The 72,089-nt window shown below is 41.7% G+C and overlaps 4 protein-coding genes across 4 annotated transcripts; 2 read left to right on the top strand and 2 right to left on the bottom strand.

Annotated features, from left to right (window-relative positions):
* The first annotated feature begins 2,927 nt into the window (after positions 1-2,927).
* Positions 2,928-14,774, top strand: LOC149298863 (calcium-binding protein 2-like). Its single transcript, XM_089486740.1, has 7 exons — positions 2,928-3,047; positions 6,629-6,793; positions 11,520-11,550; positions 12,104-12,238; positions 12,888-12,997; positions 13,237-13,384; positions 14,749-14,774. Exons 1-7 carry the CDS (start codon positions 2,928-2,930, stop codon positions 14,772-14,774), a joined length of 735 nt encoding a protein of 244 aa, XP_089342866.1.
* Positions 14,775-25,450: 10,676 nt separating this feature from the next.
* On the top strand, positions 25,451-27,616 carry LOC149298864 (cyclin-dependent kinase 2-associated protein 2-like). The gene is made up of 4 exons (XM_089486950.1): positions 25,451-25,511; positions 26,006-26,106; positions 27,304-27,439; positions 27,549-27,616. The coding sequence occupies exons 1-4, from the start codon at positions 25,451-25,453 to the stop codon at positions 27,614-27,616; spliced, it is 366 nt and encodes a 121-aa protein (XP_089343076.1).
* Positions 27,617-28,089: 473 nt separating this feature from the next.
* LOC149298865 (AH receptor-interacting protein-like) lies at positions 28,090-33,641 on the bottom strand. Its single transcript, XM_089486741.1, has 6 exons — positions 33,546-33,641; positions 30,536-30,715; positions 30,215-30,403; positions 29,011-29,187; positions 28,779-28,920; positions 28,090-28,292 (listed from the first exon to the last, which is right to left on the bottom strand). The coding sequence occupies exons 1-6, from the start codon at positions 33,639-33,641 to the stop codon at positions 28,090-28,092; spliced, it is 987 nt and encodes a 328-aa protein (XP_089342867.1).
* Positions 33,642-46,489: 12,848 nt separating this feature from the next.
* On the bottom strand, positions 46,490-69,133 carry LOC149298866 (calcium-binding protein 2-like). Its single transcript, XM_089486742.1, has 7 exons — positions 69,021-69,133; positions 68,955-68,958; positions 68,003-68,033; positions 59,007-59,150; positions 57,409-57,518; positions 47,686-47,833; positions 46,490-46,518 (listed from the first exon to the last, which is right to left on the bottom strand). Exons 1-7 carry the CDS (start codon positions 69,131-69,133, stop codon positions 46,490-46,492), a joined length of 579 nt encoding a protein of 192 aa, XP_089342868.1.
* Positions 69,134-72,089: the final 2,956 nt, after the last annotated feature.

The raw sequence follows: 72,089 nt of genomic DNA on the forward strand, positions 1-72,089 counted from the left end.
CATATAAGAGGTATAAGGCATATCAGGGGGCACAGTGGCATATAGGGGGGTATAAGACATATCTGGGGGGCAAAATGGCATATCAGGGGCAGAGTGGCATATAGGGGGAAAAAGACATATCTAGGGAACAGAGTGGCAAGATGTGCATAACTGGGGGGTTAGTTGGAAAATAAAAGAAATAAAAACAAGAAATGCATTTTTATCATAGTTTTATTAAATATGAAAAAATAGTTGACATGTGAATATTTACTAGTAAACCTTTTTTAGGTATTAAAACCTAGTTTGAGAATCGTTAATTTCTAACGATAATTTGTTTTCCCTTAGTCCTAACGGCAGCACAAGAGGGGTATTACTGCCCCTGTGAACAATTAGGACAGGTGGAAAATTAATGATTTACACAATTAAATAAGCAATTAACCCCCTTTACCCCATCTATAAAGGGAACTCCACCCCTAACCACAGTGTGCTATAACAAGAAAATAAAAAAATATAAGAGGGAGGGATATAAGTGTGCTGCCGTTAGGACTAAGGGAAAACAAATTATCGTTAGAAATTAACGATTCCCTTACGTCCTAACTGGCAGCACAAGAGGGGAAGTAGCTAGAAGATCACCTATGAGGGAGGGTCTTCCAGCTGAACGACGTTCAGAACAGACCGCCTAAAAGCAGTGTCTTCCGAACGTCTTAAATTTAGCCTATAATGGCTTATAAAAGTGAAGTCAGAACTCCAGGAGGCTGCAGCACAAATATTTTGAAGAGGGATGAGGCCCCTTTCAGCAGCCGAGGTAGCTACCGCTCTGGTAGAGTGAGCGCGGACAAAGGCGGGAGGAGGCAAGCCTTGAGCTGAGAAGGATTCTCTGATGGCTTCCTTCATCCACCTGCTCAGGGATGGTATAGAAGCTTTAGATCCTTTGTTCCTGCCAAAAAACTGTAGAAAGAGATTTTCATCTTTCCTGAAGACACCGGATCTTTGCAGATAGATCTGCAGACATCTGGGGATGTCAAGAGTATGTAGAAGAGATTCTTCTTCTGTTGAAGGATCCGGGTGAAAAACAGGTAGAGAAATGACCTGATTAATGTTCTGAAACGAAGGAATCTTCGGTAAAAAAGCTGGCAGGAACCTTAGGAGAACCCTATCAGGCAGGAATAGGGTATAAGGCTCAAAGGCACACAGAGCTTGCAACTCACCAATTCTCTTGGCAGAGGTGATCGCCACTAGGTAGGCAGCCTTCCAGGAAAGGCTCGAAGGGGGGGGATAGCATAACCCCCTGAGCACGACAGTAAGGTCCCATTGAGGGACTGGTCTCAGGATCTTAGGTTTTAACCTTTCAGCTCCTTTAAAGAACCTCCTGATAAGGGGTTCTTGGGACATAGGTTTCCTAAAAAAAACCCGATATGGCTGAGGTATACACTCTGAGTGTAGAGGGAGCAAGGCCTTTATCCAGTCCATCTTGGAGGAACTGTAATATGGAAGAAATGGGGGGATCTGAGAAACCCACTTAGTTCTTCGCACACCATAATGAAAAAGAGCGTCTAATCCGGTTGTAAGCTCTATTAGAAGACTCCACTCTCGAATGAGACAAAGTCCTCAAGACCCCAGAAGAAAGTCCACTATCCTTCAATAGGGAGCTGTCAATCTCCAGGCTGTCAGATTGAGAATTCTCAGATCTAGGCGAGAACCTGTTCCCAGAAACACAGGGTTCTCTGATATTGGAAGCTTCCAGTACAGACCCTGACTCATCCCCATGAGCTGGGTGAACCATGACCTCTTTGGCCAGAATGGAATTATCACAATAATCGAGGTCTGGTCCTGTCTGATCTTCATCAATACCCTTGGTATCATGGAAATTGGAGGGAAGATGTAAGCCAGCCCGAACCTCCAAGGGATGGACAGAGCATCTATCGCCCAAGGATTGTCCTCCCTGTATAGGGAGCAGAAGATCTTCACCTTGGCGTTGAACCTCGTAGCCATTAAGTCGATTTCTGGCATTCCCCACCGAAGAGTAATTTGATGAAATACTTCCTGGTTTAGTGACCATTCGCCTGGAACACTGAGACCCCGACTCATACAGTCCGCTACCACATTGAGAGATCCCCGAATGTGGACTGCAGAGAGGTGGGAGAGGTTCTGCTCTGCCCATGATAGGATCATTCCCACTTCCTTGAGAAGAGGTTGAGATCTCGTGCCACCCTGTTTGTTGATTTAATAAACCGCCGGCATGTTGTCTGAATGAACTCTCACCGCTTTGCCGCGGATTTGAGGAGCAAAGTGAAAGAAGCGCCAATCTGATTGCTCTGAGCTCTCTGAAGTTCGAAGACATAAGGCTCTCTGGACGGGACCAAGTACCTTGTACTGGAATGTCCTCTAGATGGGCTGCATCCGTGGTCAACAGAATCCAGGCTGGCTGAATCAAGGACCTCCCATCTTTCAGATGCTCCCACCAACTGAGGGAGCGACGGACTTGAGGAGACAGGGTGCACATTTTGTTCAACCCTAATGGGTTGCGATTCCAAATGCCCAAAACTTCTGATTGGAGAAGGCGTAGGTGCCAAAGGGCCCAAGGGACTGCGTGCGCAGTCGCTGACATGTGCCCTAACATCTTCATAAGCGTTCTGATGGACACCGACTGAGGGGTCCTTAGAGAACTGGCGGCTCTGACAACCCGATTGTGTCTGTCGAGAGAGAGTCATCCGGGTCGAGTCAATTATGAACCCCAGAAACTTCCTGGAAGTGGATGGAACCAACTCGGACTTTTGGAAGTTTACTATCCACTCTAACTGGTGGAGAAAAGTCAGAGTCTGCTGAAGATGAGAATACAGAATTTCTGTAGAAGCGGCTTTTAGAAGCCAATCGTCTAAATATGGGACGATTTCTAGGCCTTCTAGACTCAAGATTGCTACCACGGCAACTACAACCTTGGTAAAGGTATGAGGAGCAGAGGAGATTCCGAAGGGAAGGGCAGCAAACTGAAGATGTTTCACTTCGCCACAAAGGGATACAGCCACACGCAGATACTTCCTGTGGGCTTGGCAAACAGGAACATGAAGGTAAGCGTCTTTCAGGTCTATAGAGACCATCACGTCTCCCGGCAGTAAGATATTTATTACAGAGCGGATGGACTCCATGCGGAATTTCTTTCTCGCTGTGAACTTGTTCAAATAGTGAAGATCTATAATCATCCGCCAGTCTCCTGTGATCTTGGGCACTAGGAAGACTGGTGAAAAGCCGCCGGATCCACGCTCTTCTGGAGGAACTTCCTCCAACGCCTTCTTCTGTATATAGGCATGGATAGATGCCTCTAGGACTCTGAGCCTCTTGCACGAGAGAATCCTTGTCAGAACAAAATTCAGAGGAGGTAGGGAAACAAAACTTATTTTGTAGCCTGACCGGACTACATCTAACACCCAGAGGTCTGGTATGGACCTCCCGCAAGCCTCCAGAAAAAAAGATAGACGACCTCCCACCAGGGGGTCTAGCACTGGAGGAGGGGCTACCTCCGGACTCTCTGGTGCCAGACGTCCATTCTCTTCTCATAGGACCCGCGGGAGCGACCTGCTCCTCTCTTCTGAGTCCCCTGACGCCATTGGGATCTAGAAGGTCCCTGGGACCTGGATCCTCTGGACTGTCTGCCCCTCCCTCTAGAAGCCTGCTGGGGGAGGGATTTGTCCTTTCTTGTCAGAAAGGCCCTCCATGATCCTGTCCAGCTCACTGCCAAACAGCTTGCCAGGTTCGTAAGGCAACCCACAAAGTGAAAATTTGGAGGCGTTGTTCGCTTTCCAGGGTTTTAACCATAGGGGGTCTCCTTGCAGCAGCAGATAGCACCAAAGATTTGGAGGCTATCTTCAGATGTTGAGGCGCAGCATCCAAAAGGAATTCCACAGCCAGTTGAGCCATTTTGAACTGCTTCAATATATCGTCTCTTGGAACACCTGCATCAATATCCGACTGGATTTGAGACATTCTGATGCGCAGAAAATGAGTAACCTCACTAGAGGCTATAGCCACAGAAGCTGAGGCAGAAGCAGCCGCATAATTGTGGCGCAAGGAACACTCTGCGCGCCTATCCATGGCATCATGTGAAGAAGATCCTCTTGGACATCTTGGCAATGGCCATATCAACTTTAGGGGGAGGACCCCATGGGCACTGCTGGTCTACATTAAGTGGAAACATAGATTTGAACCGATAGGTGATAACCGGACCTTTTTCCGGGAATTCCCATTCAGTCTCCATTAACTTAATGAGAGACTCATCCACTTTGAAGGCCCTTTGCCCTCTAGAGGTGGTTTCTGGAGCTTCCTTAGGGTCAACATCCTGGTCCCCCGACCGGATGGACTTCAGTAACCGTTGGGTTTTCTCAATGGGAAACCAGAACGGTGAAGCAGGTTCTTCTTCTTCAGAAGAGTCAAGCTCATCTACAATGAGATAAGCGTCTTCAGACATAGGGGCCAACCTAGGAGGGGACTGGGCCCTAGGTCTCTTTATCTGGAGTGTATCCTCAAATCTCTTGATAGAGGATCCAACAAAATCTTTAACCCAATCATCATATCACGTATATTGGGTTCTGCTTCAGGGGATCTCTGCAACTTGAGCAGGGTAAGCATCCTCTAGAGGTGCATCACACCCGCGGCAGGTAAAATGCCTGCGCTTGGCAGTGGACTTGCGACCCTCGGGAGCAGGATCCTCTGGAGTATGGGAAGCCACGCCCCCCAGAAGTGACATCAGAGGCCACAAAAGAAAATCAGGAATCCAAGTAAGAACAAACTTTCTATGGGATTATTACTGCTGCTGAGGGAAAATAAATGGATTCCTCCCCCTCAGCAGCTAAAACGTGTACAGGGAGGCATAGAGAAACTCCAGAACATCACAGACTAGATCAGCAGACATGAAGATAAGCAGCTGGGAGGAGACATCCAAACCAGTCAGGTATAGATCCAGCACAAACACACAGATAATGCTGGGTGAAATGAGGCCGTCCTGCTAACACATGGTCTCACACAGAGACCACCACCTGTCCCAATATGTCCAAAGGACAGAAAAAAGCACACTGTGGTTAGGGGTGGAGTTCCCTTTATAGGTGGGGTAAAAGGGGTTAATTGCTTATTTAATTGTGTAAATCATTAATTTTCCACCTGTCCTAATTGTTCACAGGGGCAGTAATACCCCTCTTGTGCTGCCGTTAGGACGTAAGGGAAATATTGTGTTTGGGCTCTTGTACCTGTTTCTTAAACAAATGAAACATTTGCATATTGTTTTCTTATCTGATTAATCAAAAAAATAATCGACCAACTAATCAATTTTTAAAAATAATCATTAGTTGTAGCCCTGTTACTCATACTCACTAACACACACTCCATCTCACCTCACTTACACAATAACACATCCATGCTCACACACACACAGTTCGCAGTAGTTACGCAATAGAATTTGTGTGTAGAGGAACATTAATACACCGACAATGAAATGGTCATTTGCATATCAATTATGCTCCTCGTGAGATTTTTACTTGCATTTAATATTATAAAGATTTACTTAATGTATGTATAATTTACTTTATTGTTGGGGTGGTGGATATGTGGATCAGCCTCCCAGTAGAAGTAACTTGTGGTCCACAGAACCACCGAGATCTTTATTATTCTTCCCCTCATCTTTGCACCTCTATAATATAAGTTAGTGTTTTGGTTAAGATTTTTAAAGTTATTATTAAAAATTTAATTTTACAGTGATATGACATAGGATATTTTAGCATAGATATCTCTGGCATTGCAATGGTTAACAATAGCCTATAGCAGCATCTGTAAGATATATTGGGCTCTGAATGCTTAACACATGTACCCACTTTAAACTTTAAATACCTTTTCTTGGAATGCTAATCGTAGCTTGTTTAAGCCTATATGACCCCAGATAAAGCAATATTTTGTAGTTACTGGCAATTATTCCAGAAAATAGCGTGCAAACAAATTAATGAACTTAACGAAAGGAAGGACTAATGGATCTCAATATGTAAAGCTTGTAGAATAGAAGAGAAAGAGGTAACATAGTAAAAGGGATTTTTAGAAAGTACAAAGGAAAACTAGAAGATCAGAGGATTAAAGTTTAAGTCCTGGGCAGGGTAGATTGGCCAAATGGTTCTGTCAAATTCTATGTTTTTATGTTTTACATTTTGTTTTCTTAAAACCCATCTTCCCTCAACAATTTTAACCTCATTCATGCTGTAACTCTTATTATTATTTACTACCCAACTCCATTTACTTTAATCATGTGAATGTCAGGAAGATATAAACAGCACATGTAAGAGAGAAAAAGCGTTGCTGCCACTAGAACTGTAAAAACATCCTTAATTTGCTTAATGAAGGGTATGGTGGACATTTCTTCCTTATTGTTATAATTTTCCACCCCAATTGCAACAGTCTTTCTCTCAGAGAGATTGGCTCAGTGTCAGTTCCATCATCCTAGGTTTCATACAGCCGCACTTCGAGAACAAAAGCAGTTGGTAGACAGACCGTCCAGGTAGGGGTTATTACAAGGGTAACAAAGCAAGCCATCCCTTTATATGGTGAAACAATAATTTAGTCATAAGATAGCCTTCTTACCACAGTTGTTCAGTGACATGCCTGTTTCTCCAATCAGGATGGGAAGCTGTCCCCTGCACCCTTCGTACCTCTGTCATCTTCTGACCTAGGGGCAGATATTGTGGAGAGCTGGCCACAACCACTGCAGAGCTTTGCGGCGCTGCAGAGCCTTGCGGGGACTGCATGCATCTTCCTTCGACACAGCATCGCTATCACTCAGATCGTATGTATGGAAAATTAAGCAGGAATGTGGAAAAGATGGAAATTACGTGTGGAAATTATTGTGACGAATGAGGCTTGTGCAGTTTAAAAAGAGATTCCATCTCTTAAACAGTGTGTTGCACGCTATGCACAATATTAACAATACAACTGATACATCAAGAAAGCTGCGCAGCGAGCATACATAATAGCAGTATAAATTGTGGTTGTAAACCGTGTGAAGCACAAGTGACCCATTCAAAGCCATTTAATTATTATGTTACATTCACTACAAAGTGTGGTTAATTCTCTATAGATAATGATCTATTGGTTAGACTGATTTCTAGAGATTATTGATAAACTAATGCACATAATTGTTTTGGACAACCACTATTAATCCTGAAGAAGCAAGACATTATGGTTAGAAGATTACAGAAGAACACAATAAAGAAAAGGAGCGGTAGGGAGAATGAAAAGAGAGAAAGTGTTACAAAGAAACAAATACATCTTGTGTGTATCTATATAGTCAATTGGCCCATTGCACCACCGAATCAGCCCAACATCCATGCCCATCTTTTACTAACTTTCTAATGCAAAAGGAGTACATCAGTATACTAAAAAAAGTCATCACACTGACACCCACTGGACGGCTAAACTACAACAATAAAAAAAGTATTTGTCGTTGTCCCCTTGTGTATTGCCCCCAGCCAGCACTATGTGTATTTATGACCCCAGCCTTCCCCTCCCTTTAGTATTGATTGATGTGATGGCCCCAGCTTCCCCCCCTTGTGTATTGATGCCTCCAGCACAGATAAAATGCTGCCCTGCAGTGTGGGGGATGTATATCTGACTAGTGCGTTCCCCCCCCATACTACAGGGCAGCATTTTGTCTGGGCTGGTCAGCAATATGTAAAAGTAATATGTGTCCTGGAAAAAATGGCTGATGTTGTCACCCTAATGCGCACACATCCTTGTGTATTGTCCCCAGCTAGCCCCACAGTGCATATTTATCCCACCACCCAGACGCTCTTTAATATTGACTGGAAGCATAGGACTTGCCACCTTTGCCCCCAAACAACTTGCCTGTGGCATCCTAGCCTCAAACAGCCTCCCTGTGCAATGCTGTCCCCCCACTTACACATCCATGCACTCATTCACTTATTCATTCATTCACTAATTCTCAAACATTCCTTCACTCGTTCATATATTGATTCACTCATTAACAGATACTCATTCATTCACAGATACGCATGAATTCCCTCAATTGTTGCTACGACCCCCACCCACTTACCTGAACTGCAGATCTTGGTGCAGCTCACAGACTTCTGCAGGGGCCGCTGCTTCCCTCTGTGTTGCTCACACTTCATGCAAACAAGTTCTCTTGTCCCACCCAGGGCAAGCAGGAACAGAGCAGAGTCATGTGACGTGAGTTAAATTCACGTGACTCCGCTGTGTTTCTGCTTCCCCTGGGTGGAACAAGAGATGTGGCTTGCACAGAGCGAGCAACGCACAGGTAAGCAGCAGGGCCCCTGCGAAAGTGATCACTGGGGTTGCAACAGGGTTAAAGGCCGCAGCAACCGTCATTAAAGTAGAACCTGCAGCCACGCACTAATTATTTCGATTTAGGGCGGCCTGGGGGGCAATTGCCCCCCCGGCCCAGCTTGCCCCGGAATGTATGCATGTATGTATATATGGTGTGTGTGTGTGATATATATATATATATATATATCAGCATGAAGTTTAAAAGGGTCACTGGGGAAACAGGGGAGGGGCTATGAAGATGAGATATTTACGTTTTACAATATAAAATTCATATTTATGTATTGTATAATACAATTCATGTCTGAAGGGTCAGATATGAAGTAATATTTACCTGGATCCATTATTGTAACTTTTAGCTGATAATTAGACTAACCATGCTAAAAAACACTTCGCAGAATGGGTACTAGTAGGTGAGAAAACACTTTACATAATACATACTAGTAGGTGAGAATCAGAAACTGGCATCTATAAAGGGGATTTTAATAATGAAATATCACTCATACTTAATAAGCCCTTCCAGCATTGCTCTTGCACAAAGCCTATTTTGCTGTGATGCAAGTATAATGCATGACCATCCACTGGACTCCTAAACTGTTAGTCAAGACAGGCAACCAGCAGGACAAACCTGGGAATGTCCTAACTACGCTAGATCCATAGAGACGGTTACTTACATTAGTACATGTACCATATACTCAATGAAGCTCAATATGTCTAAACGTATATGCACAATAGCAATCAGGCATGTTTTTGTATTGTGCATGTGTGTATGTTTGCAAACCCACAATCATCTATGTTCTGTAATGCAATCCAGTGTTTGTCATTGTGGGCACTAGCGGGGCTGCCCACCTGACAGACGTTTACAGCTTTATGTGTCCTTTACTGTGTGCTTTACTGGTGGACAGATTAAACAATCACATGGCCTCAGATTGTATGGCCAGTTTGTACTTGCCTGCTTGAATAAAGGTAAATCCATCAATTTTGTGGATTGTTTGAGCTTCTAACACTGTTTAGATGTTATATATATTGACAACTCATTATGTAGAGTATATGATGGTGCACAAGTTAATTTAATTCACGTACAACTTTGTTATATGATGAGAAGGACTATGTGTTCATGTATATTTTATTGTTGTTTGAGGTTATACACATATCAAATTAACCCCTTCAGTCCCAGGGGTTTTTGGTACCTCAAAGCCCAGAGCAATTTTGCCATTTTTGGGGTATGTCGGTTTAGCGATGATTCTCTTTTCCTGTGAATAGTGTACCCATATAAACTATATATTGTTTTTTCAAGGAGAGATAGAGCTTTTCGTTTGATACCATAGTTGGATGATTAGCTGAAAATTTAGAATGAGAAATTTAGTAAAAACTAGCGAAGATTAGAAAAACAAACTATTTTTTTTTTTACATTTTCCCTCTGAATCCTCACAAAATTAGGTAAAGTGCTGGAAAATCCCCTCCAAGTTTATTAATTCAGGTGTCCTGATTTCAGAAATACCTAATTTATATAGATTTTCCAGACTTTCCCAGCACCAGGGAGCATACTATAAGGTGTACAATTTTGTATAATTGTTATGCCTATGGCTTAACGGGTTTGGGGGTTGTGAACGGGGGCAGAAGGGTTATACTGGCTAGATGTTATGCTAGGGCAATGGGAAGTAAGGTTTTTTAATAATTTTTTTTATTTTTTTTTATATATATTTTTGTAATTTTTTATTTTATTTTAATTTTTTTACATTTTTTTTTATTTTTTATATATTATTTTTTCACAGAAATGGTAAACCTCCTAGGGACCTCCTGAACATGCCAGTGATGTCACAATGACATCACAGCTCACATTATAATTTTTTTTTGTATTATATATATTATTATTTTAATGATTTATTTAATATTATTTTTTAAATGAATTTACTTTTTTTTTCTTTCTGCTTTTCTCTTTCAGGACGGGAGGGGGAGGGGGAGTGAGAGAGATGGTTTCTCACTCCCCTCCCCGCGATCCCCCTGCACCGTTCACACTGTGATCTCTATGCAGGTCCTCACAGACCCGCATAGAGATCGCAGCGTCTCTGTGCCTCATCGGAGGGCAGGATATCCCCACAGGGTATATCCTGTCCTCCGATGACCTTCCGGGTTACGTCAGCAGTGACGTAACCCGGAAGGGAATGCCCGATCGCGCGTTTGCAACTGTAACAGTTTACCGGCTTTCATGCTGGAAGCTGTTACGGGAGATCGGGCAGCAGAAAGCCGGCGATGCCGGCTTCTGCTGCCAGGGGGGAGTCCAGCGGCAGGGGTTTCTTTGTGGGCGTTTTTTTGGACGTCCCGGTACGTCTATAGGGGAATGAAGGGGTTAAATTTAAATGGCCACAGTTGTCCATTAACATGATGCGAAGACATTGGAGTCCTGCTGATATCTTGTGTCTCTTATGTGGCCCACCAGTCCCCCTGTGGCACCTGGCTACTGTAGAACTATTTACATTTCATCTGCTTGTGGCTCTGACCCACTATGAGAATAAAATGGTTTGCATGCATTTCAGCTAATACAGTTACCGCTCACTGAGACCTTTTGAAACACAAGAATCATAGCAAACACCTAGGCATAAAATGCCTTGGTGACTTCCAGAAATCTTGCAACAGTCACTGGCATTCATGCATCATCATTTTCGTGTTTAAAGGTTCAATGGGCCATACTATATAAAGGAAAAAATGGAATGGCTATGTAATGGGGTGGGGCATTAATTGTCAGATAACAGAACCACTTTATAATTGTAATGGGAAATTATTTTTTATATACTATTTTTTATATATATTTTTTATACCGATAACCAATCAAGCTCAAACAGGCCGTGATCTGGGCCACTAGGCTTAGTGGGCAACATTTTTAGAAATGCTGGATATGGTAAGGTTAACATTTGAAGAGTCAGGGGAGAGTTCTCAGGTGTGGTAGAAAAAAAGTTTTACTTACCTTAATTTATTATCTATGAATAATATCACCTATTGTCTCACACAATACAATACACATTTAAATATGTATATGTTGTTTATTAAAATATTAAATAGTGGTGTGTCTGATAAATTGTTTAAAATGTATTGATCTAAATTCTAAAGTGTAATACAAAGTGGAGGTGCCATAAAAAACATGAGCAAGCAAACAAATGTCTGGGAATTCAGACAATAATGAATGATCTACATTATAATGTGCTTTATTCCAGGACAGAGAACTGAGACCGGAAGAAATAGAAGGTTAGATTATTTGAATTTAACACTGGATTCTGTCATATATGTAGTTATTGCATTCATCCACTCATCACAGACACTGACTATTCCAAGGCTGGCATATGCATTGACTTTGTGCCACCACAATGTTGCTAACTTATAGGTGCCATATTTTAGAACTCTTCTATGGGTACCCCAACCAGTTCTACCACCCCATTGCACAGACAGTGTTGTGAAGTCATACCAGGCTTCACCCATGTTACGCACAGATTAATTATTTTTTGGCATGTACACAACCAGTTTTCCAGCTAAATTAGCCCTCCCAACGCAGAGTCGTGGGAAAGTCAGATGCTCCTTGGGGCACAAATATGGATTTTTGGAATCTTTGCATATACAGATCACTGACTGTATTGGATAGCATGATTGTACAGGCCTCTCCATGTACAGTTTAATAAACATGCTCTCCCTGTTGCATGGTTTCCCCACACAAAGCCTGTGTGCTGTGTTTATCTCTTCTGTTAACCTTCAACAGCTATCATACTGTTGCTGATAATTCATCACTGATCTCCTTTTTTCCTAGAACTGAGAGAAGCGTTTAAGGAGTTTGACAGAGACAAAGATGGTTTCATTGGATACAAAGAGCTCGGTGAATGCATGAGGACCATGGGCTATATGCCAACCGAGATGGAGCTGATCGAACTATCGCAAAAAATCAGTTAGTGTTCATTTTGTGTGTGTGATAGTTCATAGAATGGCTTGACACTGGGGATATGAACACATGAAACAGCTAGTGCCCAATTACATGCATATGAAGGAGTGTGTACATTAGAGATATGTGTGTGTGTGGTACTACAGGAACCAATATAGATTAATTGGTCAATACTTATAAAAAGCAATTCTGGTGCAAATTGCTAAATATTGGTGAACCAGCAGTACCTTTCTAAAAACTACTTTTTAATGTCTATGTATTTATAATGTGATGTTATAAAAGTCCCTGTAGGTGTAATGGTCAGGTGTCCCAATATTTTTGTCCATATAGGCCTTAAAGTACATATCAGCGCTGGACTTTCCTTCAGCCTCCGATTGAGGTCAATTGGAAAACAACTTGGTATTGTGGGTTGCAGGAAATAAAATAGTTCTCAGTGTACAATGTACACAAAACACTGCATACAACAAAGAAGGTGTGTGCAAATGTGTCTAATTTTATAGAATTAACATAAAATATTAGCATGCATACAACATCAAAAAGAGAGAGGCGTCTTTATGGCAGAGCTGTTTGTATAATTGGATGCATCATGGTGTGAGCTGGCAGGTCTTGTATAAATAGCGTTAATAGGTTCTCTGCTCATTTTGTTTGATCCCAGCAGGGGGTAAAGTTGACTTCGAGGACTTTGTGGAACTGATGGGGCCCAAACTTCTGGCAGAGACAGCTGACATGATAGGAGTAAAGGAGTTGAGAGATGCTTTCCGAGAGGTACCACATGACCAAAAATAAACCAGTCCAGTTTGGAAAAAAATTAAGAAAGTAACCACGACATTTCTAGTTTATGGGGGACATTTTTATGAGTTCTGAATTACCTATTTCGTTTTTTTTTCTTCTCTTTTCTTGGGTAATGACACTTTTGCCCGTCCAGTATATATTTGATTCAACCACACATGACCCCTATTTTATGACCTCTCTTAACAACTGACACATTTCTGCCTCAATTTCAGTTTGATGCAAATGGCGATGGCCGGATCAGCACAAGGGAACTCCGAGAGGCCATGAGAAAGCTCTTGGGACAGCAGTTGACACCCCGTGAAGTAGACGAAATATTGAGGGACGTGGATGTTAATGGTGATGGTCTTGTGGACTTTGAAGGTACAAAATGTAACCAATACAGACATTGAAATATATGAAACACATAAAATGTAACCAGTATTTTTATAAAAAGTTGATTAGTAGATTGTCATATTTGAGCTCACAAGCCATAATCTTTGTCTCCTTTACCCTTATGTCAAGTCACTCACCAAATCTTTCCACATCCATTTACGAAACATCTCATGTTTGTTGTTCTCTCACACAAGAGACTAAGAAAATACAAATTATTGGACCCTACTAATTGGCCTCCATCTTTAACCATTTCAAGCCATCAGAGTTAATTTCATCTTCCATAACTTTTCTATGGCTGCTCATATTACACTCCCTTAATTGGCACTCATATCCACCAGAATTACATTTAAACTTCTGAGCTACAGAGAGAGCCTTCCTATACCTCTGCTCTTCAAATACCGTCTTAATACTTGTGTATCCCTACACAGACACGCTCTTACGTACTCTAATTTTAAACATTGATTTAACACCTATTCAGAGAAACATCCAACTTTCTTCCTAATACCCACAAGCCGCATGCTGAAGAAACCATCTGTCCTCCCCCCTCGAGATCTCCATGCAACTGACTTTTCCACATCCCCCTTGCCATAGACATCTTCAGTCAAGCACTGCCTCTCTTTTTGTCTTGTTTCCCTGGACCTCTTTATTCTAACCAAGCAAGGCTCTCTTCTCCTTCTGTACCAGTACATGTTAACACGTGTGAATGTCAGATTGTATATTGTCAATTTTAATGTTATTATTGATTTTCACCCTATTGTAATAGCGCTGTGGAGTGTGCTGCTGCTCTACAAATAAGTGTAATGTAATAATGTTATATACATTTCTGGGGTTTATATTTTGATAGAAAACATACTTGTTACAATGGTTTACTGTATGTTTGAAACTGAATGTCTTATGCCATACCTATATAATTTCCAGTTTAGTATGTGGTGTAACTGTCTACAACTTAATGGGTTGATTATGGATGGAAGAATAATTTGCAGACCTTTTTGATACATTAAATTAAGGATGGAAGCCCAATGGGCAACACAGGGATTCACCAATATAAGTTAGCCTTCCAAAAAAAATAACTAAGATCACCAAGATCACCTGTTATAGTGTGAAACCACACTAAATGTGATTTTTATTTGCTGCTGTGGAAACAATTAAAGTGAAATACCATATGAAGGTTAAACCATTGGGATGGGACATCTTACAAAACATCCCCTGATAAATTAAATTCAGCTTTTACATGTGTCACATATGGTAGAATATAAAGTATGTGGCTAGGGTGGTTGGAAAATAATATTTGATATAGGTGATTATACATTTTCTGTCATATCTAATCATTTCCCTGACATCTTTTTTTCCAGAGTTTGTACGGATGATGTCTCGCTAAAGGAGTTCATTTTACACATTTCAAGCAAAAAAGATCCTCCATGAACATCAAATTATCATTATTAACAAAATACCCACTTCTGCTAACGCTCCAGTGTTCAATAAAAGCAATACAATATGTAGATAAATGTGTATATATATATATTTGTGTGTGTGTGGGCACTATAAATGGGTATGAGTGATCTTTAGTGAAAAGTTAAAGTGACACACCAATTTTAACTTAATTTATAATGCACATTACAGTATTAAAGCCCATTACAGTAACCTTTGAAGGATGATAGATATACAAATTGTTACTATGCTAATGCTGAGAATAAGCAAAATGGAGTTGCAATATTGATTCACAAAAATGGCTCCTTCCAGTTAGAATCCTTTTATTCCGACCAAGAAGGTTGACTTTTATTGTTATGCGGCATTTACAATATTACTAAGGTATGCCTAGTCAATATGTATGCACCCATAGTGCCCGACCCACAATTTTGGCATAGCTTGAAGTATCAATTGCTAAAAAGTCAGCCTTACCATATAGTTTTAGTGGGTGATTTTAATTCTATTATGTGCCCAGCTATGGATAGAAGGAGGGGATTGGTCGATCTAGACGGTCATGGCCTATTAGAAACAACAAATTATTTGAAAAATTCTACGCTAAACAAGAAATCACTGATGTATGGAGGTTACAGCATCCCTACACTGATTTTACTTTCTTCTCCCACCCACATCATACGCATACTCTAACCCTGTTTACCCATCTAGTTTCTACAGGGATAGGAGAAATCATCTGGTCTGATAATGCTGAGGTCATTTTCTCACACTTACAAACACTGGACCTGGATACTAAATAACTCTCTTTTGCAAATACTGCAGGGGGTTCAAGACTTCACTTATAATAGTAACTCGGCATTGAACCCTACAACCCTATGGGAAACCTATAAGCTGTATGTTTGAGGAAAGTTTATTAGCATTGCCACATACTGTAAGAAATGTAGAATGTAATATCTACAAAACTCTCTCACAGCCTTGCGCCAAATTTAGCCCAGACCAGCTTTATTATGAAAATACTAATAAATCAGACTCACTCTTAACTCAATCACTAGCCATGCAGAAAAGAATGGACAGATTCACACACACACATCCCTAAGTAATTGCAGATATATTCCAGTAATACTATGAAGAGTTATACAACCACTCGCCAAATATGCACCTCGCGAACGTACAATTAAGGGAGTCCATTGATGCGTACCTATTCAAATTGAATCTCCTTTCTCTATCTGATGAGACACAAGAAATGTAAAGCGCTGACAACCATTCTGTTTCCTCAAATACAAAGCTTTTTTCTCATACATCTGGGAGGGGGATTTCGCTATAGACATAATGTCACGGTAACCATCTAAGGCTGAGAACTCATGGGGGGTATGTTTGAGTTTGGGGGTGCTGATGGATTCCTGGGGAGACTCCTTACCTACCTGTCCAGTCCCCTCTTCAGTCTAAGTAACCCTGTGCTCACAGGGTGACGGGGAAACTCTGACCGGAACCAGACTCCCATGGACTAGCCTGCTATGGGGGCTGTACAAGCAAGGAAACGCTTGATGTGCCTGACCAGGACGCCCTTTGCCTCACCATGTCGCTCTTTTGAGGTTATGTTAAGCTTGTGGTGGGCAGCACTCGGTGCTGGTTGCAGAGAGGGAGCTCATTTGTGAACCCTGGTTTTATTTTTGGGACTGGGGTTTACCCAGCCACAGCTATGGAACTCTGGCCCAGCTACCACACGGACTATTCCGATGCTGTCACTCAGGGTCCTGACGTCGGATCATGTCGCTTTTGGATTGTAACATCTTCGGACCCTGAGGGTGCCCCCAGGGATTTGCGTGGCTTCCTCAGGATCACCCTGAAATAGTGACTCTTTGTCGGGTGGGCATTGCTGGACATAGAACTGCATGGAGGCGCCAGGCTGTCTGGTGGTTGTTGAGATTATACCCTAATCATATCATGTCCTGTGTATAAATATCTGAGCTGTCTTCAATAAACAGACTTCTGTTTAACCCCAATCACTAAGTCTCGGCTAGTGCTTGGGGAAATATGAAGGGTTTATCCTATTAAGCTATTAAGCTTTCAGTGGCAAGGAAGATCTCTACAGCAGAGCTACTCAGTCTGAGTACAGGTCTCCGTCACACATGGTTTTGGCCAATGTGTGGCTTATTCACAAGACTGGTAAATCTCCCTTAGCTTAGCTACTAAACTCTGACTTAAAAACTTTCACTAAACTGTTGGCAGATCTACTGAACACTTTCTTGACAAAGCTAGTGTACCCCAACCCCAGTGGTGTCGCTACAGGGGGGCAAGGGGGGCAATTGCCTAGGTTATTCCTTGCCCCCCCCGCCGAATTTGTAACCACCCAGGACAGTCCTTGACTGCTAACGACGGCATGGTGCCGTCGCTAGCAGTCCCAGTCAGGTGCTAACGACGGCACATGCCGTCACTAGCACTATCTTACCTTGATGGAGGTCTGTGGACCTCCACCACCACCTACCCCGGCGATCTGCCCCTCACACTGAAGGGCATCACCGGGGCCACCCGATCTGCCCGGTGACGTCTCGCGCAATGACGCGATGACGTCACCGCGCAACTTGATTAACAACTGACAATTGTCAGTTAAAGAGGTATGGGGGCATGCTGCTTAGATGCCTGTATCTCAGGCATCTAAGCAGCTACATACCCCCAACATATACTGTTGGAAAGGTAATCGCCTCACCTTTCCAACGGTATATAGATTGTAAAAAAAGAATAAAAAATATTAAGTAAAAAAAAAAATGATTTGGGGGTTTCTAAAGGCAGATAAAATGCCGTGTTTTTATGTGAATTCCAATTGATCTGTACCTGCAAAGCTTGGTTTGTGTGTTCTTCTGTAGATTCATATCTGCTATGCTATGTTTCCATACATTATTTATGTATACCTGCAAATACAGGGTTTGTATGTCTTGTTCAGTTGATTAATACCTGCAATGCTGTTTCCATGTATTGATTTGATCTATACCTGCAATGCTACATTTCATATATTATTATTGTATACCTGCAAATACAGGATTTGTATGTCTGATTCTGTTTATTTGATATATACCTTCAGTGCTGAGATCACAAGTGAATTTCAATTGATCTATACATGCAAAGCTGGGTTTGTGTGTTAATGTGTTGATCTATACCTGCTATTGGCAGCAGGGTCTAATATTTATATATATATTTATATATATATCGGCAGCAGGGACTAATATTAGGCCCTGAAATCATTTAGTGGAAAAGTTAAGGTATTGTGTTGTTTAAAGGATTTCAAGGATTAGTCGTACTAAATTGTGGCTTCAGGTTTCCGATGTTGAATGATCAAGTATTGTATTGTCCAATAACAAAAGTATCATTCCATAGCACATTACTTTTGGCAATATATATATATTTATATATATGTGTGTGTTTTTTCAGTGGTATGATTTAATGGTGGAAATTATTAATGCCCCCCCAGTTTGACTGTGGTATCTTGTGTGCCCCCCCTATATACAGTGGCATCGCTACAGGGGGGCAAGGGGGGTAATTGCCCCCCCTAGGTTAATCCTTGCCCCCCCTGTTGCCCCCCTGCCGAATTTGGAAATAATTTGGAAAAAAGTCGCAATGCAACTTTAAATCTCGTCTTTTTTTTTTTTTTTTTATGCGGAGGAGAGAGAGGGGCGCCTGGCAACTGCTCGGCGCCCCCCATTCTCCTCCACGAGGCCTCTACCTCCGTCGCGGTGCCGGCATTTGATCCTGACGTCATATTTCGGCGCTCAGCAGTGAAGCAGCGGCCACCTCAGCAGAGAACGAAGACAGAGGCCTCGTGCTCCCGTCGCTGGACCTAAAGGTGAGAGAACTACAAAGGGGGAGGTTAGATAGTGAGTAGGGAGAGGGGTTAGAAAGTGATAAGTGATAAGGGAGGGAGAGGGGTTAGAAAGTGATAAGGGAGGGAGAGGGGGTTAGAAAGGGATAAGGGAGGGAGAGGGGGTTAGAAAGTGATAAGGGAGGGAGAGGGGGTTAGAAAGTGATAAAGGAGGGAGAGGGGGTTAGAAAGTAATAAGGCAGGGGCGTCCAACATGCGGGCCAAAAGCGGCCCGCGAGACCTCGAGGTGCGGCCCGCGTAAGATCGCCAGCCAGTGCAACCGATCTTACGCGGGCCGCACCTCGAGCATGTACTGGCTGACTTGGCATGATAGGAGTGTGATTGCTAACAGCAATCAAAGTCCCATCATGCCTAGGTTCCAGCACTTACACATCCGACCAGTAAATGCTGGAACCTAGGCATGATGGGATTGTGATTGCTGTTAGCAATCACACTTCTATCATGCCAAGTCAGCCAGTACATGCTGAAACCTAGCTAGCTGCCCCCCTTGTGTATTGATGCTGCCAGCAGTATGGGGTCTGCACATCACTTACAGCCACCCTGTACCAGCATGTACTGGCTGACTTGGCATGATAGCAGTGTGATTGCTAACAGCAATCACAGTCCCATCATGCCTAGGTTCCAGCATTTACTGGTTGGATGTGTAAGTGCTGGAACCTAGGCATGATGGGACTTTGATTGGTAACAGCAATTACACTCCTATCATGCCAAGTCAGCCAGTACATGCTGAAACCTAGCTAGCTGCCCCCCTTGTGTATTGATGCTGCCAGCAGTATGGGGTCTACACATCACTTACAGCCACCCTGTACCAGCATGTACTGGCTGACTTGGCATGATAGGAGTGTGATTGCTAACAGCAACCACAGCAAGCACAGTCCCATCATGCCTAGGTACCAGCATTTACTGGTTGCCTGGGTATGATAGGAGTGTGATTGCAGTGTGGACGCCAGGGCTGGCTTTGGGGTATGCAACCTGTGATCTATGCGTGTAATTTAGGGGGTTTTAAATATACCTTTTAATGACGTGTTTTTTTGTGAATTCCAATTGATCTATACCTGCAAAGCTGGAGTTGTGTGTTATTCTGTAGATCCATATCTGCTATGCTATGTTTCCATACATTATTTATGTATACCTGCAAATACAGGGTTAATATGTCTTATTCAGTTGATTAATACCTGCAATGCTGTTTCCATGTATTTATTTGATCTATACCTGCAATGCTACGTTTCATATACTATTGTATACCTGCAAATACAGGATTTGTATGTCTGATTCTGTTTATTTGAGATCACAAGTGAATTTCAGTTGATCTATACATGCAAAGCTTGGTTTGTGTGTTAATGTGTTGATCAATACCTGCTATCGGCAACTGGGGCTAATGTTAATATATATGGGCAGCAGGGGCATCAATACACAAGGGGAAAAAACACTAAGGGGGGTATAAACGACAATGCAGTGTGAAAAATCCATCCTGATGTAGACGTCTGTGACGTAGATTGTGTCCTGCTGTTTGTGTGTTTTGGGTTATCAGTGTAGCAGAGCCTGTCCTCGGTGTGTGTGTATAGGTGTTGGTGTGGCAGAGCCTGTCCTGCTGTGTGTGTTCGGTTGTCAGTGTGGCAGAGCCTGTCCTGGTGTGTGTGTGTGTTTGGATGTGGGTGTGGCAGAGCCTGTCCTGATGTGTGTGGGTGTCTGTGTGGCAGAGCCTGTCCTGGTGTGTGTGTGTGTGTGTTTGGTTGTTGGTGTGGCAGAGCCTGTCCTGGTGTGTGTGTCTGGGTGTCGGTGTGACCAAGCCTGTCCTGGTGTGTGTGTCTGGGTGTCGGTGTGACAGAGCCAGTCCTGTTGTGTGTGTGTCTGTGTGGCAGAGCCTGTCCTGGTGTGTGTGTCTGTGTCACAGAGCCTGTCCTGGTGTGTGTGTCTGGGTGTCGGTGTGACAGAGCCTGTCCTGGTGTGTGTGTTCAGTTGTCAGTGTGGCATAGCCTGTCCTGGTGTGTGTGTCTGGGTGTCGGTGTGACAGAGCCTGTCCTGGTGTGTGTGTGTGTGTCTGTGTGGCAGAGCCTGTCCTGGTGTGTGTGTTCAGTTGCCAGTGTGGCAGAGCCTGTCCTGGTGTGTGTGTCTGGGTGTTGGTGTGACAGAGCCTGTGTTGGTGTGTGTGTTTGGTCATCTGTTTCCTGGCACTTAACTTACAGTAGGAATTATTTAATTTATATTTATCCAGAGATAAAATGCCCTCCTGAAGTTGTAGTGACTTCAGGGGACAAAACGTTCAAGGCCCTGAAATCATTTAGTGGAAAAGTTATTTATTGTGTTATAATATTTATTTCAAGGATTAGTCGCACTCAATTGTGGCTTCAGGCTTCCCATGTTGAATGATCAAGTATTATTTTAGCCCAATAACAAAAGTATAATTCCATAGCACATTACTTTTGGAAATTATTAATGCCCCCCCAGTTTCACTGTGGTATCTTGTGTGCCCCCCCTATATATTGTTTCTAGAGTCGCCACTGCCCAACCCGGTGGATTGTCCCTTCAGAAAAGTGGGGGATAACACTCAGTTCTGTCTGTAATACTTTCCTTAGATGCTGAAAAATCTTTTGACAGCCTGGGCTGGCCATTTCTCCTTGCTACTTTAGAACACTTGCGCTTTACTAATCACTGCTTGAATGCCATTAGGGCTCTACAGCTAGAGAGCTAGATTGCTGATTCCAGGTGCCTCCCGTCTCCCTCCTTTCCTATACATAGATTAACAATAATAAGTCAGTAGTTTGGAGTAGCCGTATTAGTCCAGTGTATAAGAATGCAAAAAAACTGAATGGTGCAGAATCTCGTGATACCTTTTTTATTGGACAGTATTTAAATTAGTAGGCGAGCTTTCGGAAGTCCTCCCTTTATCAAATCAAATGCTTTTGACTTGATAAAGGGAGGACTCACGAAAGCGCATCTATTATTTTATGCAGCTTTACTCTTCATGCAGCTTTAGTCTCAGATTCCTTTGTCTGGAACAATCGTAGACTGAGAGTCATGAGAACTACTATGTATGTCCCCACCAGAGGGGGTGGTTTGAGTTTACTTGGTTTAATGCAATATTTCCCAGCTTCACAACCTGCATTAGTTCAGCAGCTGCATGTTGGTAAGGGTACCAAACGATGGATTGATCTTGAACATGCTCTTCTCCCTAATGACACACTCAGCCAATATATCAGATGTACAATACACATTATAGAGAATGAAAATCTAACCACCTTGGATTATTATTTTTTTTTTTTTTTTTAAAGATTAGGGGGTTTGTCAGACAATGAAAGAATAAATCTGGATGCATTGACCCACTGGCTTAGCTTCTTAGAAAGCTGCCTAGACTCACCAGGGAGTAAATCACAGATTTCTAAATTATACAGTGAACTGTTGAGGCCCTTGGGGGACTCCCGTCTCCTATACAGTGGGGCAAAAAAGTATTTAGTCAGCCACCAATTGTGCATGTTCTCCCACTTACAAAGATGAGAGAGGCCTGTAATTATCACCATAGGTACACTTCAACTATGAGAGACAACAAAGTCCATAAATTACATTGTCTGATTTTTAAAGAATTTATTTACAAATTATGGTGGAAAATAAGTATTTGGTCAATAACAAAAGTTCATATCAATACTTTGTTATATACCCTTTGTTGGCAACGACAGAGGTCAAACGTTTTCTGTAAGTCTTCACAAGGTTTTCACACACTGCTGCTGGTATTTTGGACCATTCCTCCATGCAGATCTCCTCTAGAGCAGTGATGTTTTGGGGCTGTTGCTGGGCAACACAGACTTTCAACTCCATCCAAAGGTTTTCTATGGGGTTGAGATCTGGAGACTGGCTAGGCCACTCCAGGACCTTGAAATGCTTCTTACGAAGCCACTCCTTCGTTGCCCGGGCGGTGTGTTTGGGATCATTGTCATGCTGAAAGACCCAGCCACGTTTCATCTTCAATGCCCTTGCTGATGGAAGGAGGTTTTCACTCAAAATCTCACGATACATGGCCCCATTCATTCTTTCCTTTACACGGATTAGTCGTCCTGGTCCCTTTGCAGAAGAACAGCCCCAAAGCATGATGTTTCCACCCCCATGCTTCACCGTAGGTATGGTGTTCTTTGGATGTAACTCAGCATTCTTTTGCCTCCAAACACGACGAGTTGAGTTTCTACCAAAAAGTTCTACCTTGGTTTCATCTGACCATATGACATTCGCCCAATCCTCTTCTGGATCATCCAAATGCGCTCTAGCAAACTTCAGAAGGGCCCGGACATGTACTGGCTTAAGCAGGGGGACACGTCTGGCACTGCGTGATTTGAGTCCCTGGCGGCGTAGTGTGTTACTGATGGTAGCCTTTGTTACTTTGGTCCCACCTCTCTGCAGGTCATTCACTAGGTCCCCTCGTGTGGTTCTGGGAATTTACCAATGAATTCATTAGAAATCCTACATTTCCTGTATTCTTTCCCCCCATTCTGTCTCTCATAGTTGAAGTGTACCTATGGTGAAAATTACAGGCCTCTCTCATCTTTGTAAGTGGGAGAACAATTGGTGGCTGGCTAAATACTTTTTTAACCCACTGTATTTGACCAAATTGGAGAGGGACATAGGTGCTATTTTAGAGATGGATGAGTGGCAGGAGATATGGAGCACAGCTGCCAGCGTTTCCATCTGTGTTAACCATAAAGAACAAGCCTTTAACAGATGGTATTTAACCTCAGTGCGGGTGTACTCTATGGGAGCTAAACTCACTGATGCATGTTGAAAATTACATGGCCAGGTGGGCACTTTTAAACATATACAGTGGTTCTGTCCGAAAGTGGACAGACTCTGGTACACTCTTTAATCTTGAGAGCTCTAGGCAAGCCAGTCCCACTAGAGCCATGGTTATATTTGCTGTCAAAACCTGCCCCTTCTCACCACACATGAACAAAAGTTAGTGTTTCGAATAGCTTTGACAACGAGAAGGGCCAGAGCGGGGAAAATGGTACATGCCAGATATCCCTACAGACTCTGTAGTGAAGGCTAAGATTTTGCAAGTGATAGAAATGGACAGGCTCAAAGCTCTGGTCCATAATATCAATAATTCCTTCCACAGGCCTTGGGATACTTGAGATCACCCCTTAATTCATACTTACATGCCCCCCCCCCGACTTACCAATGCATCCCCAGACTCCCTGGTGTCTAGCGGGGGCAGCCGGTATATGTCTGCACGATGCGCATAGCTAACCTCTACTGCTGTTAGCCACTTCCGCCGGGGCTTCTGTGCCGGTGCTCCGTCATAGAAGCCCCGGCAGCAGTGGAAGTCGTGCATGCGTTGACTGGCTGCCAGAAAGGAGGATACAGGTCGCCTTCAGGGGATCCTCATCTCTGGCAGCCGGTGAATGTGCGATGCGCTCAGACAGCCTCCGCTGCTGCGGCCGGTACTTCCGTGGGGCTTCCTGGTGGAAGTGGCAGCAGCAGGGGTTGTCTGCATCGCGCAGCCATCCACTGGCTGCCAGAGAGGAGGATCCAGGTCCCCTGCAGCAGGCAAGCAGCAGAGTTAAATGAACACAAAAAATTGAAATCTCTGCGCTAAACCCCGATTATAGCCTGCACCCCCACTTTAAATGAAGTGGTGGGAAAAAGTGCAGCCTATAATCGGGCCAATACAGTAAATTAATGGCTGCATGGAAATTGTCAAAATACCCCAAGTTGTATACTACATATGGGGGTGATTCTGGGATTTATGACAGATCTCAGCATTACAATGTCACTTTCACTCATTCCTTAAAAAATAATATCAACAGAACATAAAACATTGGCTTTTTCTAAACTCAGGACAAACAGACTCGATTTAGCAGGTTTTCTCATTATCTTTCGTAGATCAGTACATTCTGTCAGGAAGGGTTCAAATATTTATTTGTGTTTGCGTTATCACCCCATTCAACCACATACAAGAGATCCATGAGCTATTTAGGGTTTTGCTGCCCTGTAATACGCTGCGAAAAGGCCGTTAGCACCATACTATTCCATTATTATACGCGTAAGAAATTAGTAACGAACCGTAACAAGGTTCACGCTGCTTGGCAGCAATTAAAAGATTCCACCAGTCTCGTCTCTGCGAGAGAACTGAGATATCGCCGAAGCGGAGCGCACGCGACTTCAGCTATCCGGGTCTCGTAGTGGGCGTGGCCAAACCGTTGTCTGGGAGGGGCTTCTGTTAAAGTAACTATGACAGGCCGTTGTTGTAATGTATCGATACTATTGGGCGTAGCTTTAACCTAATAATTCCGGATAGGGCGGGGTGCTTAGGACAGGCTACAACGTACTGACGTATACGTGCGTGGTGGCCGCGGGAGCCGGGTGATCTGAGGTGACGGGTTCGCGGGCAGTGAGTCGCCATTATCTTCGCACGGGACCCTCGTAGGCATTAAGGTAATCTTAATCGTAAGGACATGCGCCAGACCAAAAGTCAGCTCTGAATGTGAGGAGTTCTTGGAGTATGGAGCTTACCATGGAAACACTGCACTGAGAAAGTGAATCCGCCGCATAAAGAGAAGGGGAATAAAGGTTAAACGTTTGTGTTACAGCAATATCTATTTGCAGTTATCGCTGGAAGGGGCACACTCCCGACTCAAGGAGACCTCCTGAGAAGTGCATCAGCCAATCGCTGACCGGTTCGACCCAACAGTCAGTTATAGGGGGGGTCGCAACGAGCAGCCAATCAGCGGTCAATCTAAGGAGAAGTCCAAAGTGCCTGCCAATCAGAGTAAAGGATGTCCTATAAACCTATAGCGCCCGCACCTTCTGGAAATAGCAGCGCCCCCGGCACCCCTGGTACGTAACTCAGCTGCTCTTGGGCGCTATCACCTCTAATGAAACTACTTTGTGCATTTTCGCATGCATTTAACTGTTTATATAGCACCTGTGCGATACCCATAGCAAATGGCTTAACACCCGTTATTGTACGGTTTAGTCTACATAAGTGGGGATGCTGCAAACAAACAAACAAACCCACACGCGCTGTATGAAGTCCTCAGCTTATTGTTACTTAGACCTGTTTGGCAATCCTATAGAATCAGCAACCCATCTGTCACATTACCGAGGCAGATCGCCCTGCTGGGCAGTAGGGCTTCCAGGTGGGTAGCTGCTCCATTGAGTCTCTTACCTGTACAAAGTATGCTTCTGATAGGCTGGATATGCGGTACCAAAATGTGGCAACCCTGCTGCAGTTAGCTTGTGCCTAGAGCAGCACCCCACATAAACTGCTGAGTCTGCCTTTTTTTTTGGCTGTTCTCAAAGTTTTGTTGCATTTTCTTCTTTGTCTACAGTGCCTGGAGCTGCCGTTTCCTCCCCAGTAGGAGCTGTCCCAGTGTCATCCTTCCGTCCTATCTTCAGTGATTTTGGACCACCATCTATGGGTTTCATCTCGGTGAGGACAAGTTCTTCTCTGTAGCAGCCATAAAATGTGTATTCTTACACACGCTCCTGGTGTATGTGGGCACACAGGCGTTCATGTTTGAGCCCTGCTTTGTCCCGTAAAAACAAATTTTCACTAAAACCCTACCGGAAATGATGGATTTCTGCACTGCACCCTATAATGCAAGTGATTGTTCGTTTCTTCTACTTGAACGGCACTCCAGCCGTCATATGTATATTAATGCATGATAGGTGTGTGGTCCATTTTTAAATATATGTGGTGTCCTTTTTACAGATGTACGTGGGGGATAATTCTTTTGCCTCCCCAGCTATTTTCATTATGGTAGCGCAATATACTGGCCTCCTGTCAGTTCCATGGAGAATGCTGAGACTGGGGGTCTCTTTAAACTCGCACGTGCCAAAAGAGCCTCTATTGACACAGTGGCAGCGCTTTCCTGACACTTATTTAGCTGCTTCAAGCTAAATATATGTCTTTCAATTTGAACAATGCACATTAAAGTAGTTAAATGTCTCAATTGGGAAGCATGACACATCCTTAAAGGAGGGGGGCAACTAACGCTGCAGTGACATTCCAATCATTTAGCAGTGGATTTGAATAAGTAAAAATTAGGCTTTTCACAAGAAAAGGGCCTACTAAGTAAATGTTTTTGATTTAGGAAAAGAAAAACATTTACTTTGCCCAATTGTGAAATACAAGACCCAGGTAAAATTTCTGTATGCAAACATCAATGACTGTTGGCATGGCGATTTTTCACACACATACTTTTTATTGGTACACACAGCTACATGCAGAGCTGTACATATATAAGCGATATAAACATAAGGGAAGGTACAATATGAATTTTATTAATTGTATTTATCAGTAGGTAGGTTTACATGTTTTCAGATAGCTGCATTTTAGCAGTTTTCTGTGTATTCTTATGCTGTTATCTTTGCCTAATCCGTTCAGACACCCTGCCTTCTTTATTGTACTGGTTTACGTTTTCTCTGGGTCTTAATCTCAGACACTGGTGAAAGTTTATGAACGAACATAGTTCATTATTATTGCCATGAAGAATTAGCTGAGTGTCAAGACAATTTAAACAAAAAGCATACATTCTTTTTTTTTTTTTTTTTTGTAGACTGCATTGCTGTATGCATCCCTCTAATGCTCAAACATGTTAAATAAATGGAACGTATTTTGCGACAGGGTGTGAAGCCAGCTGTGTCGCAGGCTGTTTCACAGGGGACGTACAGTGACCTGTTGTCTGTGATTGAGGAGATGGGAAGAGAAATCAGGCCAACTTATGCTGGAAGTAAAAGTGCAATGGAGAGACTGAAGAGAGGTAGGGGCCAATAATGTAGCTGTTGTGGTGTACAGTATATTTAGTTTTCCTCTCTGAATTGGTCTGATATATTAATATTCCCCCCTTTTTTTATTTTTTATTTTACCAGGTATAATTCATGCCAGAGCTCTTGTGAGAGAATGCCTTGCTGAAACAGAACGCAATGCCCGCACGTGACAGTTTTAAAACATTTGTTTTTTGTTTTTTTTTTATTTGTAAGTAAATAAAATTTTATGGCTGGTGCAGAGTCTGTAAAGTGGCAATGGATAAGGGTATAGGTGTGTAAAGGAAGCAGTGTTTGTGGGAGGTCTTAACAATAAGAGCCAGTATCTTTTGTATTCTAAGAAAAAGATATCTGCCCTGCCTTGTCTCTGGGGCAGGGGTCTGTACCGAGCTTGCCCATTTCATTCCAGAGATGTGGTAACATAGTTGCTCTGAACCTTGCCATAGCACGGTTTGAAGTGATACTGATCTCCTAATACTGCCATGAGGATCACTATGCTTATTGGTCAAGACTGATCCCTGGGCATAGAACATGGCTTTAGGAGAGCAGAGCCACAGTGTAAGTTGTTGCAAGTCTCATCTCTAGAGAATACATTGTTTCCATGTAGAGCAGCGTGATGAACTACATACAGGTATCTGCCTCATAATCACTGGAAAATGCCTTGAAATCTGGCCTTGTCCTCACGGTTCTTCTCATGAAGACGCTGCTCTAATTTCTTCAATTCCTTTGCAACAAGCGGTGCAAGTGATGGATCGAGGGACACTGCTTTAGAGAAATCTTGCTCTGCTTCAGATGCGTTCCACACAGCAGCATGGGCACGACCTCGTTTGAACAACGCTTTTACATTGTCTTTTAAGAAAAAGAAAAAAAAATATTATTCCTCCCTCTATCATGACATGACACTCGCGCCATATAACTTAACCCGTTTGCAACCGTTCTACCTGTGTGACGTTTTGCCATATTTAGCGGTTTCCATGTGTAGTGTGCCCAAACAAATTGTATATATTTTTTTTCAAGCACAGATAGTGGTTTCTCTTTATACCACTTTTGTCATTTAGTATGATTTAAATGAACAACTTTGTTTTCTGGTCTTTAAAGACCTCAGGGATAGGCCCTTATGATGACATCTATTGTTTTAGGTTTAAAAAAAATTGTAAGAAACACTACACCTTACTTTAGCATGATTGACAAATTCCCATTTCGTCTGTACTTTTTATTGTAGCCAATTATATTTAATGATGGAGTGAATAGAGGGTGCAATGTAAAGTAGGATAACAACCACATTATAGAATTTCATCTACTAATTTCTAATATGTGATGGGAAATAACACTCACCGGAGTATTTGTTCAGTATTGATGAACAGTGCTCCAGGACTTGGTAGTATTCACCCTCCAGCAATTTACATTGGCAGTAGTTCAGCAGCAAAGGTGTGACCTTTAAATCCAAATCAATCCAGTCAGGGGATCCTGGTTGCTCCTAAATTTAAGAATGAAGCGCCATAAGATGTATTACACGAGAAAAGCAAGAATTATGTAAATCAATGCCTTCTGTAATGCAACTCCGCACCTTCATTTGCAAGGACTTGAGGCACGCAATGGCTTCGTAGTATTTGGCAGCTGCTTCAACGGTCTTTCCTTCTTTATACAGCTGATTACCTTCCTGGTGGAGTACTGGCACAGTCGCTAGCTTCTCTTCATCAGACATGGCCCAAGCATCCTGCCTGTATGTGCCTGGTTCCTGAACCTGCAGAAGAGACAGCTTAGTATAACAGGGCATCACCAAACTACTTACACTCAAATGCCAAGTCGCCACCACCCTTTCTTACACAAAATGAAACGGGAGTACCATATTTTATCTTTCTTAATAACTATGTGCTAAAGATCATTAAATGGATATTCCAGCCATTCTTGGCACATTAATGCTTATCATATAGTGTCACAATAAAATAAACATTTTTATGAATCCTTCCTTTGCAACCAAACATCTCTTGCTCAGTAAGTATAGTCACTGTCAAACAGCTAAGGAAATTGAAATTGTCATGAAATGCAGACAGGAGATGATTGTTTTCACAGGGTTAGTCTTATTTTTGGATTTATATTTGTTTACTCTGGTAAAGAATGCACATATATAGTACTTTTATATGCATTCTTCCTTTAGATAGCTTTCAAGATGTTCTTTTCTCAGGACATAACCCCTTTCTATTGTCTTTCGATTCAGGATGACCATATGCCTATCCCATGCATGCTTAATCTCCCCTCACTGTATTAGCCTCTCTCAGGCTTTGATTTCTAAAAGCTCTGTATTTATCAACCCATTTAAGCAACATTTTTAAGCACTTAGGCACTGGGCATTCATACCCCTACAACAGATCACAGAAGAAATGTTCCATTACCAGAGGATACCTAGCATTGACAAAAAAAGATCAGAATTTGCCTGATGACACAGCCCACCCGCCACTAGTGTGCGTCCACACAGTGTAAAAGCACTGGTGTTGGCCTCAAAAACTGGCAGGACCAATACTAGTATGGGTAATACCAAAGATCCCGACATCTAGACCCTAGTCTCACCCTTTGAGTAAATAAGTTATGTTCCGCTTGCGGCGAGTGAAATCGATCTCTACATGAGAAAGCCTTGGTGATCAACATGGCCGTAGCCATTCAGCGAGCACCCAAGAGACTTCTCATTTTCCTAGTCTAAGTATTCTAATATTGAACAGTGTTTTAAGTGAATAGTTTGTGAAAGAGGATGTACCACAGGTCTGGAATGTTACCTGTAGAAGGGAGATGATGAATATGAGGGGTTGAGGGTCTTTTTGTAATTTGTCCAAATCTTCATATCCAAGTGAATGGTCGTGAAGCTGAGCAATGCCACCACAGCAGTGTCTTTGGCCTTCACGGGGATCCTGCCCAGCTGCAATCCTTCGCAAACTACGGGAAACTTGAGGGTAGTCAAGGACGTGCTATGGAAGAAAAAGGCAACCATAAGAGTAGGTAAACAAACTTCTTGGCCTTTCTATGTGGGATGTCACAATTTGACAAGTGCTTCCCACCAGTACTGTTTAAAAAAAAAAAAGGGGGATATCTGCTCGTACCGATGCGTCACAAAGAAACTCAGCAACCTCTCCTTCTCTCATGGTCCGGATCGCAGTCTCCCACACAGGTAGTTTGAACTTTTTGCCAATAATCAACTCCATGGGTTTGTCTTTGTGACAGCAGTCGTCAACGACTGTCCGTTTGTCATCACATAGAACTGTTTTATAATGGAACATAGCCTGTTGAACACAAGAGACGTGTTATGAAATCCTGATGATATATTACAATACCACATGCTAATTTATCCTACGGGTTCACTTCAACTTGCTCTGCAGAATTTAACAGTTGATTCCACCTGAACAAGGGATCTGAAGTCCCCAAAATCTGTTTTGAGACTCTGGGTTTCATTGTAAACCAAAGGTTGCTATACAGTCTACAATCCTCCCTTTACATACCACATTGCTTTAGCTAGTTCATGCCCCTACGGATGTACTAGTACATCCAAAATAAAAAGAAAATAAACGTGTATTCCACAGTCCAAATGCAGTTAGGCGCACTAGTGCATTATATGTGCAGATATATATATATATGCTGCCTCTAACAATATGGCCACATCCTTTAAAAATAAAAGTTCTTTCCAGTGACTTCAGGTACTGCAGCCAACCATGTGTGGCTATGTGATCATCATATCATCCAGTTCAAAGAAAATCCCACCAAAGAACGTAAAAAAAATAAAATTAAACTACCGTATTTGCTCGTATTGGGTTTTAAAAATATGATGGAGTAAATTGAATTCTGGTTTCAAAGATGTCACTAATAGGGCATAGGTGCAAACCACATGGCAAAAAATGAAGTGCATCTACTAAAAGTGACCTTTTAGCCCCAAACAACTATATAAAGGTGGTATCATCATATCGGGGTGTTGTTTGGCAGGGACATATACCAGGAACTATAAATTCATACCTGAAGTACTATGCGTGAAAAAAACAAAATACCAAAATGTTACTACTACAAACTTTGACAAAGGCTGGTGGTAAAATTGGTGCAAGGAAATGGTGGAAATAACAGCATTTGAAATACCCCCAAAATATATGGTTTGATGGGGTAAATTGAACTGTCCGGAGGCAGAATTTTCAATATGTCAAAAGCTAAACTGTGCATGCCCTAAATGTGGCCTTTTACCCCCAAAAGAACCTGATCCACGCAGGCATGGGGGTATCACTGAACTAAAGAGATGTTGCTCAACACATATTGGGGTGTTTGACAGTGACATATACCTGGAGCAGTATATTCATACCTAAAGTAAAATGTTTGTGGAAAAAAAATTACTACCACAAAGTTTGACAAAGGCTAGTGGTAGAAATAGTGTATGGAAAGAGTTAAAATACTACCATTTGAAATACCCTGGGGTGTCTAATTTCCAAAAAATAAAGTTAAGGGGGTTTGGGAGTTAAAACTTCTGTCTCATTTATCTCCTCCCCAGCTGCCTCAACTGAAAGCAGTGAGCATACCCCTGTATGCTTCTTGCACATACCGCTGTATGCTTCTTGCACATACCCCTGTATGCTTCTTGCACATACCCCTGTATGCTTCTTGCACATACCCCTGTATGCTTCTTGCACATACCCCTGTATGCTTCTTGCACATACCGCTGTATGCTTCTTGCACATACCGCTGTATGCTTCTTGCACATACCCCTGTATGCTTCTTGCACATACCCCTGTATGCTTCTTGCACATACCCCTGTATGCTTCTTGCACATACCGCTGTATGCTTCTTGCACATACCCCTGTATGCTTCTTGCACATACCGCTGTATGCTTCTTGCACATACCGCTGTATGCTTCTTGCACATACCCCTGTATGCTTCTTGCACATACCCCTGTATGCTTCTTGCACATACCCCTGTATGCTTCTTGCACATACCCCTGTATGCTTCTTGCACATACCACTGTATGCTTCTTGCACATACCCCTGTATGCTTCTTGCACATACCCCTGTATGCTTCTTGCACATACCCCTGTATGCTTCTTGCACATACCGCTGTACGCTTCTTGCACATACCCCTGTACGCTTCTTGCACATACCGCTGTACGCTTCTTGCACATACCGCTGTACGCTTCTTGCACATACCCCTGTATGCTTCTTGCACATACCCCTGTATGCTTCTTGCACATACCGCCGTATGCTTCTTGCACACGCAGAACTCATTTTAGTAAGTAATGTGAGCGTTCATTAAATCAAAGAAAGTAGCAATAGCCAATCACATACACGTGATCCTAACACTGATGTCTTTCTAACACACATGTAATTGTGCTGCTGAAACGGAACGCTCATCACACTGCCCTATCTATATATTTATATTTTTTTATTTTAAAATAAAGCATTAAGCACTTAAAGGTTTGTCTAGGTCTAGTTTTGCCATACCCTTTGAATGTACGTAGTGAGATCTGCATAAAGTGCTTAAAGCAGTTCATCCATTGTACAGCGCTACGGAATTTGATGGCGCTACATAAAACAATACATAATATTAAAAATAATAATCAGTCGCGGAAGAGCCTCTCATTCATATCAGTGGGGCAGTTTGTGGCGTGTGCGCGCTGAGGGGGGGTGAATAGCGGTAACAACAACACTTATCAAGAGATGCGTTCAGCCAAAGGTAAATCCTACACAGAAAACGGAAGGGGCAATGGGATGTGTCCTTCTGCAGACCCCCCATTCAATTTCAAGGGGGATACCACATAAAGTGTATATAATGGCTGGAGTGTCTCTATAACAGTTACATCTTTGGTGATGACTCTGATGAGGCTACCTTTGTGTACCCATGAGTGACAATTTAGAAGAGCAAATTTACTGGTAGTACACTACAACGTCAATCCATCGTGGCCATTTTTACTGTGATGCTTTGTTATGAAATCTTACGTTATATAATCAGAATGCCGAATGTCTAGTTTACGACGTCCAAGTTTACCCTGGCTGGCATTGGGGCGGAAATACGTCACAGGAAACATGATAACGGGCAACTGACCAACAGGCGTAAAGAATCTAAACATCAAGAGTCCTCGCTTACCTTGGTTCCATCTGGAAACTGAGTACACGGTCCGGTCCCTTCTCTCGTCACCCGTTTTCTAATACCCTCACCAACAACTACTACACCCGTCGCCATCTTCACCACTGGAGGTGACGTCCTCCCGTGCAGATGCGCAAATCCTCGTAGGAGTCCGAGTGCGCATGCGCCCGCCTAGCCTCTGTGGTGCGATCCTAGCAACCATCTTGTGGTGCTACGGGGGACGTCAACAGAGAACAGACATTTCCGCCTAATGTAGTTACGATCGATACACATTTAGAAATTACAGCAGCGCTTATTGTATGGGCAGACATCCCGAAAATGTGGCGTTATTGTGAGAATAAAGCGGTGTGTGGTGGCATACTCTACACTTTAACGCAAATCATTCTGAGACGTAATTCTCAGCTGGAGACACTTTTTGAAAATGTTAATAAACGAGGCTGCATTAAAACGTTTACTACCTTACCGGAAGCATCTTTTATAAGCGCTTCTGACTAAAGATTCGTCGAGGATTACCTCAGTTTCACCTCATGGTGTGTTTGAAGCATGTTTTCAGATAGTTTTCGGGGGATTTGAGGATCACAAGTATTTTTTATGGTTGTGTAAACAGAAACAAGCGCGATAAGCCATTTGCCAATAGGGCGGATGGACAGCTTCACGAGCAGAAAAAAACCACGATGATCCAAGGGAGGAGAAAGGAACTGTGATGAGAATGGGAGGGACGCAGAGGGGGAAGGAGCTCAGACCTCCTCGAAATGTGAAACGGTGATTACCGAGACCGAAAAAAGGGAACGGAAGAAACAGTAAGAGAAAATTAAACCTATAAGCGGTGTATCCAGAGGGTCTAATGCGCCATCTATGAAACGGAAGGGATCTGGTGGAAATCCACGCTGGTGAGCTCGGATAACTGAGGGTAAAGCAGGAGTTGAGAACTTTTTCTATGCATGCTGATTCGGGGGTAATTTGGGCAGCAATTAACTCCAAACAATATCACCGATCCCTCCTGGGATTCAGTAATACGTCGGGGCAGAGAGCGGCTACATTTTGACAGTAAAATAAGGGGCAATGTTATAGATAACTTCAGATAGGCAACTCAAACACCAGGCCTCAATGGATACAAACGTATGAGGATGTCTGGATCTACCTGCTTGAACTCGGGTGAGTCAGTCAGTTTCAACCACTTTGTATTAAGCAACTTGTGCTTAGCGATATCCAGAAATCCTGGTCCGTTTGGAACCTTTGAATCCTGATGTTTCCTGCTATTGGTTTGGGAGCGAAGGCATCTTAATATGAAGTAATTCTCACGCACGTAAAGCCGGAGGAAGCTGTATTATTGAAGCAAAATATATTGGTTTCTCACAGCTTCATTTGTGGGGAAAACGTCGCTTTTGCCGTGAGAAATGTGGTCTATTTGTACATAAAACACGTTTAATTTTGGAGTAGCTGAAAGTGGTAAAAATGGAGCAATGGCAAAAACCTTTTTTTTTTTTCCCCACAGGACCCTTTTTTTTATACATAACTTTCATTATCATTTTTCCTTTCTTTGTAGAACATTTATTTTACTAAGGGAGTGGTAGATACATGGAAAGCCTCCGAGTGGTAGAGGTTAATATAGTAAGAGGACATTTAAACACGCATGTGGCTATCCTGCATCTAAAACAAAATTAAGGACTGAGGTCTTTAAATCAGGTAGAGAGGCAGACTAGATGGGCCGAAAGGCTCCATTATTTGCCATTAAATTCTGCGTTTCTATTCTATTATTAGCTATTAAAATAAAATCTTGTTGGGCCTAACAGTAAGTTATGTTGAGTATCTGTGTCTATAACCCTATAATTTATAAAAGAGCTGCTTGCCCATTTGGATATTGCATTTTGAGCATTTTTATCACATAAATTCATTTTTAGTTCTCATACCCCAAGTCCAGCCGTTCTGGTCATGCGCGGCCAGCGTCCTCGGCAGTCTCGTTTCAGGACTATGTATGCTGACCAAATGAAACAGAAGCACACAGCCAAAAGCCCTGCGGCCGCGTCATTTGTCAACAGAACCTGGTGGTAGAAACAGGAGAGAAAAGTAGAACCACAGCTCTAGTATTGTCAACCTTTTCAAGTATGATGGTACAAAACATGAACATTTACAGCCGGGCTATAAAGTCTCTAACGTAGTGGGACTTCATAAATAAAAAGAATATACAATGGATAGTACACCGTTGTACTTGATACTATTATGAGATGAGTGCATTTGAATGCGTGTCTTAATTAAAAAAAAAAATAATGAGTAAACAACTCATAATGTAGTAAACAACTACACTTGTTTACTTTTTCGTCCATTCGTTTCCTGCCCTTTTGGACAAAATTTGGAAGACTTGCCCCTGCCACGTTCTATTGTCTGCTCTGGAAGCTTTATTTACCCAAATTAAAGAAATTGCCCCAGCGAGGGCTCGATTAACTTACTCATTGTCCTTCGCCTGAGACCCAAACAACTTGTCAGATTTTCTGATAAGACCCTACTGTGAAATGGTGAGGCTGCGGATCTGATGGAGAAAGAAGCTTATGGAGATAAATAGAGGTTATTTGCTCTCCGGAGGTGATCTCCAACTTACTCGGAACAAAAAGAAAAATGGGATGGGTCACTCGAACGCCGTGCAAAGCTGGCACATCTTTAACTCAAACACCGAAAGCACCTGTCATTGCCGCAAAAGCCGTTTATTGAAATGGCTAAGCCTAGAGCTTCATAAACCATGACATTTCCAAAAATGAGTTGTAATTTAGTAATACGGGTTATATGTATGAGTAATTTTGCAGGGTATTTAGCGGTATATATGTATTTTAAATACTTTTTATTTTGGAGATCAGATACTTTTTGTGGAACAGAGAGAGTAATTGGAGTTGGAGTGTGATCTGTTTTTGCATGGTTACTTTATTGCTGTCTTCTGCTACAATGTGAATCGTTTTGTCCTGAGCATCCATAAGTCTCAAATTGAATAGTGTTATTTCTGGAGTGAGTGATGAACATAGAACCAGGGCTGCTGCAAGGATTTTTGCCACCTTAGGCAAAACATAATTTTGCCGCCCCCTCCCCCTAACTGGCTGACTCGCTCCCCATAGTGACCGCGAACCGTGCTTCTAATGAATGACCGCGAACCGTGCTTCTAATGAATGACCGCGAACCGTGCTTCTAATGAATGACCGCGAACCGTGCTTCTAATGAATGACCGCGAACCGTGCTTCTAATGAATGACCGCGAACCGTGCTTCTAATGAATGACCGCGAACCGTGCTTCTAATGAATGACCGCGAACCGTGCTTCTAATGAATGACCGCGAACCGTGCTTCTAATGAATGACCGCGAACCGTGCTTCTAATGAATGACCGCGAACCGTGCTTCTAATGAATGACTGCGAACCGTGCTTCTAATGAATGACCGCGAACCGTGCGTCTAATGAATGACTGCGAACCGTGCGTCTAATGAATGACCGCGGCCGGCCCCTACTTTTCCTATAGGTCCCTGCATGTAACCCCTTATTTGTTTCCAAAACTTTTGGATTACAGGGCAGGGCCAGGAACCGTTATATGGCTGCGCCTGGTTAATTGAACTTTGAGTAGTCGTGGCTTCCTTTTGTGCTCGGTTATTAGATTTGGGGAGCAATTACTTTTTCACAACTCTTATTTAAACACCTCTTAATACATTGAATCACTTAAGACTGCATATTTTATTTACTCGGTTTATCCTTGTCTAATAATATATGTTTCAAATCAAAATAATTTGAAGTGGCGCAAATATGCAAAAGTAGAAGAAATTCAGAAGGGGACAACTTGTTTTTATTTTTTATTTTTTTACTGGGAAAGGTAATAGGAATGGCTATTCAAGCAAAAAGCATCACAAGGCGGTGAAAATCAGGTTCAAGGAGAACTGAGTGCTAAGTTACACTAGTGCATGCGCGTATTAAAACAGGGCTTAAATAACGTAGTACTTACCACTGCGCGCGCGCCTCCTGAATAAGGTTGTGCCTTTAAGACCCTCAGGTAGGCGCACGATGAGGCCGCATGATGCTGTGACGCTAAGGCAGCCCACATCATCCGGCAGTTTTTTGGAGGACTTGGTGGCCTAGACTTGAGGACCCTACCTCCACGGTGCCCCCATGGCATGATGCCGGAGACCCGGGGCACCTGCCGCAAGGGTGGAATAAGAGATTGTGCTAGTCTCCTCTGGATGTGGGGATGAGTTTGGGGAGGGAAATCTTGTGTATATTTCTTGCAGTTTTACGTTTTTTGAAATGGTAGTAATTTGTTGTTTTGTGAGGCCCGTGAGCTGATTACGAGCAGTGGCCGTTTTTGTTTGGTGTGAAGGGCTGAGCTCTTCCAGCGTAATGTATAGAGAAGTCAAAAAGTGTTCTGCAATCTCAGCTGTCTACTCTCTCTTTAGCGAATAGCCCCGCTCTTGTTTATGGTAACAATTTCTATTGATTTCTGCTACTGTAGTTGTTGATTTTTTGAAATCATTTAAGGAAATGATTTCCCACCAATTGCTTGTACCAATAATTGTGTGTATTGTATTTGCGGCTTCTGGTTTGTTTAGGATTGAGAGGATGAGGTGACCAAAATAGTTTCAGCTCCAGATTACAGAAATGCTCTACAGTTACGGGTTTTATGTTTGCACAAATCAAAATGAATTAAGGGTTAATTAATCTGGCCCAGTGTTAGCCCAAAACACTGTTCCCAAGAAACATTGGACTGCATTATAAGGATATTTTTGATGTAAGGAATGCTTTTATTGAGAAATGTTGCATTTTATATTCAAGAGTGGAATATTATTTATTTATTTATTTATTTATTTAAATGAATAATATTCCACTCTTGAATATAAATCCCTAACACCGTTATTGACATAGAGTCCTGGAAGAGAGACGGCATTAGCTGGAGTCCCTTCTAACCTCTACATATTACAGATTTTCCATCTTTCCTGTGAAGTTTGTGTTGACTTAGTAGGGGATTTTTTTCCAAGGTGAATTACTGCCGGTAAGTCTAGGGACATCTCCATCTTTAAAGTTTGCATGAGGAGAAAGCTCCTCATAGACGGTATTTGAATCATAATAGAAGTTACCCCTGTGATGTTAAGATGCCTTACCTGAACAATAGATAAATGGTAAATTTCTCTGTTAATTTGCTAGATGTAGTTAATGACATGGGTTTGAAAGTTACATTTTGATATTGTGGAAAATCATTATTTGTTTTGTGATTCTGGAGCTGCTCGCATAAAGTAAAACTAATACTGAATTACTCTCTGCAGGTGAAACAAAAAAAATCCCTCTAGTAATGGGTAACTTCTCGATTGATGATGCCTTTGAGATGTCTATTGAGGATACAGGACCAAGGTTTGGGGCTCTGCACTTTAATGGGGACATTGATGCCCAGCAGAACACACATAAATACAAGGTGAGATTCATGCATTTGTGATATAGATCTGAAACACCATAGATTCACATCCCTCATCACCGAATGTGGGGTCATTTCAGAATGTGTCTGCTGCAAACATAGGAGTGTCACTCAGGCATACTTGTAGATGATACCCATACTAAGTGGTACCTCTAGAAAGATCCTGCTGTGGCTCTCCAGTGCTCAAGTGAACGTCCGGTGGATGCCAGCAGTGACACCTACCACAAGGGAATGCCCTATGGCAGGGGCGTCCAACCTGCGGCCCTCCATCTGCTGCAGGGCTACATCTCCCATACTCCTCAGCCAGCCCCTTAGCTGAAAGAGCATTATGGGAGATGTATTCCTGCAGCAGCTGGAGGGTCGCAGGTTGGATGCCCCTGCCCTATGGTGTGGTTGGGCATTAAATGAATGGTAGTTTTCCTGGCGCTCGCGATGCCGTCTTCTGCCAACAGGGGAGAGTCCAGGCTGTCGATAGAAATGTCTATGCCGGTGCAACAAAGTTAGAACATACCTGAACATCCTAATGAGCTTCTTGCTGCAAGCTTTAAGTATGTACAGGTTAACAGTGTTGGATGTGTTTTTTTGATCATCCACACTATGAATACATTTAAAATGTGCTATTTTTTTTTATATCGCCATTGAATCGCTTAAAAGCAGATGATTCTGTTAGCTTGGTTTTAAGCAGACTCACGAACTTTGCCTTACCGAATTAAGGGTAAATTAATCTGGCCCAATGTCTCCCCAAAACACTGTTACCAAGAAACATTATAAGGATATTTTTGATGTAAGGAATGCTTTTATTAAGAAATGTTCCGTTCGGTAATCTGAGTGGCGCTGATGAATTCTGTATTTACACTAAAAGAAACTTAAAGGGGAACTCTCACCAATGTTTTATTTCTGGTATTGGATTAAGAAATATTTTGTTTTACAAAAATAGATATATTTTGATGTTTTTATTTTTTTAAGTAATTTTTCCAAAAGAGGTCAGCATGCATAAAATATTCACATCAATACAGATGATATCGTGTACAGTGAAAATCTTACATGAAGTAGAGGTTAGAGAGCTTGCTTGTCTCCCATATATACAGCGCTTCTAACAATACGGTTTACATATACAGTCACGGGGTCACCAGGGAACTCCTCGTCGCTCTTCGAATGTTGTGATTACACTGCCGCTCATAGGCGAGTTACGACATGTGAAGAGCTTGGGGATGTGTTACGGTACAACCCTGCGTACTGTATGCAAAAGTAATACAGCAAACAAAAGGCTATTGTCATGTCACCGAATCCTGTACCACCCTGTACACCTGTAGATTCCAACACAATACGGAAGGCCAGTGAAAACATGCAGTCAAATTGCCCTTTAATGAGTACCAGCCCGTGTTTCTGATAGAGAGGTTTTGATGCAGTTATCTAATAATATAATATATGGTGGTGATTTTGGGAAAGAAAAAAAAAATTCCACTTTGCCCTCCTTATGGGGTGACGCCTCAATCCAATCCATTTGACTTTCCATCACAGGAGTTTGATAATATATCCACTGAGCCAATCTAGCTTTATTCCCTGGAGCTGAGATAACCCTAATGGCATTTTGTTCCTCTTCTCTCTGATTAGCATCCCCGTGCGACACTTACCCCGAACAATGCCCAAAATGCAGATACGCTACACTTATGTTTCAAGATACAAGTACAATAATTGGCAATTGGTTTATAAGAGGGCATGATCATAAACAGTAAGTCATATTGACGTCAGTAGCAGAGCATTTGGGGCAGTGTTGTCGTTTTGGAGTAATATATACTCTGATACTTTGAGAAACATTTCACTATGTGAAACCAATAATTTGGATGCGATGTTGGTAACCTTTAATTATATGTTCAGCCTCTTACGCTGGGAGATCCACTTTCCAAGCACTTAGCCCTCTACTGTGGGTGTTGTGAAGAACGATGTATTGTCAAGAGGATTGTTGAAGTCGGTAGTCCTGAGCTGCGAGAGGATCTTAGTTACGAAACAAAGCGAGGAGGAGGGGCGGTTCAACTCTGCAAATATGGACGAAACAAAATACAAAAGAGGAGCGTACAACCTAAAAAGCATAAACGGCATACACGTTCAGATTTGTTCTAGTTTTTGTATGTTTTCATGTAGCTGTACATTTGTATGCTAGCTGTGTTATCTTGGCATACTCTACTAGACAAATGCCATACGTGCCTCGTGCTGCCTGAAATGCCTGCTCTATAGAAGTTCATCTTTCAAAGGGAACATTGCAACCTCAGGAAAAAATTCTTATTGAGGTTCATTCTGTGTTACACTCATTTCTTTCAGCAAACTGTTCTTTTTCATTAATCTCTTAAGCCTATGGAAACTTTGATTGTAACAATATCAAACATATAATGTGTCTGCTTTCAGTATCCAAATGTCAGAACATCTTGTCTCCGAGAAACAGCTCAGTTTTCAGCTCTGTGCTCGTAACTGAACACAGTCACCTGTTTCATCTGTCAAAGGTTGTTTCTGTAAATGAGTCTGATTTAATTTTTTTCATAGAATTGTATATTTAATAATATTATGTAAGAACTATGTCATTCTGATGTTGATTCCTGTGTCACGCACGTTATTTTATACAAACTTTATCATGACGATACTTTATCACCCAATATGCTTCCATTATGGATTGATTGGCTTCTCATACAGAATATGCCTTATTGCCTCCTTCCTGGACTGTTCTGCAGGGTCTCAAGTTAGGATGTCTGTAGCCATTTTTATGTACATCTATATAACGAGACTGTCCTTATCCTTATTCCCCGCTTCGGCAATTCTTAATCCACCAACTGGCTGTTTTGGCTCTTACTTCACCTACTAATACGTGATCTACCATGTAAACGGAGTATTTTTCTTCTTAACATGACTTTTCTCATATTATACGCCCATTACATTTGTTCTTGTTCTGTTGGCTCATTAATACACCAGCAAAAGCGAGAGTCTTTGGCTGTTAACCTGGTGTTCTTTGTGACTAATAAAAAGAAGCACAGTTTGTTCTTTAAGGTGCTGTGGAAGGATGACCACTCCTGAGTAGAGCAACTGGGCTTGTTTCACTGCATATTAAGGCTATGGAATAGTGAATGGAACAGAATTTAGATCCTTGACAATCTTTAACCCTTTCTATACTGATACGTATCAACTGTCTTTCTCGGGTGCTCAGAAACTTTTGTTTGTGGCATGGTTTAACACAGCCTTACGGTGAAGTGAAGGTTCAGATTTTGATCCAATAAAACTCTACATCCTTAAAACCAGCCTAATGAAAAGGTGTTAGCCACTGATTTTTCACTTAAACAGATTATGCAATACAGAAAAAAAATAGGAGTAGATGGTGAACTTTTCTGTTTTATTAGCATGATTTAAAAACAATTACCGTACATACACACAGATTTAAATCCTAATAAAATTGGCCACTAGTATCAGGTTATGGACCCGGCAAAATCCCCAGGCTGTGTTTGTTTTGCTGCTGTGTTTGACATTGCTGCTGTAACGGATGGCTTTACGCGTCTCACTCTTTAATTATATGTCCTTTTATTTTCTAGAATTTGGAGAATGATGATGATTTAGATAATATGAAGGTCAAGGACACAGAAAGGTGAGTTCTTGATTGGCAGAGCATCGCGGGGTTTCTAGGTTGGGATGATGTTTTATTGGGGTGTTATAAGGGGTGTTATGTTTCAAGGATACTAGTTTTGCTCACAAGTGCCAGCAGGGAGAGACTTGAACATGCCAGAATGTATATAGTTTATAGCCTTTGAAAGTTCAGATGGATTAGCTTAGGTCGCTAACAGAATTAAAAATATCATCGTTGTAAACTGACAGTGAAAAGGGGCAAAATAAAATGAGAAGAAAGCAAAATGCAGATATACTATAAGGACAAAAGTATCGGGGGACACCTTAATTGTTGAATTCAGGTTTCAATCAGACCCATTGCCACAGGTGTATGAAATCAAGCATCTAGCCATGCAGTCTGCGTTTTAGAAACATTTGTGAAAAAAATGGGTAGCTCTGAAAATGAATTCAAACGTGGTACTGTGATATGATGCCACCTTCAAGTCAGTTCGTTAAATATCATACCTGCTAGATATTCTACGGTCAACTGCAAGTGCTATTATTGGAAAGTGCTGAGGCGCATGGTGCGTAAAACGTCAACTTTCTGCTTATTCGATGGTTGTGTTTCAAACTTCCACTGCCATTAATATCAGGACAAAAACTGTGCAGCAGGAGCTTCATGGAATGGGTTTTGATGGATGAGCAGCTGCATGTAAGCCTCGCTTCATTGTGCCAACTGTTAATGTTTGGTGAAGGAGCGATCATGGTGTGGGGTGTCTTTCGGGGGTTGGGCTATCGTAATGCTTCAACATACCAAGACATTTTTGACAATGCTATATACTTCCAACATTGTGGGAACGGTTTTGGGGAAGGCCCTTTTCTATTCCAGCATGACCTTGCCCCAGTGCACATGCAAGGTCCTTAAAGGTTTGGTATAGAAGAACTTGATTGTCCCTCACAGTGCCCTGACTTAAACTCCATCAAGCACCTTTGGGATGAATTGGAATGGAGACTGTGAGCCAGGCCTTTTTGAGGTAGTGTATTACCTCACAGATGCTCTACTGAATGGCATCCAGGGATGGGGAGATTGGAGTCTCGATTGATGTTTGGATGGGGAGCTATATATGACTGAACAAAAGGCAAGAGACTTTGGTTGAGCTCTGCCATAGTGTAATGATCAGGTGTCCCATTAGTGCATATAGTATATAATAATTTAAATACAGAAATGGACCAACAACATCTTGGATAACTTCAATAAGATAAAAATAGGTAGGTGAACATCTTAAACAGGTGGGGAAGATTCATCTTATGTTCGGAAATGTCATCCCTTGCATATTACCTTATAGTGTACTATGTTTAATGGTGTTGACTTAAGACTTTCAGGAGATGTGGAAGTTTATATGATTACTTCTAGTGCTTCTTTTTACTCTGACCTCCCCAGCACTGGTCACACTGTGATAGCTTTGCAATGCTGATCGCAATGTGTGGGAGAGCAATCAGAGATCATGACACCTACCAGAAAGGAATGCTGGATTACAGCAGGGAAAATGGTCAGACCACAGTTCTATGTTTCTAAAACAAGAAAAATCTTAAATGTGTTCTTCTGGTAATATATTTTTCTAAATAAAATAAGTCAATATGGAATTCTACTTTAAATAGATGGAAAGTAGAAAATTATTGATTTCCTTGACGAGAAATGACGGTCCAGGCACGTCACGTAAAGATGTCAGTTAATGACAATTGACATGCCTGGCCCGTCATGACTTAAACCCCTTAAGGACCAGGTTGTTTTTTTTACCTTTTGTACCCATTGGGGCCGAGGCTGTTTTGCGGTGCTCGTGTTTAGATGTAATTTTCTCCTCACTCATTTAGAGAACCCACACAAGTTATATATTGGTTTTTTTCAGGACAAGAAGGGCTTTCTTTTGATCATGTTATCTTTTTTTTTTTTCTGTATGCCTAATTTGCATCCTTGTTGTTTCCCTTTTGACCTTTACACATTAAAGCCCTGTTTTTTTTCCCCCCTAAGGAGGAGATTTTCTTTTGTTATCCCCCATAACCACACTTTGCTGGTTCTTGATGGGACACGCATCTTGACAATTGGCTATAATACTCCAGTACTGCAGTGGATCTTCCCTGGGACCCCAGAAGAGGGCAACAATGACCAGTTTAACTTTAGCCCTGCCATTGTGTATAGTGCGTGTTATGTTAATGCAGTTAATGTACGCCTATGTGAAACAAATACTTCTTGAAAATTAACACTAACACATTTTTCACCCTCAGGGGACTTCCTGCCCTCTCTTCTCGGAGTTCCCAGTGCTCATTCAGCACCCTCAGTAACAGCACACAACTGTCCAGCCAAGAATGCTTCAGGTAATTTCTCTTTAATTTCTCCATTAGTGTCTCATGGTAACACATGCTGGGACATATTTATCATGGAAAAATATGTTGAAACTAAAAAACCACCAATAGCAACATCAAAACACACAATCTCTTCTCAACTGTTTCTACCATGCAGTAGGATACCTTTCATTCAGGTTGGTGTTGGAGTAGTGAGTGTATTTGACTGGCCAGATCCCCGTGTGCACCAAGACAGTCTGTCAGCAAAAGCAGCTTGGAAGTTCAAAAATATGAGCTTCTATTTAAAAGCTTTAACTGTAATGTTGCAAATAAACATGACCAATTAAGTGCACCGTTATGTCATTTTTTTCTGAATCATGTTTTTGTTTTTTTCCAGCTGGACCAGACATCCTCTCGTTAAAAAGAACAAAAAAGTTGTTATCTCCTCTTTTCTTCTGCTGCTTTTAGGTCTTGGTGAGTCCAGGTTCTAATCTTTCTCCACAACCCTGACCAGTGATTACATGGGATTACATATGTTTTTTGTACTTCTTGCAGTGTTTGTATTTGTTGGTGTGGGATTGCAGGTTAGCCCATCACCAGGTGAGTATTTGACTGGGGTGGTATGTGTGGCATCCAGTTCAGTGGTCCTTCCTTCAGAAACTATAGTCACATATTTCTGTATCCACAGCTATTTCAAGTGCCATCTTCTTTGTACCTGGACTTCTCCTCTTGATCCCTGGAGGTGAGTGTTTTTCTTTCTGTGCATCTTCCATCTATATTAAGATCTTTCTTTTCCTTTGACTAATAAGGATATTGGAGACTGGAGTAGCCATTTTTCAGAGGTTATTACAATATTCACTTGCGAGCGCAGGCTTATAGCAGACAATCTATATTACTGCTCCAGTAATAACATTCCTGACTAAAATTTCTACTTCAAATAACCGCATGGATGAGTTTGCAGGGAAAAACGTATATAGGTATGGCAGGAATCACAGCTAGTCAGATTGTGCGATCCTCCTACCCTACTTTTCCCCCCTCATTTGCTGATTTGTCTCTCTCTCCTATTGCAGTTTACCACGTCATATTTATATATTGTGCTGTGCGAGGCAGACATGGATTCCAGTTCTTCTACCTCCCGTATTTTGACAAGTGATCTAATTGCAAACTTTCCTGTTACTCATTTCCTCTAACCTGGGGACCTCATAACACTGAATGCCAAAACACTATGGAAACCACTAGGACTGTAACATTGATAACAACAGATCTCCATGAAACTGTCTCCTGCTGGTGTACGAATCAGCCATGAGAAGACATCTTCAGTCGGGGTCTTGATCACCAATAAGGATGCACAGCTGCGATGCAATTAACCACTGTGACTGATATTTTTGCATACGGCACAATGTGGCCTTGTGAATTTTAGACTGTTGCACATTTTTTATGTAATTAAATGAACTAAATTTTACATGGCTTGTAACTGTTTAATGTTAACATAATTACAAAAAAGTTAAAACCAGTGATCTTGTTTGAACACAGTAGTAGCAGGGCCCTTTCACGGATGTCCATTCATGCTGTGGTATAACCTTGTCTGCAAATGTTATCTGGATGACAACATCATGACAAACTCTGAAAGAGAACACACCGGTAATATAAAATTGCAAATTCTATATATATAGGGAAAGCTAGAACAGAGTGCTACATTATAAAGAATGTGCTCCGGAATATTTCGATGGCAGATATTACTTTACTTTGACAGTTCCATTTTAAACACAGCTGTGACTTCATGGATATTCATAAACTGTCATTAGGTCCTAATGAAAGTTTTATTCTACCGCATCGCTAGTAGTCATATCCTGCTACTGACAGGAGTTGAAATGGCCCTGTTGATTGCCTCATGTTTTGCTTTGTACATGATATATGTTCATTGAAAGAGGAGGCAAAAGATTGTCAATTGGGACCTAAGCATAACAGAATAAAATGGTTGGACCATAAGGGATTTGGGCAATAAATGTGTAGCACTCCTCGTTAATATGATCACTTACTCTGTGGGATCTTATTCCGTTTATGGAAACGTTCTTTATAAGGCTATTAATCCAACCATCTGTGATTAAAATAAGGGGATACTTTAAAGGCGAAGGCAATAAAATTACAATCTCCACTGCTTGAAAGGGAGATGCTGGGATCTGTCACCTACACAACTCTAGCATAACTAAATTGATTAAAGCTTGTGCTTTTTATTTAACCAACAGTAGGACAGTTTTATCAGATACCAAGACATTATTAAAAGGCAAATTTTCTCTTATAGTGTGAAACTATGGACAAAAAAAATGACAACCTTCATGAGTCTCCTGCCCCCAAAGCAGACTGCGTAAGGATGAGTGGGGGAGATGGTAGATGACCAATGGAAGCAAAGCAGTAACTCGACAAAAGGAAGGAACATTAATTTAGCCTCTAACAAAAGGTTAAGATGATTTCTCCCATGGCTCCCCAATACATATATATTAAGTCTATTCACTTGCATTAGCTTACTTAATGCATCTAATTTGGGTGTATTGCATACAATTTTGTAAGGAATAAAAGAATGCTGTGATCCAGGGAATAATCATACTGCCTTTTGGTGTGAAGGACTTTTTGCCCCCCTGTTTTTTTCTTCCATAAATTATCTCTGCTCTTTATATGGTGTTTCATTTTTTTAATGTGTAGTCTGATCATTTAAATTTATCTTTTTTATTTGTACAGTTTTGTATGCATAACATGAAGGAACTAACATTTTTGTTAAAATAAATCACTTACCATCAAAGTCGACTCTCCCATCTCCATTCAGATCGACATCGTGAATTATTTCCTGCACTTCAGTTGGATTCAGAGGTTCTCCCAAAAAACTCTGAGCAGCATCACTTAGTTCTAAACCACTTATATGTCCATCCCCATTCACATCAAACTGAGAAAGAAAAAAAAGAGTGCAGGGGTGGTCGTATAATTTCAAAGATTAAATCGAAACCAGTAGTTCCATCTATAGCGAATAATTATTTGGTGCAGATTACAGACCCTACTGTAAAATTTCACACATTACTCAAATCTTTCCCTTGGCATATTTATAGAAGGTTTGTGTATTATATGCAAGTATAAAATTATGTACATTTTCTTGAAAATTAGCTCTAAATTAAGTATATATTATATGCAAGATTGTAATGGTATCTTAATCTAAAGCTTATGTAAAATAAAGGCTAGTGCGTAGGGTTCTCTTTTGGAGACTCCAACCCGCATTTAAGATATGGGGATTCACTAGCTAGATAAAATGGCGCTGGTGCTAATTTCTAGTCATCGGTGACAGTTTTCAAATCCCTTTATAACCATGACCTATCTATAGCCATACTAGTTTGATCTGGCAGCAGACTGGTTTTATTTTTTGCTGTATTCTTTTTAGGCATATTTTGTGTTTTGTTGTTTCCCAGATTATATTATTATGATTTTGTGAGTTCAGTAAACCATTATGTTGAGTTAGTGGCACCAGCAAATACATTCATGGGCCAAACCATAAACCCGTTTTATGGTAGCCTCCTCCGCTTGCATGTTAAAAATAAATAAATATATATATATATATATATATATATAATAAATGTGGGTGTGCATGCACAAAAAAAGAAAATTTAGTCATTTAGTAAATTGGGCAGGAAGGCCAAATTAGTTGAATTTCATTCTTTCAACATGCAGATAATAAATCACAGAAAAAAAGCCTACTGCGTACAAGACAAAGAATGTACACTGATCACAAAAAGATTTAGGGGAAAAAAACATAACAGGTAAACTCTTTCAGGCTTATAATCAAGATAAAGGCTGTAACTCGGGAACAAACTCTTGTAAACAGGTTAAAAGAAAACAATATAAATAATTCTGAAGTCAAGATTATTAATACATATAATGAACAGATTAAGAACATTCAGGCTAAACACTGGAACATTTTGCAACAGGACTTAGTTCACCATACCATGAAACCTAGAACTGTGTTTAAAAGGAATAAACCTATAAAAAAAAGGTGTGGCTGTGGAACCCAATATGTGGGACTTACTTTTAGGAGACTTAAAGATAGGTTTAATGAGCACAGGTATAGAATATACAGAATATATTTTCTTGGTACTTTGTCCCCTTTTGGCTTCAATCCTAATATAGATGTCATAAACTCAGTATTGACATCTATTTAGGTATATTACATTACACTTATTTATATACCAATGGCAGATTCTGTAGCCCCTTACATCAGAGTCGGTAGGATACATTTAAAATCACAATAAAAAAAAATTCTACAAAGACAAGAGGCCCCTACACTTAAAGCTTACAATCTAATCAATAAGTGAAAGGGTATTATCCCATTAAGACCCAACTTCCTCCACAGTAGAGTTTATATGTAGGTCTGTTTTAGGTCCGCATAGATCTTGGAATCACAGCGTTCTAAGTATAAATTATATATATATATATATATATATATATATATATATATATATATATATATATATATATATATATATATATATATATATATATACACACACACATGTAGTGATGTGAAAGATATTATATATCATATATATATATATTAGAATTGTATTTACAATAATAAGGTTTATTTTAAGATTGGGGTCCTACTCTGTAAATTAGGAAAATGTAATCATCATTATGTTTGTGTGTCATGCAGGCTCTATTTATATGTTACACTGTCCCTTTAAAAATGTAATTAATTCTCCTTTATTGTCAATAACTCCCAAAATTAGAAATCCCAAAGACTTTAGAAATTAACTAATCCTTCCAAGGAAGCCATTTTGGGCCGTTTTTGTAAGCCAAACCCCTCGAAGAAAACCAAATCTTCCATGTGACAGATAAAAATGGCTCTTTTGAGCCAGTGCTCCAAAGTTGGGGTTTTCATTACTTTCCAAAATTTAGGAATAGTAGCCTTGGCGGCACTAATGAGATGAATAGTAAGTGAACGTTTATATTTACCATAAGAAACCCGCTGTATGATTGAGAAACAGGGGTGTACCTAGAGTATTTGGCACCCGGGGCGGATCCTGTATGTGGCACCCCCCAAACACTTTAAAACTGCATAGCTTCTATCATTATATACTGGCGCAAACATTGAAGGTGGTACAGCATTACTGTTATCATAATATACTGAGGCAGACATTGATGGTGGTACAGCATTACACCTACCACTATATACTGAGGCAGACATTGATGGTGGTACAGCATTACACCTATCAGTATATACTGAGGCCGACATTGACGGGGTACAGCGTAACACCTAACACTATATAGTGAGGCAGACATTGATGGTGGTACAGCGTAATCCCTATCAATATACATTGAGCCAGACACTCATAATAGTGCAGCATAACGCCTATCACTATATACTAACCCAAACATTGATGTGGTGTAGGCCTACCACTTCAGTGTCTGGCTTAGGGATGCACCGAAATGAAAATTCTGCATTTACCTGTCCGAAACCAAATATGAACCCCCACCATAAAAAAAACCTCACACTTTTATTTAAAGTAAGTAACACAGCAAAATAGGACAAAAAAATTCAATAACAATATTAGTTAACAGCAATCACACTTCTATCATGCCCAGGCATACCCAGATTCCAGCATGTACTAGCTGACTTGGCATGATAGGAGTGTGATTGTTGTTAGCAATTATATAATTGCTAACAGCAATCACATTTCTATCATGCCCAGGTATACCCAGAATCCACCATGTACCCAAAGCCAGCTCTGGCATCCACACTGCCCACATAGAACCTGACCAGCACCCACATTTACACATTACACATTTAGGATTTACCATCTTTGTCCCCAAACAGCCCAACATGAGTCAACTTTGTCCCCAAACAGCCCGGCCTGTGCCATCTTTGTCCCATAAACACCCTGCCTGTGTCATCTTGGTCCCCAAGGCTCAAACATCCTGCTCTACACCAATTATACATCTATCATACACAAACACTTTAACAGTCACTCATTAATTCACACAATAATTTATTCTCTCTCATTCACACAAATTTACACATTCATTAATGCAGTCTCACAAACTCATTAATTATCTCCCTCATTCAGACAATTCATCCACACATTCATTCATTCTCACTATCTACCTTCCCCCTTTTCTACCCCTCCCCACTATCTACCCCCCTCTCCCCCTTATTAGTTAAAGGTTTTGGACTTACCATCCAGAAGCCCTGCGGTGGGAGCACGACGCCTTCGTCTTCCTGCTCTACCGCTGCTTCCTGCTCTGCCGCTGCGCGGCGAAATAAGATGTCCTATTTCGGCGCTCAGCATGACATGCCGGCACCGTGACGGAGTTAGAGGCCTCGCGAAGGAGACTGAGGGGTGCTAGTGACGAGGCTGCCGGGGATCAGGGACATGCCCCCCACTAGGTACGCTATTGCTGTTGAGCAATAAGGATTGCGGAGAAATTTGAAAATCTACTCTCTCCCAAAATGTACGTATAAGAGGACAAGACCACCAAATAAATTCATGGTGGAGATGTGGCAGAGATGTAGGTACATATAAAGGAGAGACTTGAGGTAGAAAACTATGTATTGTCCACCAGAATTTTATACCATTGGGACAATAATTTAAAGGCTGACTCCTGTATCTTATTATCTTGCTGGCCATAGAACTGTATGGAGGTGCCGGGCTGTCTGAGAGGTGATGAGATTATACCTTTAATCCTATCATGTTTGTGTGTATAAATACCTGTGCTGCCCTCAATAAAGTCAGTTCTGTTTTACCCCTACACTAAGTCTCGGCTAGTGCTTGGGGTAATATGAAGGGTTAATCCCTTGAGCAATTAAGCTTTCATCGGCAAGGAAGAGCTCTACGGCGGAGCTACCCAGTCCGAGTACGGGACCTCACCTGACTTCATATTAACTAAATGACCCGAAATATTACTTCAATTTGTTAGTTCACATGAGATGGAAGTGATTTCAATGGGTATGCATGTCTTAAGGGTAATGTATAGAATTTGTAGGAATTAGTTAGGAATCAGGGTTGTGTTATGTATGTTTTCTTTGGTGAAGCCAGCAGCAGGATTTTTTCATGGAAATCATAAAAGGTGATTGATCTTATGGTAGCATTGTGTAATGTTCCATATATCACGGTTGCTGGTGATAAAGTCTTAAAGTTGTTGCCAGAGAACTAGATGCTTCTCTTTCACGGAGTTGGTTTGCTATTCTGCATAAAAGTAATTCCTGTGTCATTATACCACATTCATGGCATACCTATAAATCGAGAAACAATCTTTGTTCTGTCTATTGCTCACTTCCTTGTTTCCTTGACCATTTTCCATAAGAGGTCAAGGGTTCTTAGACAGTTCTGCCATTGGACCGTTAAGCCTATTCTTGGAAATATGTTCTGATAAGGTTGTCCTAATGAAGCATAATATATAACATTATTTTGTAACTGTACATGGTTACAGAGAAACAAACTTAAACAAAGCAGTACTTCAGCTATGTCAGCGGATACATCAGTAGATGCAGCAAGGGTGACATTTGACATACACCAAGAGTAACAGTTGGATTAACCAGCTTTGTCAAACAATTAAGGGCACAAGATAATCTTAGTGAGCTGAATGTTTTTATGTAATGTTCCTAAGCATAATCACCAAATTGTATGTTTTAAATGTTTTTGCATAAACCATAGTCTGATGTCCAGTCTGATGACCTTGATACATTAAGCCCACTTTAATATATAAACTGTATTGCATATGCATGACTTCACATATTCAATGCTGGTCCTTCTCATGTTTCTATTTTTATTTAATCCATCACTAGAGTAATTAGATAACAAGATCAAAGTCTGAGGCCAATCCAGTATTACATGTGCCAAAAATGTAACTTTTAGCATAGGGATCAGCTGGAGTTAAATGTGCTTGGTAGTTCAAAATAAGATACAGGTGCAAGCAAGAGGCAATTTATGTAAGAAAAGATGCCAAGTCAGCCCAGGCATTAGGCCAAAAATACAGTAAAAGGCAGCGATGACCTTAGCAGTACCTAAAAATAACTAGGTCAACTACCTAGCATGATCCTCTTTAAAATCACAGATGATGCCACCAATACTAATCTGAAGGCGTACACAAACTGTCCTGTTTCCTTTATGACAATGGTAGCTAGTATTCTCAAAGAAGAACTTACAGGTGGGGAGACTTACAGGTACAGATACTTTATGATGGCTTTGAGATGTGGGAAGATATCACTTAGCTTATCAGTCCCCAAGAAAGTAGACATGATATATCTTTCATAGGGTGAAGCTTATAGAGGCTAATCGGCAAATACAAATAGTCTCTAGGCCATGTTGTGACAGACCCCCCCCCCCTTCAGATATCATTCAGATACACATGCTTGGAAACATTATAGCCTAGGTAGTAGAAACACATACCTTGTCTGCAAGCCACCAGGAAGCAGTTTTCATAATGATATCAGTGGCAGACACCCAAGGAGGTTGAATATGTTGGAAATAGTAAGTCAAGTAGCACTATTTTCCCTAACGCATTGTTGCCATATTTTGTAAAACTCTTGAAGGTAAGAACAAATAAATAATATATGTTTTCAGATGAAGATACAAGTCAGTGTAGCAGATCCCCAAGACTGAAGCATCCAAAACCCCATGACAATATTGCACATCTAGTATTTTGATTTATTAATGGATCGCTATTATTCTCCAAATACCACATCTGTTTCAACTTCCTACATGTCCCAGTTTAAACAGGGAAAAGAAAAAATGTCGGTGCGCTAAGCTAGTCACAGGCTCAAATAATACAAATGTATAATACGAGGCCTACCAAACAGGTGTAAGCATGCTGCAAAAACAAACAGTGTATTGGCTGTACAATGTATACAAAAAACAAAAACTGTCTGTACTTCTTACCCTAATAAAGTTGGCAACAAATATATAAACATAATATAAATGAGAGGTTTTGGTTATATGAATTGGCCAAAGCATAATTAAGCTCACCCGCCACGTCAAGGCACACTCTCAATAGGGTGAGAACCTACTCTCACCTCCTACATAGTGGGCACACAAAGCAGTTTATACTGCTACCAAAACCTTATCTGTTTGGTAGGCCTGTTTGGTAGGCCTCGTATTATACATTTGTATTATTTGAGCCTGTGACTAGCTCAGCGCACCGACATTTTTTCTTTTCCCTGCTTGCACATATTTGAGGTTGTTGGCTTCTCATCAGTCTGGTTGCAGCTTGCTGTCCAGGGGTTAATAGGGAGGAGGTTTAATTGCACCTCCCCCAACACATTAATAAGGTTTTGGTAGCAGTATAAACGGCTTTGTGTGCCCACTGTGTAGGACGAGAGAGTAGGTTCTCACCCTATGAGTGTGCCTTGACGTGGCGGGTGAGCTTAATTATGCTTTGGCCAATTCATATAACCAAAACCTCTCATTTATATTATGTTTATATATTTGTTGCCAACTTTATTAGGGTAAGAAGCGCAGACAGTTTTTGTTTTATGTCCCAGTTTAAAGCCAGGTAGATGTGAGGGTATACAGTGTTTCCTTTCTAGCCAAAAACATCAATGCCTATTCTTAGTGAAATCCAAAGGTAACACTGATCAGGTACCCCTCAACCACCATTTAATGCTCAATGACATGAGAGAATTAAAACATTAAAAAAAAACATGCACTGAACACATACACAACAAACCTAAGCAGTGGCGACTCTAGAAACAATATATAGGGGGGGCACACAAGATACCACAGTCAAACTGGGGGGGCATTAATAATTTCCAAAAGTAATGTGCTATGGAATTATACTTTTGTTATTGGGCTAAAATAATAATTGATCATTCAACATGGGAAGCCTGAAGCCACAATTGAGTGCGACTAATCCTTGAAATAAATATTATAACACAATAAATAACTTTTCCACTAAATGATTTCAGGGCCTTGAACGTTTTGTCCCCTGAAGTCACTACAACTTCAGGAGGGCATTTTATCTCTGGATAAATATAAATTAAATAATTCCTACTGTAAGTTAAGTGCCAGGAAACAGATGACCAAAAACACACACCAACACAGGCTCTATCACACCAACACCCAGACACACACACCAGGACAGGCTCTGCCACACTGACAACTGAACACACACACCAGGACAGGCTCTGCCACACAGACACACACACACACCAGGACAGGCTCTGTCACACCGACACCCAGACACACATACCAGGACAGGCTATGCCACACTGACAACTGAACACACACACCAGGACAGGCTCTGTCACACCGACACCCAGACACACACCAGGACAGGCTCTGTGACACAGACACACACACCAGGACAGGCTCTGCCACACAGACACACACACAACAGGACAGGCTCTGTCACACCGACACCCAGACACACACACCAGGTCAGGCTCTGTCACACCGACACACACACACACACACACCAGGACAGGCTCTGCCACACCAACAACCAAACACACACACACACACCAGGACAGGCTCTGCCACACCCACATCCAAACACACACACACGCCAGGACAGGCTCTGCCACACTGACAACCGAACACACACAGCAGGACAGGCTCTGCCACACCAACACCTATACACACACACCGAGGACAGGCTACACTGATAACCCAAAACACACAAACAGCAGGACACAATCTACGTCACAGACGTCTACATCAGGATGGATTTTTCACACTGCATTGTCGTTTATACCCCCCTTAGTGTTTTTTCCCCTTGTGTATTGATGCCCCTGCTGCCCATATGTATTAACATTAGCCCCAGTTACCGATAGCAGGTATTGATCAACACATTAACACACAAACCAAGCTTTGCATGTATAGATCAACTGAAATTCACCTGTGATCTCAAACAGAATCAGACATACAAATCCTGTATTTGCAGGTATACAATAGTATATGAAACGTAGCATTGCAGGTATAGATCAAATAAATACATGGAAACAGCATTGCAGGTATTAATCAACTGAATAAGACATATTAACCCTGTATTTGCAGGTATACATAAATAATGTATGGAAACATAGCATAGCAGATATGGATCTACAGAATAACACACAACTCCAGCTTTGCAGGTATAGATCAATTGGAATTCACAAAAAACACGTCATTAAAAGGTATATTTAAAACCCCCTAAATTACACGCATAGATCACAGGTTGCATACCCCAAAGCCAGCCCTGGCGTCCACACTGCAATCACACTCCTATCATACCCAGGCAACCAGTAAATGCTGGTACCTAGGCATGATGGGACTGTGCTTGCTGTGGTTGCTGTTAGCAATCACACTCCTATCATGCCAAGTCAGCCAGTACATGCTGGTACAGGGTGGCTGTAAGTGATGTGCAGACCCCATACTGCTGGCAGCATCAATACACAAGGGGGGCAGCTAGCTAGGTTTCAGCTTGTACTGGCTGACTTGGCATGACAGGAGTGTGATTGCTAACAGCAATCACAGTCCCATCATGCCTAGGTTCCAGCATTTACTGGTCGGATGTGTAAGTGCTGGAACCTAGGCATGATGGGACTTTGATTGCTGTTAGCAATCACACTCCTATCATGCCAAGTCAGCCAGTACATGCTCGAGGTGCGGCCCGCGTAACATCGGTTGCACTGGCTGGCGATGTTACGCGGGCCGCACCTCGAGGTCTCGCGGGCCGCATTTGGCCCGCGGGCCGCATGTTGGACGCCCCTGCCTTATTACTTTCTAACCCCCTCTCCCTCCCTTATCACTTTCTAACCCCTCTCCCTACTCACTTATCACTTTCTAACCCCTCTCCCTACTCACTATCTAACCTCCCCCTTTGTAGTTCTCTCACCTTTAGGTCCAGCGACGGGAGCACAAGGCCTCTGTCTTCGTTCTCTGCTGCGGTGGCCGCTGCTTCACTGCTGAGCGCCGAAATACGACGTCATATTTCGGCGCTCAGGATGAAATGCTGGCACCGCGATGGAGGTAGAGGCCTCGTGGAGGAGAATGGGGGGCGCCTGAGCGGTTGCCAGGCGCCCCTCTCTCTCCTCCGCATAAAAAAAAAAAAAAAAGACGGGATTTAAAGTCGCATTGCGACTTTTTTCCAAATTCGGCAGGGGGGCAACAGGGGGGGCAAGGATTAACCTAGGGGGGGCACCTTGCCCCCCTGTAGCGACGCCACTGAACCTAAGGTCAAGTAAAAAATGAATAAATAATAAAAAATCCCTTCAGCAGGCATAGCAGGCAATCCATTATTGCAACAAATGATGAACAAAGATATGAAAAACAGCACAAAAATGGACATTGTTTCATCATAAAACATACAATATTCATTCTAGTCTGAGAGGATAATATAGATAGATTGTGCTTTGCAATGATTGTCCTGATGCTAATCCAAGAATAATTTAAAAAAGACAAAGGTGGTATAATAGGTGAGGTGTTTGCATTATTAACAATACACTCGATTGAATGCTATGAAAGGCAGAATTCAAAATCTTTTTCACAACGCACATACCTCTCTGAAAGCAATCTTGAGTTCTCTCACTCCTACCATATTTTCTGTTTCTGCTAGCATCTTTGGACCAATTAGTTCCACAAAATCCTCAAAGTCTACGCGGCCACCCACTGTGAGAACAAAAGGTTGCTGTCAGGCAAAAATAATAATAAAAACAATAATATTAACATAAGCATTATTTTAAGGACACTATAAACCAAGATCCTGGGGGTCTTTTTTAACCCCAAGTAGCTACTGCTAATTCCATAACCTCAATGCAGTTCCTGTAACACTTCCATTGCATTGTACAAAAAGCAGTGGTGGGCAGCCTAAATTCCTCAAAGCAACCTCATGTAAACCACCTTAGGCAATTCATCCCCTATTCTGCATCCTTATTTCTAAAACAGTATATGTTGGAGTACAAAGATCTGCTCCTTGGGTTGGGACATGCAGTGGCATATCCTGGCCCAACCTCAATAGGCCCCACCGCTGTATAACAGGGAGCCAATAGGATCAGGCTTCCTATAGCACAACTGTTCAATGGGCCAGGTAATCAGGAGATCTCTGCTCTAACCCAGTGCTGTGTGTCCTTAAAGGATAGGGCACAGGCATATGATGAAGCCTCCGTAACTTGGGACTTGGGGGTGCCTGAAGGCTGTATTTCCCGTCATAGACGGTGGACCCCTGGATTGCATTACATACTTTCAGCAGGCAACAGTGGACACTAATTGCAGTGCAATATCTGGTTCCATTGCTTGGATTTATGTTTAAGTCACCCTGTACCTGATTAGGTGTATAGGGAGGCAACAGTGAGAGAGCGAGAGTTCTCTATTTACCCAGTGTCCCTTCCTCCTGCCTGTCTGACCAATATTATTGGTTCTGATGGCAGGATTCTGCAAGTTGGTATGGTTTTCGGTTATAACTAATTTGCATATGATCTGCATATTATGCTTTACATATGGTATGATGCATGCTGGTCGTAACTCATCACCAGCCTATTGAAAAGCTCTTGTAGGCTGGTGGTGATTGTTTCCTCAATAAAGTTAGTTCCTATTTTACCTCAATATGAGTCCTGTCTTGTTATTGGGGTAAGCATCGGTGCTGCCCTTGTCAGGGCGGTAAAGCACTGTATTGCTATGCTTCTGTATATTACAGTGCCACTGAGGTTTCCTGTTGTGTTCGATGCTAGTCCTGGCTGATGGTTGACGTTTCGTGTTCCCGGTGGCCATGGGGAGAAGGGAGGATCATCTGGGAGGTGTACCCAGTCAGGGTACATGTCATATCCCAGGAACTCAGCAGTAAGGAGAGTGGGGCAAAGGGGGCGGTTGGTAGTGCTGCCCTGGGTTACAGCATTGGGAGTATGTGGATGACAATTCTGCAATTGTACTTCATCACACACTTAACACATAATCACATGCCAGGACACTTTTTTGTACCAATAACGTATTGGATATTAAAATAATAATAGTTAGGACTGCCAGAAGTCTTCACCCACAGTATTGGACACTAGTAACAAATGGCGGTTGAAACTGGACACCTGGGAACCCTAATTATATTGTGAGATAACCAATGAAAAAAAGATCAAGAGCCCGAAGAAAAAAGTCAGTGGGGACACTTACTCCTCATCTTGATGTGCTGGGAGATTTCTATGAGTTCCATCTCAGTTGGCATATATCCCATAGTCCTCATGCATTCACCCAACTCCTTGTATCCAATGTATCCATCCTGATCCACATCAAATTCCAAGAAGGCAGCATGAAGTTCTGGAAACAAATTAACAAAATAAAAATGTGTTATGAAAATACAGAGTGATATTCCTCAACTTAGCATTTCAATTATACTTTTTTTTACAGTTGCAGAAGTTTACAGAAGAATGAGCTCACTTAAGTAAATGTGCATTAAAAAGGGTCAACCAAGATGAGCTCAAGATGTTCTCACCAAAACTCAACTGCAAAGTCAAGCTTTAATGAATACACTGTAAACATGCTATGCACTTGCCACAGTGTGATTACCAGTCGCAGGTAATCCAGGGACCTCATTTCAAGTTTTCATATCACTTTTAATGCACTGCTCTCCCACCTGAGAGGAAAGTAAGGCCCCCACGGGCCCCTAGCACCAGTCCCCCAGCCACCCTGGACATACTGCTAGGTTGGCGCTGAGGGCCACGCTTCCTCATGCCCAACACACTGAGTCTGCGCACCAGCATATGATGTAATTTCCTGGTGGTTTACAAATATCTGCTCCTTGGTTTGGGACATGCAGTGGCAGGTGAGACAGAAGAGCTGGCACCAGCCTTCCCCCCTCTTGAGCCGACAAAGGGGGATTGTGTGTATTAGTATTTTGCTGTGTGTGTGTCAGAGTTGAAGTAGAAGCGTAGAACAGGAGATGCTAACCCTTGACAGGCACCCCTTTAAGGTGGTCTGTGGTAGCAGTAGCAGTCCAAATGGTCACGGCAGGTGACAATCAATTGAAGAAGAGAAAGTCAAACAGAGGTCAAGGTCAAAGGCAAACAGGGTAATCCAAGAGACAACCAAGAAGTCAAATGCGAGGCAATCCAAAGGAGAAACTGTAGCAAAGCAATGAAGGTAAATCTGGACACTAGAGTCCAGGGGCACACAGGAACCAAAGCTCTGAAACACTGGAGCAGTGCAGAAGTCTGTGGGGTTTTATAACGTTGCAGGTTTATACTCCTCCTCCAGGTTGATTAATGTCCTCATCAAATTGGATGGCAGAGGAGTGTGTTTCCTTAACACATACCTTTCTGCCTGATTGACTACAGGCCATTGATCCACAGATGCAAAAGGCAAGCTTTAGTCTGCCACTTCAGCCTACTCAGTGATCGTGATGTATGTGTATTTCTGTGTTAACGTCAATATCTACAGGATATAAAGAGTTGAAGCCAGTGGATATATTGTATGTTTTATACACATCTAAACACTATACATACTGTATACACACACTAAATATATGCATGTTGTTGGATAGCGTGTGCATGTATATAAGAACATGCCGTTATATATGTGAACACATATGTCAACATCCCTGCTAATTATTCAGTTCAGATGTTTCGGCCACAACCATTGCAAACAGGTATATACAATGAAGCTAATAGCACCTGAAATAAGAAGTGGTCAAATAGAGAAAATAAAATCCTGCTGCTAGATGGACAATAGAGCGCACACACACACTCTATAAAAAAGAGAAGTGAAAAACAAATAACTGCACATGACACATAAAACCATAAAAAACAAGATACTGCTTAAACACATGCCCCTACATTAACTGGAAAAGGATAAATATCTTCAAACTAAAATATATATGGTTGAAAAAAGTATCCTCAGTGTATCAAAAAAACTGTAAGAAGGCAGAAATCACCCTATAGTGTAAAACTGTAAATACCAATAAGCATAATAAAAATGGGAATGGTTAAACTGAGCTCCATATATAATGTGGAGCTATGTACAGTATCTCACAAAAGTGAGTACACCCCTCACATTTTTGTAAATATTTTATTATATCTTTTCATGTGACAACACTGAAATGACACTCTGCTAAAATGTAAAGTAGTGAGTGTAGCCAGTGTAAATTTGCTGTCCCCTCAAAATAACACACAGCCATTAATGTCTAAACCTTGGCAAGAAAAGTGGGTAAACCAATCCAAATTGGGCCCAATTAGCCATTTCCCATCCCCAGGTTCAGGCCACTCAGTGTTACAAGGTCTCAGGTGTGAATGGGGAGCAGGTGTGTTAAATTTGGTGCTATCGCTCTCACACTCTCTCATACTGGTCACTGGAAGTTCAACATGGCACCTCATGGCAAAGAACTCTCTGAGGATCTGAAAAAAAGAATTGTTGCTCTACATAAAGATGGCCTAGGCTATAAGAAGATTGCCAAGACCCTGAAACTGAGCTGCAGCACAGTGGGCGAGACAGCGGTTTCACAGGACAGGTTCCACTCAGAACAGGCCTCGCCATGGTCGACCAAAGAAGTTGAGTGTGCGTGTTCAGCGTCATATCCAGAGGTTGTATTTGGGAAATAGACATACGAGTCCTGTCAGTATTGCTGCAGAGGCTGAAGGCGTGGGGGGGCAGCCTATCAGTGCTCAGACCATACGCCGCACACTGCATCAAATTGGTCTGCATGGCTGTCTTCCCAGAAGGAAGCCTCTTCTAAAGATGATGCACAAGAAAGACCGCAAACAGTTTGCTGAAGACAAGCAGACTAAGGACATGGATTACTGGAAGCATGTCCTGTGGTACGATGAGACCAAGATAAACTTATTTGGTTCAGATGGTGTCAAGCGTGTGTGGCGGCAACCAGGTGAGGAGTACAAAGACAAGTGTGTCTTGCCTACAGTCAAGCATTATGGTGGGAGTGTCATGGTCTGGGCTTGCATGAGTGCTGCCGGCACTGGGAAGCTTCAGTTCATTGAGGGAACCATGAATGCCAACATGTACTGTGACATACTGAAGCAGAGCACGGTTCCCTCCAAGACGACCACTGCCTTGCTAAAGAAGCTGAGGGTGAAGGTGATGGACTGGCCAAGCATGTGAGCATCCTCAAACGGAATATCTCTTATATCCACCAGCTCCATGATGTGGTCATGGAGGAATGGAAGAGGACTCCAGAGGCAACCTGTGAAGCTCTGGTGAACTCCACGCCCAAGAGGGTTAAGGCAGTGCTGGAAAATAATGGTGGACACACAAAATACTGACACTTTGGGTCCAATTTGGATGTTTCCACTTAGGGGTGTACTCACTTTTGTTGCCAAGGTTTAGACATTAATGACTGTGTGTTGAGTTATTTTGAGGGGACAGCAAATTTACACTGTTATACAGACTGTACACTTACTACTTTACATTGTAAAGATATAATAAAACATTTACAGAAATGTGAGGGGTGTACTGGCTTTTGTGAAATACTGGATATGCTTGCATAAAATCAAGCACATGGGCATGCCATCTCCATAGAGAAACATTGACAGTAGAAGAGGTGGTAGTGAATAACTCAGTAACTTGGCCACAAGTCACTTTGTGAAATTTCTACCCTGTTAGATGTGCCCTAGCACATATGTTGTTATATGAAGTAGTCATCATCTATGACTACCACAGAGCCCCCAGTTATCTTTAGTTAGTTTTTTTATTTTAATGTTGTCATTAGCTTTTGAAATCCTTCAAGGCCTAAAGCTCTATATGCATTACATGTTGAATGTCCTATTTTTATTACCCTTGGCGGAAAGAGCTGATTGTTATAAATCCCTTTCTAACAGTTTTTCCTAAAAGGTCAGCCTCTATGGTTCTACTGTTAAATGGATAAAAACAGGAAATTGGAATGAGTCTTTAACGTTCTAATCTGTTCAGAGGGCAATACCTCACCTGCAACTCTCGAAGAGAGGCAACAACACATTTATCCTAGAATGTAAAATGTACATCCTTAACTGTGGTGTCTACAGTAAGGCTATTCACATTGTCACACTCCCAAGAACTATTTCTAGACCAATGACGTATATCCATCAGGCTAAGATCAAGTGTAGTCCCCCTTTGGATGGGGGGGGGGTACACTGATCCTCTGGCCTTAAGGCTGGGAAAGCAATGGAGCCTGAGGTGCTGATTTGCCCCGGCAGAAATGCTGGAGTCACCGTGTGCGGTATTGCACGCCACTGCACACGGTGAGCGCACGATCTCACTGGTGGTTTTCCTGCACTTCCTTTTCCCCTCGTACCATCAGGTCCTGGGGTTAAGATGATTTATTTTTGAACCTGGCAGGCCAGTAACGGTCTGCCCCTAAATTATTTTTTCTTAATTTATATATCACTTCGTTTTTCACGAGTGCCAATTAATTTCCCCTTATTTGATTCACGGCTTTTTGAATTCACGGCAAGGCCCTCACTATTTTTTGGGACACGATTTTGTCACCGTTGTTTTTGGACACTGTTTTCTTTTTAGAGGCAGTGAAGCCTGGACTTTGCTGGAGGAGGATTGGGAGCCTTTTGGCCCCTTCCTCTCTACAAAGAAGGCCAGCAAGGAGTCTCACCCTTCGGGTGAGATCCGACCCTCCCCCAAGATCCGACCCTCCCATTGGGGGGGAGGGATTTGTCTGGGTTCCCCGTGAGGGAACTCAGTATCGTAGTCTGGCTTCTGCTGCCTACGGCACAGTTGCAGTACCCAGGAGCACGCACCTCGGGCTCCAAAAAAAAAAAATAAAAAAAAATAAACAGGGAACAAATATTAGGTTTCCCTGCCTACATTATGTATTAATTGAAGAGAGGGATCTTAATCACTTATAATTTAAGGATCGTTTCTAGTCAAGTCAGTTTATGATGAAGCATTGAGGTGCTAAACGTGTCAAGTGATTTCACTTGCCTTATGTATGCTTATATAGCATCCATGAATAAAGCCTTCATAACTATCTTCAAAGTACTCTTGTAGTTTCTTGGATTTATGTCTCATTTTTGCTTTGTTCAAGTATCCCAGGAAATATTGACATTGCTTATACTCCACGGTTATCTTATACCACCAGGACCAAACTGTATGCTTTTCTGTTGCTTCTAGTCCACTGTAATTACTATTTTTTTTGAAGTGGAAGTGTCTATGAGTAACAACGGCTCAACCATGAAGCAGTAGAACCACAAACCCTCACAGAGCATGGGCGAATCACATGGTGAATCACATAGCAAGTACAAATTGCATGTCCTTTGTAGCATCACTCACTACATCAGCCCAAGCACAGTGCACCGGAATGTTCATGAAATGGGTTACTAGACTTCCGCATTTGTTTTCATACAAATGAGTATTTGTGAAGAATTTTGCCGTTTTGAAAGAAAATAAGTGCGCGCAATACAAAAATCTACATCCGTTCACCCAGTCATTCCATCGTCGTGGCCGCCATTTTAACTACACTAAGGAGGAAAATCTCACCATTTTGCCTGCACTAAGAGGAGTGATATTGAGTGAGCTAATCTTCTTTGCTCAATCAGCTCACTCCTGTCACATAATGCTGAGGGCTTGCTCAACAGCTGTGCTGCAGTTTCAAAGAAAAAAAATTAAATATAGACTGGTAGTACTAGGCAGAAAATCAAATAGCCTAGTAAAAAAGTCTTAGCATAAGTGCTGCGTGTTTGGTTCACTGTGTACTCGGACTGAGTAGCACAGCTGTAGAAATCTTATTTCTCCCCTCAAGCACTAGTTGAGACTTAGTGTAGGGGTAAAACAGGACTGAGTTTATTGAAGACAGCACAGATATTTATACACAAAACATGATAGGATAATCTCATCAACCACCACACAGCCCGACGCCTCCATACAGTTATATGGCCAGCAATGCCCACCCAACAAAGAGTCACTATTTCGGGGTGATCTCGAGGGAGAGGCATCAATCCTAGGGTACCATTGGACAGCTCAGTGACAGCATCGGAAACATCCCCAGGAATAGTCCGTGCGGTAGTTCCATAGCCGCGGCTAGGTAAACCCCTGTCCTAAAGATTGGCAATAAAACCAGGGTTCCAAAACAAGCTCCCTCTCTGTAACCACCCTGAGCTTAATGTAACCTCAAAAAGAGCGACGTGATGGGACAACGGGTGTGCGTAGTAATGCAGTTCCAATTGTCTGCGGGCATCGTTGTGGTGCCTAGCGGCCGTACAGTTCCATGAATTTGCAGTTAGGTCTCAGTCAGGCACATCAAGCATTTCCTGGCTTGTAGAGCCCCCATACCCAGCTAGTTCATGGGAGTCTGGTTAGGGCAGACGAGACGGGTCATAACACTTAGACATAAGAGGGGACTGGGCAGGCAGGTAAGGAGTCTCCCCAGGAATCCTCCATTGTACCCTTCCCAAACTCAAACACACCCCCATATGTCCTCAAGGTCAGGGGATTACTGTGACATTCAGCAAGCAGTGAAGCTGCTTGTTTTGCTGTTAAATTCTATTTTTTTAATTCTTTAAAAGGAAGCTATATTGTGTGATGAGGACTATACTAAGCAAAACTTCAAGGTAGCTGTAATAGTACTAGTAACAAATAATTTTTTTGTAGTATTAGGCTAAGCAGAAGTAGTATTATATATATATATATATATATATATATATATATATATATATATATATATATATATATATATATATATATATATATATTTATTTTATTTTTTTTTAATTTTTTTTTCAAGTTCTTGGTTGCTTAACCATAAAAAATTAAAGCAAAATATTATTATTATTGAACGTTTACCCCAAAGCTTACAGGAAAAGAACAGTAGTTTGGCCTTAACTAATAACTCAAAGATTTGGCCTAAAACCACCATATACTTGCAGATGCATGCGCACTGTTGTTTCAATTTCCCTGAGCTGAGGACCAATTTAATCAGCCTCAGTGGGCCCATTCAATAAAAATAAGCCGTAGGGAGCAGCGTTCTAGTGTGCGGGCAGCTCCCAAGCCCCGGGGAGGATCATTTCAAGGGGGGGGAAATCAGCTCTGCACAGGGGCGAGCAGCAGGGGCACAACAAGAGTGTTTGGGACCTGGGCGGATCCTATACATGGCTTAAAAATTTAAAATGTATTTAATAAATGAAGTATTAAATAAAATTTCCTGAACAGATGAATACTGCTTTCTTTAATAACAAAATCCCCAAAGAAACACAGGTCCAAAGTAACCATTAAGTCTATTATGGAAATGGTAAATTAATTAACATTCCCTGGCTTTGAGCCGCTATTTCTGCAAACTGATCAAAGACTTCATCAAAGCTCTATTCATCTTGACAATATAATGAGCCATACATGTTGGTATAGAATAACTCCCGTTACTATATATTGGCCCAGACAATGTCGTTCGTACAGCATAACTCACACCATTTTATACTGAGCCAGGCACTGGTTGTGTTACACCATAACTCCCACAGCATAGCTCCCATGACTATATACTGAGCCAGGCACTGATTGTGGTCCACTACAATTCTATATGCTAAACTAGGCATTGACGGTGGTAAAGCATAACTTTCATCACAATATAATGATCCAGTCATTGACAGTTGTACACTATAACTCCAATCACTTTATACTGAGCCAGACACTGGTTGTGGTACACCCATCACACCAGTGCTTAATCACACTCCACAATTTTTCCTTTTTTTCCCCAGCGTCTCTGTCTCCTTTCCTGTAGCTCCTCTTTCTCTTTGTTTGCTCTTGCTCTCTTACCCTTGTTCTGCCTTCCAGTGAGTGCAGTTTCAGTGCTGAGTGCCAGGATGACATATGACGATACCTTTGCACACTATAAGTCCTAAAAGGGTATTCCTATCAATATGGTATCCCTCTGTCAGCAAGTGTGTAGGCAAGTAAGAGCACAAAGAGCACAAACATCAGGGTGGTTGGGGAGATTGGACAGAGGACCACATTTTTGCACTTCATCATTATTTCCTGCTTCAGACAAAGCAGTTTATAGCATATCTGGGGGACCTCTAGGTCTCAATGCCCAATAAAGCTGGTCAGCCTAGTAGCATGTTAAAAAGGCATCTTACATTGGTCTTGAGATGTTTAGGGCCTTCTCTTTCCAGTAGGCAGTGTATCCTCACATGTTGTGCCAACTCCTGTTTTCCAGATCTTTTACCATACAGACTGGTCCTGGGTGATAGCTGTGAGTCAGAAATTTGACGCTGTCGCTGGGTTTCACGTACTTCCAGCAATGTCAACTCAGAGCAAATGACCTCTTCATGCAATGCCTGCTTCATTTCTATGATCAAGTTGCTGGATCCCGCTTTGTTGGTAGGGTCCGGAACAGGGCCCTAAGCTTGTGGGAACACATTCCCAACTCTGAAGGAGGTAAGGGAGGAGAACTGTCTCTCAATGATGAAATTCTCACACTAGAGGCCACCATGTTGGAAGGCTTTGGTTGCATAGCTAAAAGAGAGGGAAGTCTGGAAGTTTTAGATGTTGTGTCTATTAATGTATTGGGGTCCTTACCCTTCTCTTACTGGGTTTCTACAGACATAAAAGCAAATTTCCCTGGCAAGAACTATGAGTCCATGAGAAAAGCCACTCTTCCACCACAGTTAGCATATTTTTATAATTTTTTTATGATCATTGCATGTAGTTTTCTGAAGTTTTAACAAAATGTATGCACAACTCTTACATCAATAATAACTGCCCTTAGACAATACTGTTAGCCCTAGTTTTTTCCCCAACCCTACCTTGGACTCAAGCAAATGCTGGATCACCAAACTAAATCTGACAACACCCTAATTTACTAATTCACTAATGCAGACCGCTATGAAAGGGAGTTGGAGGCAAGCGAGTGAATTTTAGAGCAAATGGCTCCCTAACTGTCCTGACCTAGGATTTCATCCCCTCTGCACTACTCAAGGCAGTCACAGAAACAGAGTACAAGCAGTCACAGGAGACCCTAAAAATACTGTGGCAAGGAGTTTTTCATCGCTTTGTTATCCTTACTATGGTTATGTTTGTGTACAGTCCTGACATAATAGTTGACAAACACTTTATACCTTGAGAAACGGCATTTAGATGTTCATACTATGAGTTTATAGTCTATAAACTCAGTAGGGGGTAAAAAAATGGGACAGAGGCATCAAGGGAAATACTGGCCTTAGCATAGAACTAGACAGTAAATAACTCACCATCCATCTCCTCTGGCGCCAAGTCTCTTTCCTGAATGGTAAAAAAACACATAAAGGGTTAAAAACATTAACATTGGGACAGTATAATGGACAGTATAATATTCCATACATATATTCCATACCAATGAAGACCACATATGGAAGCGCGAATATTTTTAAAACCATTCCCCTCTGTTGCCTGCATGTCTTCTGCACTCCTGTTTAAATCAATGGCAGTAATTTTTGTGTATGGGCACAGGGCATCTCATTAGACCTTCCAGAACCCTTATGCGAGTCAGTACTGGATTAAGCCATTAATTCTAGCACTGCGCATGTGCACTGGTAAGCAAGGGATGCTTTTGGCTGGATACATTTCCTGCAGAGACACACTGCATATGCATAGAAGAGGATTATGATGAATCACTCCATGTACTCACACCAGAGACAAAAAAGTTAATTTTAAAGTGACACTCAGCTGTTGTGTATCAAAGTGCAAATGATAGATGGGGTGTCCCTTTAAGCAAAGACACCACCATTGCCACCTCCGTATTACTGTCTAATTGTCTGTGCTAGTCTTTTGAACTGCCCAACATTGGTAGCTCATCTTACAATATCTGGGCCATGTCATTATTCTTTGTTTTAAGGGCCTTCTTAAATGCAGTTTATTCCCTGGACATTATTATTTTGTATGGCATTTAAAAAACACCTTACAAATTCAGTGTGATTTGAGATTTATTAGTTATGTACATTCAAAATTACATTTTGAGGTTTAATTTATTGTTTTACTCAACCAGCTGGTCAGTGGGCAAAAGTGAAAGCTGTGGACCCTTCAGGTTAATGTAGCTCAGGGCATTAACTCTGTTTGCTTCAAACCAGAGTAACAAACGTATTTTGTGCATTTGTTAAATAGTTTTGTCAGAACATTGTTATACATTTCACACTCGCACATCCACTGTTTTACATTGTTACTTACCTTGCTGAAGAGTGCATTCAAGAATGGTGAATAAGTCTTTGTTGTAATGCTCTGGGTGTCACTCACCCGTTTCCCTTTGTGATGTCCCCTGCCATTAGCATGGTGGCCCTCATGATGACCACCATGAGGGCTCTTCCTGTCATGATTTCCCCCAGTCTGACCTTTCCTGCAGTCGTCATGTCGCCCTGCTGCTCCTTTCTTTCCAGAATCTTCTCCTTCTTTGTTTCTTGTAACAGGGTGACTCTTTCCCCCATCTTTTTCTGGGGTCCTCGCTGCATCAGTTCCTGCTTTGTGAGACATAGGACAAACACAGGTAGTCTCTGTCTGTTCCCTACAAAGAGAGTGCTGTAGAAGGCTTTAGAGACAACATAGGATTAACAGAAATCTAATAACATCAACTTGTTCTGAGCCTTGGTAATGAGTTTAAAGAGATTACAATGGGGACATGTGACCTGTATCTTGTACTGTATGTATATATACATATATACATAGTATAAAACACCTACAGTTACACTGTATATATGGCCCACGAAGGAGGCAGAAAATGGCAGCTTCTACTTAAATGTAAGCACTTTAAGAATGCATTTTAAAGTAAGATATGTACAATGGAAAGGGTTGCTTGTTTATCCTAAAAGAAAAACAAAAAAGACTTCAATGCCAGATTATATATTAGGGATGCTAAAAACCAACTCATTGTGTTATTTTCCAGATAAAACTATTTTCCGTCCTATTATTAAAAGCCAACAAATGAAATATGCAGAAGTGCTGCCAGGGGATACATAGGTAAAAGAAAATCCCAAGTAATAATTTATCATTCCTCTTGTGATCCTAGGCAGCACTGACAAGTGATGTATACAAAAGGATTGAAGGATGGGCATGGCCGCCATCGGGGGGGGGTACTAATCTTACAATTGTAAGCGGCTTGGCTGTCCTGGGGGACAAGGTCTACCTCTGTTTTTTCTTAAAAGCATGATAAGGGTGCATCCACCAATTAGAGGGGGCTGGAGTAGGAGCCCTGACTGGCAGATGAAGTCTGTGCGTTGCGGACGTGAGCAGCAGCAAGTACGGCAGCAGGGTTTTGGAAAAAGCTGTAGATACGGTAGACTGCATTTTAAAAACAGGGAAAAGAAAAATGTTGGTGTGCTAAGCTAGTTCCAGGCTCCAATAATACAAATGTGTAAATGAGGCCTACCAAAGAGGTGTGAGCAAATACAGTGTATTGGCTGTACAGTGTATACAAAAAACAAAAACTGTCTGTGCGTCTCACCTTAATAAAGTCTTGCACCTCCCCCAACACATTAATAAGGTTTTGGTAGCAGTATAAACTGCTTTGTGTGCTCACTATATAGGAAGTGAGAGTAGGTGCTCACCCTATTGAGAGTGTGCCTTGACGTGGCGGGTGAGCTTAATTATGCTTTGGTCAATTCATATAACCAAAACCTCTCATTTATATTATGTTTATATATTTGTTGCCAACTTTATTAGGGTGAGAAGCACACACACAGTTTTAGTTTTTTTGCATTTTAAAAACATTACAAAGTGTACAATTTTTGTCCCAAAAAGCTTGCATCTGCCATCTTTGTCCCCAAACAGCATGCGTGTGCCATCTTTTCCACTCAAACAGCTTTTGATTTCATTGTCTTCAAACGGCGTGTCAGTGCCCCCAGATTGTGCCATCTTTGCTACAAACCAGTGCCCCAAGCAACCTGCCTGTGTCACATTTGCCCCAAAAAGCTTGCCTCTGCCATGTTTGTTTTAAACAGCTTGACTGGGCCATTTTGCCCCAAACAGCTTGTCAGTTCCCCCCAAACAGGTTGTCTGTGTCACCCTTGCCCCCAAACAGGATGTTTGTGCCATCTTTGGAACTATACATATGAAAATAGTAAAAAAAAAGGAAGCCTTATCAATCCTTGAAAAAAAAAAAAAAATACAAATTGTATGGGTACACTAAACATAAAAAAGGTGAATCACGATTGAACAAAATATAGTAAAAGTGCCAAAAAAAAAGCATTGGTGGGAAATCTCTTGTCATTAAGGCATTAAATAGTACCCTAAAAACAATTAAGCATGTACCACGTGAAACTCACAGTTACAGGAGGTGACCGAACACATGACCTCCTGGGAAGAAGAGCATCACCCCTTGCAAGTTGTAAGCGACTGGACTGCTGGCGACTCATTGGAATTCATACTCACTCAGAATTTTTTCATCTTTAATCCAAAGATTTACTAACAATAGATAGATGTGCCCATTATACAAACTTTTCCGAGGTTGGTGGAAGCACTCCTTTATGGTCTCTGAAGAAAATGTCAGATATATATTAATGACATCTTTGTAGTGTATCAACTTGAAGCTGAGATCAGTAATCATTTGTTCACAGCTGTTATTATCAGTATTAGCACTGACCCAACTGGGCAAATTACTACTTCATTTTGAAAACCCACATCATTATTCATCAATTTTTACACCCCATTTGTACTTATTGACTTGAAGCCGTGGCAAAAAAAAATTGACCTTTTCAAAAAACACACTAGGGAAAATATTAACAAGACATGATGTCATATATCAATGCCCATTAGTAAGGACATCAGTGCCCTGGATTAGGTTTAAAAGCAACCTGCAAGCTGAAAATAACCTTTGCAAGATATTTTAGCTGATTTGCCATTGTATGCCGGCTGTGTGCTACAAAAGGAAGCAGTAAAACTTTACATACAAGTCTCCAAACAAAACTTTTCAAGTAACCTAAATCTAAACTGAATTTTTAGAGTCCACATCAAGTATAATCATACCAATTATAATCTTGTCTGTTTTATTTGCTTTTGCTATTTTAATTTCGACCATTTTGTTTACTGTATATTGATGTTCTTCTGTTTCTGCGCCCCATGTTTCACATGACTCCCTTTCTGTGTACACCTGATTGTCGGTGTTTGTGGCGTAGGTTTCTGTCTTCATACTCACGCTAAATGTAGCTTAAGAAACCGCGGCAGACTCTCTTCTCTCCAGCCCACTCGGGTGCGGCCCCTTATAAAAACCCACAGGAAGTCAATGAACATAATTAATGAACAACAGTGAAGGCACAGCGGTAGATAAGGAAAATACGACAGAACAAAACGTTTCTGGAAAGAAGTTTCTGCATG

Source organism: Sceloporus occidentalis, unplaced genomic scaffold (assembly GCF_023333645.1).
Source record: "Sceloporus occidentalis isolate IW3139 unplaced genomic scaffold, rSceOcc1.0.p SCAF_30, whole genome shotgun sequence".
In the NCBI taxonomy this organism is placed as follows: Eukaryota; Metazoa; Chordata; class Lepidosauria; order Squamata; family Phrynosomatidae; genus Sceloporus; species Sceloporus occidentalis.

Bases quoted from the DNA above. Each gene is read 5' to 3' on its own strand.
- LOC149298865 (XM_089486741.1), bottom strand. From the start codon at position 33,641: ATGGCGACGGGTGTAGTAGTTGTTGGTGAGGGTATTAGAAAACGGGTG. The intron at 30,404-30,535 runs GTACGAGCAGAT...TTTCTTCCATAG, and splicing joins AGTTTCTTTGTGACGCATCG to CACGTCCTTGACTACCCTCA. The intron at 29,188-30,214 runs GTAACATTCCAG...TCTCTTCTGCAG, and splicing joins TCATCATCTCCCTTCTACAG to GTTCAGGAACCAGGCACATA.
- LOC149298864 (XM_089486950.1), top strand. From the start codon at position 25,451: ATGTCCTATAAACCTATAGCGCCCGCACCTTCTGGAAATAGCAGCGCC. The intron at 25,512-26,005 runs GTACGTAACTCA...CTTTGTCTACAG, and splicing joins CAGCGCCCCCGGCACCCCTG to TGCCTGGAGCTGCCGTTTCC. The intron at 27,440-27,548 runs GTAGGGGCCAAT...TTATTTTACCAG, and splicing joins AATGGAGAGACTGAAGAGAG to GTATAATTCATGCCAGAGCT.
- LOC149298863 (XM_089486740.1), top strand. From the start codon at position 2,928: ATGAGGAGCAGAGGAGATTCCGAAGGGAAGGGCAGCAAACTGAAGATG. The intron at 3,048-6,628 runs GTAAGCGTCTTT...TTCTCCAATCAG, and splicing joins TGGCAAACAGGAACATGAAG to GATGGGAAGCTGTCCCCTGC. The intron at 12,239-12,887 runs GTTAGTGTTCAT...GTTTGATCCCAG, and splicing joins CGAACTATCGCAAAAAATCA to CAGGGGGTAAAGTTGACTTC.
- LOC149298866 (XM_089486742.1), bottom strand. From the start codon at position 69,133: ATGACGACTGCAGGAAAGGTCAGACTGGGGGAAATCATGACAGGAAGA. The intron at 59,151-68,002 runs GTGAGTTATTTA...ATTTGTTTCCAG, and splicing joins GGCGCCAGAGGAGATGGATG to AACTTCATGCTGCCTTCTTG. The intron at 46,519-47,685 runs GTAAGTGATTTA...GTTCTCTTTCAG, and splicing joins TGGGAGAGTCGACTTTGATG to AGTTTGTCATGATGTTGTCA.